The 63,989-nt window shown below is 47.4% G+C and overlaps 1 pseudogene; it reads right to left on the bottom strand.

The window, feature by feature from the left end:
• Positions 1–30,763: 30,763 nt before the first annotated feature.
• On the bottom strand, positions 30,764–62,601 carry LOC149356623 (uncharacterized; annotated as a pseudogene).
• Between the last annotated feature and the right edge of the window lie 1,388 nt (positions 62,602–63,989).

Raw genomic sequence — 63,989 nt, 5'->3', positions numbered from 1 at the left:
GCAAGCACAGTAGCTTTGCATGTAAGGCAAACCTGGTTGTTGGATAAGCTTTATTGATGACACGGCAAACATGAATCATAATGTGGTTTTCTGTTAGTGCAAAGTATCGGCAGAATGTTCAAATTGCTCAACTGAACTGCATGTAGCTTGTTTGGAGTATGCTCCATTGATACGGCAACATGGTGTGTCAGAAGGCACAGCACCTGTGGTGTGCACAACACCACTCATATGTTTTCAACCAGGGGTCATGTGCTAGAGTGGTTGGCTCTCAGGTTCACTGACTAGGAGTGCTACCTTGTAGCGATGTGTGCCAGTGATAGCTGTTTCACCAAGTCAACCACTTGAAAATGTGCCTCCAGATCTGTATAGCAGATTAGTTTTCACATGCTCCCCAGTGGGCACTACAGTGGACTCCCTTTAAACAAAACTCGATGGGGACAAGGAAAACTATTTCATTTATTGGCAGTTTCATTTAAGGGTTGTGACCCCAAAAAAAGCTGTGCAAGGTAGTTTGCTTTAGGTTGGTATGCCACCGCTTCACCAAGTAGTCATTCATCATGGTTAGGCTGCACATGTGCTCTGAGCAACCCTCTTGCTAGAAGTACTGCTGGAGTAGTTCAACTGCCTGGCTTGCCTCATTAGTTGCCACTAGGGAGGTTGATGGTTGGCTGACAGAGGTGCGCAATTAAATTAGCCTGAAAGCATTTCAGGCGTAAATTGTTCTTTCCAAGCATTGAACATGCTTTTAGAGTTGGAGATATTGCCCCCAAACTACTTTTTGTCTCTCCTTTTATTTTATTTTTTTAGGTGCTTTTGAACAACATCTTGGGAATTACCCAAGTGACATCCCTAGCACGAAGAGACGTGCCAGTGTGAACAGGCACCTTGCTGATATGCTGAAGGTACTGAAGCACTGAAAAAGTAAAGCTTTTTTTTCTCATCTTCACTTCATATTGGATCCTGTGTTTCCTGCAAATTCGTTTTCAAAACCAAAAGTGCGAGATTATGGTTTTGAAAATGCAACACATTTAAAAAACAAGCATTTCATAAGCAAATGACAATGCCAAGTGCATGTCTTGTTCATAGTACAAGTCATAATGTGTGCTTATAGCAACAGTGTAATTATGCAATATGTTTTAATAATTGTGCACCAGTTGCTTTTCTTGATTAAATGCATTTCTGTATTATTTTTGCATGGAAAGGACAGAGAAGTGACTCTTGCTATGAGGGATGCCATATAGTGAAGGGCTCCAGAAATTTCGGCCACGTGGGGTTCTGTAACATTTTGATATATTGCATGATGGGTCTCCATAACTTTGCCTTCATCAAAACGCGACCACTGCAGCTGGGATCGAACCCGCATCCTTCAAGTAAGCTGGTGAGTGCCATAACTACTGCGGCACCATGGTGGCTTATTCCGTATCATTTCTGCATCATACGGTTCAGCAGAGAATTCCATACAGTCCGTATAATACGAAGTCGTAAGGATTCCGTATCATATAAGGCTCTCCATATAATGCGGAAGTCCATATTATTTCCGTATGATATGGAATTCCGTATTCCAATAAGTGCGTATATATGGAAATCCGTATTGTATGGAGACCATATATGCGGTTTTTTCCAGTAGGGGACCCACTGCGATTCCAGTCCTCACGAGCGTAGGACGGGCTAGCCGATCGGCAGCTGAGCCTCCGACTGGACGACTGCGCCAAACCCTCGCTTCCACCACTTACGAGCGGCCGAAGGCTCATTTGTGGCTGAGATGCAGGCAAGAGGCTGAGGTCGTTGCAGAAACCCGTCTCCATGGCGGTGAGAGCCAATTTCTTTGTTTTCATCGCGTGGGCTCGCGTGCCATCACAGCGTAAAAAAGCATGACTACTTGCTCGGGCACGACAAACTCAAGTGATCGCAATATTCTCCAATACTCGTGAATCGGAATCAATCAATTAATCAACATATTTTATTTTCACCAAAAAAGGGATACATAGAGAAAAAGGTGGGGGGGAGGGGCAGGAGAAAAAGCTGCACAGCAGCGGCTTCACAATGCTCAGACCGCCCAGGCAACAGTGACACGGTGATCGTTAAGAATTTTTCTTTTGATAATTACACGTAAAATGCATATTACACTTACAGGTACAAAATGCATACAATACATATTGCACATATTGCATAACTGTACGTACAATACATTTATATATCACACAATATGTAAAATAAATATTTCATGGTGGTTCACAATGATAAGAACCGCAACAAAAATAGAATAGATACAAAATGTTGTAAGCTTTTGAGACAAGCTGTTTACAGACATATTCCTCAAAATATCCTTTTTGCTTAATTTCAATACGGTTCTGCGTTCTTTTGTTAAGTCGGATAGTTCGCTTGGGAGTGTGTGAACAATTCATTGGCGGCCATAGTGTGTAAGAAAGAAATTTCCTACAGTGATTGAAGACGATGAGGATAAGCGTAATCGTGTTTTGTGTAGAATAGCGAGAGTGAGAAACATGTAGGAAGAAGAGAATTGGATGGATTGATGGAAAAAACTTGATGGTTGATAAATTTAAAGTGTTCTTGACCCTTACGAATCACTGGTCGCCGTGGTAAATCCTTGGTCCAAGATGCCGCACTTGACTGCTGCCATCATGGCTCGGCATACGAGAAAGAGCGATCGACCATACAGAACAATACGCCAGGGCCACAGGACTATCGTGCTCAGCAGAAAAATGAGAATATGTGATAATAAAAAATAGGTACACCCTGAAACACGGAAACAAGATACTACCTGAGAAAATGGAAGTCAGAGTGCTTGGAATGGGCTGCAACACAGGATTATGTTACAAAACCATCGCCTCTCTTAAGAATACAACGGAGAAAATCACCAGAATCTTGCGAAGGGTCAGCAACAAAAAGAAGGGGATGAGAGAACAGGACACCCTAAGACTTATAGACAGCCTCATCACGAGCAAGGTAGCGTACAGCCTTCCCTACCACGAACTAAACAAGCAAGAGACTCTACAAATCGACACCACACTACGCAAAGCGTACAAAAAGGCGCTGAAACTTCCAATGTCCACGCCAACTTAAAAACTAATGGCCCTGGGAGTATCGAACATCTTCGACGAACTCAGAGAAGCCCAACGTAGTGCGCCACTAGACAGACTGACCAAAATCAGAACGGGAAGACGCCTAATTGAGAAATTAGGGCTACCCCTGGGCACACAGAAAGACAAGGAACAGATTAATATTGAAGACAGAAGCAACATCCGGGTCAGACCCATACCCAGACACATGGGCGACAATATACATATGAAAGACGACAAGCCAGAGTCCGAGCACTCAGCAGGGAATTCAGCGGCAATCCTAGCGTAGTCTACACGGACGCAGCAAAGTACCGATACCAATGCAAAACGATAGCCGTTGTAACAGACGAAGGAGGGAAAGAAATAACCAGCGCAACGATAAACACCCCAAGCACAGAGGCAGCTGAAGAAGCCGCCATTGCTCTGACAATATCGCATGGCAACTCAACAGGACAAAACCTCACAATAGTGACGGTCTCCAAACAAGCATGCAAAAACTGCACAAGAGGCAGGATCGACAGCACCGCCAATCATATTCTACACACGACCAGAAGACACATAAACACTAAACATGGTATAGTGTGGGTTCCGGGACATGAGGGGATGAGGGGCAACGAGGAAGCAGACGAGTTAGCTCGAGGGTACGGCAACCAAGCAGACTCAACACTTCGCACCACGGGCACCTTTGACCCTGTTACCTCAACGTACTCAGACTTACTACATCATTACAGGGGTCAACGGAAACGCTACCCACCCCACACAAAAGGCTAACCAAAGAGGCTGGCGGGTAGACTGGCGCAGACTACAAACCGGTACCTACCCGCACCTGCACAAACTACATAAGATTTTCACTACACAATATATAGACGAATGTCCGTGGTGTCACCCAGTCAAAACGCACTACAGGAATTTACGACAGAAAACTTCTGTAGTCTGTCGTATTTTTGGCATGTAGTATTTCTGTAGTCTGTCGTCTGTAGTCTGTAGTGTCGTACTTCTGTAGTCTGTCTTCTGTAGTGTAGTATTTCTGTAGTCTGTCTTCTGTAGTGTAGTATTTCTGTAGTCTTTCTGTAGTGTAGTATTTCTGTATTCTGTCGTATTTTGGGCATGTAGTATTTCTGTAGTCTGTCCTCTGTAGTCTGTAGTGTCGTACTTCTGTAGTCTGTCTTCTGTAGTGTAGTATTTCTGTAGTCTGTCTTCTGTAGTGTAGTATTTCTGTAGTCTTTCTGTAGTGTAGTATTTCTGTAGTCTGTCTTCTGTAGTGACGTAATTCTGTAGTGTCGTATCTCTGTAGTCTGCCTTCTGTAGTGCATTTGTGTAGTGTGTTGTATTCCTGTAGTCATTACCAAGTACGCTTTATTTGTCAATTAATATGCAGCTACAGAGCAGCAGTCTGACTCTGAACATTCGATGCATTCCTGCAGTACAGCCAGGTATAAAAACACCTCACTTGGAGCAAATCGACTATTTATTTACATATATACAGAATTTTTCTTCAGCAGGTCTCTCTTGTTCAGACTGTCCTAGGTGAAGAAAAAGAACAGTGATATATATAGTATGCATACACAACAAATGCATGCAAATGTTACAAAAGTCATACAGTGGAATCTTGATTATGCATTCCCCTTTCATGCAACGATCCACATTTAACATCAAATTGGCACGGGCCCGACGTAAACCCATAGGAATAATGCATTAAAGCCTCAATTATACAACTGAAGAATATGCACACGCCGCTTCATACGATGGCTGGCGGGAACCGTCCGGAATGGGAGAGACATTGGCATGCAGAGCACTTTACTGACAGAAGTGACGTCAATCAAGCTGTTTCCAGATAGAAATCAAGATGCAGACGTGCATGCAACGTGTGACCAAGTGCATCATGGCCTGTAATGACTGTTCTGCCAACGGCTCAGAATGAGTCCGTTCATGCAACCCGCATCTATCAGTGCGAGGCGGTCCGCCTGGCCCGTTTTTCCGCGCGCTTCACTTACGAAGACGTTGCGGGAATAAAAACTGCACGTTCATACCACCATAAAGTTATTGTAGAGGCGGTAAAAAGAGTAGACATTTCTGTGATCGCTGGTGGCTAGTTCAAAAGCGCTTCTCGCTACACCTTGAGTAAAGCACATGTTAGGCCTACAACACCAAGCAAGCGGTGTACTTTCAGCCGGCAGAACGCACATCACTGCAGAAATCGTGCCAAAGGTGGACATTGCGCTTTCTTTTTTCCTTTAAGATACGAATTCTTAGTACAACATGAACTGGTGGGCGAGTTGGTCTGACATATCTTAGTGAAGCAGCGCAACGGCACAAGGCCAAGGGAAGAAGGGGACAAACAGCGCTGAACTGACAACAAATGTTTATTCCGGATGCTAACAGCATATATATACTCTTTTGCACCTTAGAAAAAACGAAGAAACAGAGAGCAGCAGAAAGTATCAATCCCAGTCATTGTGCGCATGCAGCTGTATCGCGTGTACATCGATCATTTGAAATCAGGAAGTTGTGCTCTTTCACCGAGATGGCAACGGAAGGAGTGCTGATACAATTCACACCCAGCTTCATGATCTCAGATGCCTCAATAATCTCTCGTGTAAGCTTATCCTTGTGTTTGGTAACAACTTGGCTGTTTTTGAATTCTGGGTAACATGAACAGTCACGACAGTGAGTACCTATGTGGCGGGCCGCGTTCTTGACATTGTTTGCGTGCTCTTTAAGTCTTTCATTAAGACACCGGCCAGTTTGGCCGATGTATGACCCACCACACTTCAACGGGACTGAGTACACCACGTTGTCTTGACATGGCACATACTTGTTGAAGAACTGCCCAGCGGTCCGTGCTGCGTGTGTTGTACACATTGGTTCACAATGCTAATGAAGCAAGATCTTTGAGGTATGTGTCATTTTTGGATATGCCGCGGCGGTAGCGTGAACTAAGCACTGAATTTTGCAATGCGGTGACGGGTAGAATCTGCAATTAATCAAATATTGATTTTGACTAGGTGCTAAAGTTGTCATTTTTAATGATACGTATTGCTTTTTTCTGTAACCTAAAAAGAATGTTAAAATTAGTGTCTGTGGTAGTGCCGCTGATAGGAAAACAGTAGCTCAGCGTGGGAAAAAAGCAATGAAGTATAGAGTAGCAATTTAATGTTTTGTGTGAAAAGAAACTGTAGTCGCGACAGCAAGCCGACTGTGCGAGCGAGTATAGAACGAACGTGGGTAACCTGCGAGTTCCAACACATATTCTCGTGGAAAATGACGCCCAGGCTCTTTACTTGTGACGTTATCTCTTTGTTATGAGAGCCAATATACAGGTTGATATCAGTATCTATTTTCTTGTTGCGAGGACGTAAAAATTTGGCTTTTGTCTTGGAAGTGTTTAGAATCAGTGAACTTGAAATGCTGCAGTTGTTTATCAAATCGAGTACCTTATTAGCTTTGACTTCCAGTTCGGGTAAAGGCGGGCCGTAAAAAAGTAAGGTAGTGTCATCAGCTTAAATTATGAAGCGGCTATTTGCCCAGTCAAAAAAAAACCATTTGAACCAATAGGATTTCCAATGCGTTCCAATTGATTCCAATTGGACGAGTTCAGTTTCCTATTGGTTCCAATTGGAATGGTGTTCCAAATGGATGGTCGAAATGGACTATCCAATTGGACCGTGTGGGTTTCCAATTGGTTCCAATTGAAATGGTGTTCCAATTCGATGGTCCAAATGGACTATCCAATTGGACCATTTGGGTTTCCAATTGGTGAGCCCAATTGATCTTACCCATTGCATCCAATTGCTCCGCCGAACTACACCCAATTTATCCAATGAATGTTTCCATGTTTGACGAAAAAGGTAGTAGTAATATGGTACTTACAATAAGAGCTATCAGCAGCTTAGCCTAATAAATTGTACTCATCACGTGCACCACCACTGGAGCTGAAATTAAATTAAATAACTGCGCTCAGTGGGCAAGCACCACCGGCCCCAGCATGAGAGCCTAATAAATTGGGTATATAAGTTGGAGCAGAAGTGTGTTCTCTGGATGTACATATTGAGCTAATGTATGCTACTAGTGCCTGAATGTGCAGTGTTGCTTGTGTGTGTTGAATGTGTGTCTGTTGGCTTTGATTTCCATAAAAGCATGTTAATTTCAATTCCGTAGAAAAATGTTGATTGACACTACCCAGTCAAAAAAAAAACCATTGATTCCAATTGGTTTTCAGACACCATTGGAACCAATTGGCTCAAAAGCCAACTGGAACCAATTGGTCTTTCCAATTGGTTTCTAGCCAATTGGTTCCAATGGTGCCCAAAAATCAACTGGTTCCAATTGGAAATCTCAATGGTTTTTTTTTTTACTGGGTGTGTCGATGTTATCTATGTCATTAATGTAGGTGTTCAAAAATAGTGGACATGGAATACTGCCCTGCGGGACACCGCAGCGGACCGTTCTCAGCTCAGATTGAAAATCATAAATTTGGACCTGTTGCTGGCGATTCCGCAAGTGGCTCTTCGGAAGGTCTAAAGACATACCGCGAAATCCGCAATATTCTAGTTTTTCAGTAAGAGTTCTGTGGTTAATGCGGTCGAATGCCTTCGAAAAGTCAATAAATTACGCAAGCATGTACTCTTTACGCTCAAAGGCTTTCAGAATAATTCTTTCTGGAGGAGCAGTGCACTTTTTGTAGAGCGTTTTTTTTGTGAATCCGAACTGATAGGGTTATTGACGTTGTGTTTGTTTAGAAAGCTGCTCATTCTCGCATGAATGATTTTTCTATTCCCTTAGAAAAAACTTGGTGAATTCATATTGGCCTGTAGTTAGACATGCAGCATTGATCGCCCCCATTGAAAAAGTTACGGAAACTTTAGCAACGTTTATTTTTTCCCTGAAAACGCCTGTTACGAATATTAATTATTTAATTGTGTTTTAATAGGGCTTATTATGTGAAGCACATGCTTTATCGGAGCCATCTGCAATCCGTCAACATCGCAGCTTCTGCTGTTCCCAAGGGACAAACATGTACAAATGTAGTTTGAACTTCCGCCGTGGTTTCTGGTGACAAGGAAGCACTATCACGTATGCTGCATTTCATTAAGTCCATTGAATGGCATGTGTAGTGCTTGAGACGGAGGCAGAATACTCGTTAAAGTCGGCGGCTAACTCATCACCCGTGAACGATGGTTTATCGATTGTCATTGTGGACAGAAGAGTATCTTTGGTTCGGCTAGGATTTATCAAAGAATTTATTCGCATTCAGAGCACATCCATCTGTTCTACAGCGTCGGCGTTAAATAGATTTTCAAAATAAGACGCCTTGCTTTTGCGGAGCAGTCGATTTGTTCTATTTCTGTGCCGCTTAAAAGCTTTGATGTCATCAGAGCTTTTAGTATTTGTAGCGTTCATACAGGCGATTTTTGTCGCTGATGGCTTTTATAGACTCTGCATTGACCCATGGCTGCAGGCCTTTCGCGGCAGGAGTTTTTCTACGTAGGGAAAGCAGCGGGAATTAATACTTTTAACTTCTCTTTGAATATATTGGCAATGCCGCTGAGCAATACATTTTCCCACTGTTTTTTAGATATTTCAGTGCTAAACTGCTGCAGAGTACGATCATTTATGTTTCGACACCTAATGGAAACCTAATGGGCACGCAGGGTGCCCAGCGCCACGGCTGCTCATTCTTGCTCACCACGCAGAAATACGCGAGGAGGTTTCATTTCATTTCATTTTATTACCTTAAAGGCCCCTTAAAAAGGGGTGTTACATAAGGGGTGGCAAGAGTAAAAACACAAATTCACAATGACAGGAAAGTTTCTACGTTATCGGTGAAAAGACTTGGGCAAATGATGATGGCAACGTTGTTCGGAAGGCCGTTCCAGTCTGCGGCTGCACGAGGAAAGAAGGAATTAGAAAAGGTGACGGTGCGTGATCGTGGACGGGCAACTTGTAGGCGATGGCTGGTGCGGTGAGATATGTGTGCGGGTGGAAGAATATAAGGTGCGATGTGCATAGGGCTGTGGAAGAATTTGTGAAATAAAGACATGCTAGCAATGCGACGGCGGAGCGATAAGGGTGATAATCCGGATGCTGTTTTTAAGGACGAAACACTGATGTCATAAGAGTAGGATGAGTGAATGAAACGAGCAGCGCGATTTTGAACAGATTCGAGGGCATTGATGAGATATGCTGGATGAGGATTCCAGATGAGGTTTCCTGGAAAACCACATTCAGTCTTGTATATTTCACGAAAAGATAAAACGTAAACCATATTCAAACATATCGCTCCGAGGCTGCACATTTCAAGAGGTGATCGTAAATACGGCCCTTACTGCTCCTGATAAACACAACTATCAAAGGTGAACGCTGCTCTTGCATAAACTGATACACACTTTATTCTTGTCCGATACCAAATGTGCAGCGAATCCTTTCGCCTTAAACCATCTGTGAGAAGGCCCTTTTGGCAAAAAAATTCCTTCGATGTGTTTAGGAATGCAAAGCGGATGCCGTAGAAACAATGAAAGCTGCAGTTCTCGTCGAACCTTTTAAGCGCCACTCATCCCGCCTGGACGCCGCTGAACATCTCCTGGAGCAGCAACGGGAGCCAGAAGCGGGGACCTCGTGCTCTGCTCCGGAGCGGTCCCGCATCGCTGCAGTTAACACAAGACAGCAAAAAAAGGAGCATCGAGTCACTTTGCAGAATGACGTCAAGCCTACAGGCGTCGTGCACAGAGCCGTTGTCGGTAGGGGCTTGAAAAATCATATGAGCTATTTGAGATCTCTTGCTTCCATGTGCATTTGTGCTGCGTGTTCAGTAATGAGATGCGCAGCACATGCTGCTCTGGAATAATTGCTGCTCTTAACGCGACACGATATATCAACAGCTAGATTTTTTAGGCTGCCGCAAGACAGAAATGTTATGTTGCTGGAATGCTCCTCAGTGAAAAGCAACACGTCAGAAGGTATGACTGTTTTCATTGCGATATTTTACAGCCTGATTCGTGCGTTGAGAAAGATATGTTCGATTAGTAAATACGTCCGTCTGCATGGAATTTGAACACACACATTTTTGAGATATCTACACGAAGCCCGTGTACTTTGCGATGTCAGTGCACGTTAAAGAACCCCAGGTGGTCGAAATTTCCGGAGCCGTCCTCGGCGTCTCTCGTAGCCTGAGTCGCTTTGGGACGTTAAACCTCATAAACCAACCAAACCAACACGAAGCCATTGCGATAAGCTTGGACGGTCCTCTTCAGACTTCGCAGGCGCAAGTGCTCGTTTTCCTTGAGGGTGTATGCATTTTTCATTTCACTGCTGCTGGGATATTTTGGTCCCTCTCTCCCCAGCAAAGCCGTCGGGAGCGAGACAGTCCACAGGTTCTTTTTTGAGACATGAGCGCGCCTGCTCAGCCGATTGAGTAGATCAGTTTCACACGTCATTTCTTTCTTCCTCTAGTATGTTCAACAAAATTATCCTTCTTACTGGTTCATATGTTGCTTAATCGTAGAGAAAGGATGATGAGCGGCAGGTTGTGGGGTTCTACAGCCCATTTTTATCCATTTAAACTGCGCGCTGTCTCCCAGCCATCCAGGTGGGTACGGGCGCGTCGCCACTGCGCATGAGTGACATGCTGCTTGCCGGATGGATGTGTCACGTGATCGCCTCGCGACGAGGGCAGCGAAAGCAGCGAGCGGGGAAGGCCGGCGGGAGCGCTGCTGGGGCGTGGTCACTCACCGTCAAAAGTGATTGGAAGGCGACTTTGTCAAAAAAAATTTATGCCACAAGAAATCTTATGTCACAAGAAAAAGATTATGAACTCTACAATTTTCATGCGCGGATTGTTTGATAATGTCAAATATTAAAAAGCTGATTTCGTTTACTTTTGCGATTGGCCACCGGAGTAATACAGAACGCCGCGGACCGAAGTCGAGTGTGAGCAACTGCTTTTTTTTAAGTTATATCCTACTGCAGTAATAATCATAAATTGTAGTAAGCATAACATCGGCCACATGTAATGCATCACTGGAAATGGGAAGCTTTGGCTAATTATGTAAAACCAATTAGCCATATAAATAACAGTAATTATTAAAGGTGCACTGAAGAGGAATCTTAACTCGTCTTTTTGCCGCGCGAACTCGATCTACACGTTCTGAGCATTCTTAGAAACTTCGATTTATGACCCTGTGTGGCCGATTTCCCTAATTAAATTGAATTAACGTCCGGCTCTCGCCTTTTTTTTTCGAATTCTCCCCCGTACGGTGGGCGGAGTCGACCAACGCGTGGAGTTGCTTTCAGCCAGCTTCGTAGGGGCTTTGCTTTCGCTTTATTTTGTTTTTTAGGTTTCCGTGAATAAATGGTTTTATTCGCAGATAATATAGCCGCAAAACAAGCCCGCAGAAATAAAAAAACGCGCGGACTATTTACTTCTACGGACTACTACGTATTACTCCGCCGATGGCAGCTCGGCAAGCCCCCACGGGACTGGGTGAAAGGCACTCCACGCGTTGGTCGACTCTGGCCACCGTACGGGTTGAGAATTTAAAAAAAAAAAAGGCGGGAGCCGGACGTTAATTCGATTTAATTAGGGAAATCGGCCACACAGGGCAATAAATCGAAGTTTCTAAGAATGCTCGGAACGTGCAGATTGAGTTCCCGCGGCAAAAAGACGAGTTGAGATTCCTCTTCACTGCACCTTTAAGCCTTGAAGAGACGAAAAGCGAATTTCCACCGCCAATGTCACTACCAACGACCTGGTACAAGAAGTTCCAAAGAATAGAGGAAAAAAACGAAGCCTCTGTAGTACGAGACTTTTGGAGTCTTCTCTATCTGCACAGATCTGGTTTGGCGTTATCTCCCCTCTGTGCATTTTGCCGTAAGCCTGAATCTATCGATCATTTTTGGCTCCATTGTCGTCGTTTCACCTCTTTGAGAAGAAGACTGCTGGAGTTGCCCTTACAACAACTTGGCCTTAGTTTGAGCAGCCCACACTTGCTATCATTTGGTGCCACCACGCTTGGGTTCAGCCACAGGTCTGTTTGTGACGCTGTTCAAAATTTCTTGCTGGAATCTCATCGACTGCCTTGCTAAAGCTTTCAGTATTTTCTTTTTATGCTTCATTATTTTTCGAACCATTCTCTCTTTTCTCTCTTTCGCTCTCTCTGCAATCCAAACTCCTTTATATATATATATACATATAAGGTTATAATTATTATTATTATTTTTTAGTTTTTATTTTTTCATCCTCTCCGTGCCCTTCTTGTGGGAGACTCCCCCGGTGTTCTTCTCCCGTGTGCTTTCCTTTTGCCTTAATTACTACATACAGTGGTGAGCAGCCTTGTCTAGAGTGCTCGGGCGGTGCACTTCCTTGCAAACAAATCCAGATTTTGTGGCAGCCTCTAGGGTCCAACTGCAACGCTTGCACGGAAGTAGCGCCAGATAGCCTCGTAAACAAAGCAGGCACGAAAACTTTGCCCTGTAATGAGGGGCTGCTCTCTAATTTCGGTTTTTGTTACCAAGTGCGCACTGCTCAAGCGCTCTAGACAAGGCTGCTCACCACTGTACAGGAGAATACCAACCTTTACCTCCTGATTCTTGGCCGATCCCCCAGAGTGGGTATGTGCCATTCTGTCAAAGGCTACAACAACAACAACTCTCTTGGCTCCGAGGCCTAAGGATTTCTGCCAGGGAGCACGCAGGTGGCGGCGTGGTTCCGGCGCCTTTTGCTGCTGCCAAGCGAACAATAGGCCGAGGGCATGGCTGGATCTCAAGCACAACAGCGCCCGTCTTCGGTGTCGATCGAATCCCGGCAGCCGCTCGCCCAGAAACTGGGGCCGCTGTCAGCGCAAGATTCTGCGGCTGCGTCAGCACACCAGGTACCCCAATCATCAGTCGAAACACTAAGCAAAGAAGGTTGCCGAGCTTATTGAAGCTGTTATTAGATGGACAGAAGTTTACAGTCCCTTTCTGTACTGCAGTTGCATATAACGCTGCTGAATTGTACAGTTTGTAAAGCAGCGAAAGGACCAATGCATTCTTTTACTTTGTCAGCAAATGCGGCGATGAGGCGGTACCAGCGGATGTTGGAAGTTAGGCTCTACTTTGCGTTACCCATAGGTATCGGACCTCAGCCAGCACCTAGCAAATAGAACGTCCCCACTTCAGCTTATTCACAAACAGCTCTTTTAAAGCTTTGGAGTGTGAAGAGCTAGGTTATCCACACAGGTGTGAGGGCGAGATAAGGAAATTTGAGCGGATAAAAGGACCGCAACTGGCGCAGGGTACGGTTGATAGGAGATCAGCGCTCGTATTGTCTCATTGGTTCGGTTTTCTTCTTATTCAAGCTTTTTTCCGATAGATAGCATAAAAAATCTCTCAGATTTCCCTCCCCCTCAGTATCAGGTCAGTGGTAGCGGTCTTTTTGTAGCTTCCGGATGTATTTGGGCATCTTACGATGATGGCGTTATATACGCTTCACAAGCCCGGTGCAAGACCGCAAAGTTGCGGTAGTTCCTACGATGTCTTCTTTGCCTTTTTACAGTCACAGAATGAGTAGCCACGACTTCTGATAGAAGCGTCTTGTCGCAAGAGTTGTTTTTTTTGTTAAGTGGTCCAAGACTGCTTATAAGAACTCAAGAAGAGCATCGCCTTCGCCTCTAGCGTCAGTGGGCCGGCATGGTCCCTCTTATGCGTAATCCACGTAGGCGACTCACAGGCTGTGTCGCACAGCAGGACTAACCTAGCATTCTTGAAGGCACAACGCGCTGGTAGTGACCGTGCCTCTGCCTCGGAGTTGTGCACCAAGCAAGGGTAGGTGCAGAGTGAAGTCGTTGCCCTGCACACCATGGTCGGACCCGTACAATAGCCCCTTGATTATGCCCACCCTCTAATTAGCGTGCTATCTGCATAGGATCGAAAAAAAAATAAATCAAGAATGAGCCGCAGCGTGATAACTAATGAGACAGTGTCCTATATTATGAAGGGAGATGAGGGCGACGGAGAGCCTGAAGCTATGTGAACAAAAATGCGGGGGATGATTATGCTCGACGAACGCGAGGAAAATCTTGGCTCGGCAAGGACATTTGTGGACGATTCCGAAGCAGCAGCGGAAATGTGCGAAAATTCTTTTGGTCCCGTTTCTCAAAAATGTCATGGCTTCGTTCTCCTGAGTTTCTTGCTGTCTTAATGTCACCTGCCATGTGCATACTGTTGTGCCCGGTGACGAACAGTACCCGCCGTCGCAACCTTTTATGGTAGTTCTCCCGGCTGTCTAGGCAATTCATACGCAACAGATTGCACAGCTTTCCTAATTGGGCCACTGAACTAACCGCGTTGACAGACAGCACAGTGATTCTTCCGCTGGCTTGTTCGCTTTTGAAATCAAATCAAATCAAATTGATTTCAACATTACAACATACATTGCGACGCTGCTGGTGCAGGCAAAATGCGCTCAGGAGGCTTGACGAGACCTACACCCTACTAACAAACGCTTGGCAGAAACAGCTGTGATGATCACTATATTAGTATTGAGCACAAAACAATAATAAAAGTTGGGAAGAACACAAAAGAAACAAAAGAGAAAACGAATGACGTGCAATCTTCTTTCAGAGTGAGGAGATACATTCCGAATTAACAGTAGTTGGCAAACAGTATTTTAACATTTGACACCCGTATTTTGTTCGGGTGCGAAGAACTTCCCAGCGGTCCGTGCTGCGTGTGTTGTACACATTGGTTCACAATGCTAATGAAGCAAGATCTTTGAGGTATGTGTCATTTTTGGATATGCCGCGGCGGTAGCGTGAACTAAGCACTGAATTTTGCAATGCGGTGACGGGTAGAATCTGCAATTAATCAAATATTGATTTTGACTAGGTGCTAAAGTTGTCATTTTTAATGATACGTATTGCTTTTTTCTGTAACCTAAAAAGAATGTTAAAATTAGTGTCTGTGGTAGTGCCGCTGATCGGAAAACAGTAGCTCAGCGTGGGAAAAAAGCAATGAAGTATAGAGTAGCAATTTAATGTTTTGTGTGAAAAGAAACTGTAGTCGCGACAGCAAGCCGACTGTGCGAGCGAGTATAGAACGAACGTGGGTAACCTGCGAGTTCCAACACATATTCTCGTGGAAAATGACGCCCAGGCTCTTTACTTGTGACGTTATCTCTTTGTTATGAGAGCCAATATACAGGTTGATATCAGTATCTATTTTCTTGTTGCGAGGACGTAAAAATTTGGCTTTTGTCTTGGAGGTGTTTAGGATCAGTGAACTTGAAATGCTGCAGTTGTTTATCAAATCGAGTACCTTATTAGCTTTGACTTCCAGTTCGGATAAAGGCGGGCCGTAAAAAAGTAAGGTAGTGTCATCAGCTTAAATTATGAAGCGGCTATTTGCCCAGTCAAAAAAAAACCATTTGAACCAATTGGATTTCCAATGCGTTCCAATTGATTCCAATTGGACGAGTTCAGTTTCCTATTGGTTCCAATTAGAATGGTGTTCCAAATGGATGGTCGAAATGGACTATCCAATTAGACCGTTTGGGTTTCCAATTGGTTCCAATTGAAATGGTGTTCCAATTCGATGGTCCAAATGGACTATCCAATTGGACCATTTGGGTTTCCAATTGGTGAGCCCAATTGATCTTACCCATTGCATCCAATTGCTCCGCCGAACTACACCCAATTTATCCAATGAATGTTTCCATGTTTGACGAAAAAGGTAGTAGTAATATGGTACTTACAATAAGAGCTATCAGCAGCTTAGCCTAATAAATTGTACTCATCACGTGCACCACCACTGGAGCTGAAATTAAATTAAATAACTGCGCTCAGTGGGCAAGCACCACCGGCCCCAGCATGAGAGCCTAATAAATTGGGTATATAAGTTGGAGCAGAAGTGTGTTCTCTGGATGTACATATTGAGCTAATGTATGCTACTAGTGCCTGAATGTGCAGTGTTGCTTGTGTGTGTTGTATGTGTGTCTGTTGGCTTTGATTTCCATAAAAGCATGTTAATTTCAATTCCGTAGAAAAATGTTGATTGACACTACCCAGTCAAAAAAAACCATTGAGACCAATTGGTTTTCAGACACCATTGGAACCAATTGGCTCAAAAGCCAACTGGAACCAATTGGTCTTTCCAATTGGTTTCTAGCCAATTGGTTCCAATGGTGCCCAAAAATCAACTGGTTCCAATTGGAAATCTCAATGGTTTTTTTTTACTGGGTGTGTCGATGTTATCTATGTCATTAATGTAGGTGTTCAAAAATAGTGGACATGGAATACTGCCCTGCGGGACACCGCAACGGACCGTTCTCAGTTCAGATTGAAAATCATAAATTTGGACCTGTTGCTGGCGATTCCGCAAGTGGCTCTTCGGATGGTCTAAAGACATACCGCGAAATCCGCAATATTCTAGTTTTTCAGTAAGAGTTCTGTGGTTAATGCGGTCGAATGCCTTCGAAAAGTCAATAAATTACGCAAGCATGTACTCTTTACGCTCAAAGGCTTTCAGAATAATTCTTTCTGGAGGAGCAGTGCACTTTTTGTAGAGCGTTTTTATTGTGAATCCGAACTGATAGGGTGTATTGACGTTGTGTTTGTTTAGAAAGCTGCTCATTCTCGCATGAATGATTTTTCTATTCCCTTAGAAAAAACTTGGTGAATTCATATTGGCCTGTAGTTAGACATGCAGCATTGATCGCCCCCATTGAAAAAGTTACGGAAACTTTAGCAACGTTTATTTTTTCCCTGAAAACGCCTGTTACGAATATTAATTATTTAATCGTGTTTTAATAGGGCTTATTATGTGAAGCACATGCTTTATCGGAGCCATCTGCAATCCGTCAACATCGCAGCTTCTGCTGTTCCCAAGGGACAAACATGTACAAATGTAGTTTGAACTTCCGCCGTGGTTTCTGGTGACAAGGAAGCACTATCACGTATGCTGCATTTCATTAAGTCCATTGAATGGCATGTGTAGTGCTTGAGACGGAGGCAGAATACTCGTTAAAGTCGGCGGCTAACTCATCACCCGTGAAAGATGGTTTATCGATTGTCATTGTGGACAGAAGGGTATCTTTGGTTCGGCTAGGATTTATCAAAGAATTTATTCGCATTCAGAGCACATCCATCTGTTCTACAGCGTCGGCGTTAAATAGATTTTCAAAATAAGACGCCTTGCTTTTGCGGAGCAGTCGATTTGTTCTATTTCTGTGCCGCTTAAAAGCTTTGATGTCATCAGAGCTTTTAGTATTTGTAGCGTTCATACAGGCGATTTTTGTCGCTGATGGCTTTTATAGACTCTGCATTGACCCATGGCTGCAGGCCTTTCGCGGCAGGAGTTTTTCTACGTAGGGAAAGCAGCGGAAATTAATACTTTTAACTTCTCTTTGAATATATTGGCAATGCCGCTGAGCAATACATTTTCCCACTGTGTTTTAGATATTTCAGTGCTAAACTGCTGCAGAGTACGATCATTTATGTTTCGACACCTAATGGAAACCTAATGGGCACGCAGGGTGCCCAGCCCCACGGCTGCTCATTCTTGCTCACCACGCAGAAATACGCGAGGAGGTTTCATTTCATTTCATTTTATTACCTTAAAGGCCCCTTAAAAAGGGGTGTTACATAAGGGGTGGCAAGAGTAAAAACACAAATTCACAATGACAGGAAAGTTTCTACGTTATCGGTGAAAAGACTTGGGCAAATGATGATGGCAACGTTGTTCGGAAGGCCGTTCCAGTCTGCGGCTGCACGAGGAAAGAAGGAATTAGAAAAGGTGACGGTGCGTGATCGTGGACGGGCAACTTGTAGGCGATGGCTGGTGCGGTGAGATATGCGTGCGGGTGGAAGAATATAAGGTGCGATGTGCATAGGGCTGTGGAAGAATTTGTGAAATAAAGACATGCTAGCAATGCGACGGCGGAGCGATAAGGGTGATAATCCGGATGCTGTTTTTAAGGACGAAACACTGATGTCATAAGAGTAGGATGAGTGAATGAAACGAGCAGCGCGATTCTGAACAGATTCGAGGGCATTGATGAGATATGCTGGATGAGGATTCCAGATGAGGTTTCCTGGAAAACCACATTCAGTCTTGTATATTTCACGAAAAGATAAAACGTAAACCATATTCAAACATATCGCTCCGAGGCTGCACATTTCAAGAGGTGATCGTAAATACGGCCCTTACTGCTCCTGATAAACACAACTATCAAAGGTGAACGCTGCTCTTGCATAAACTGATACACACTTTATTCTTGTCCGATACCAAATGTGCAGCGAATCCTTTCGCCTTAAACCATCTGTGAGAAGGCCCTTTTGGCAAAAAAATTCCTTCGATGTGTTTAGGAATGCAAAGCGGATGCCGTAGAAACAATGAAAGCTGCAGTTCTCGTCGAACCTTTTAAGCGCCACTCATCCCGCCTGGACGCCGCTGAACATCTCCTGGAGCAGCAACGGGAGCCAGAAGCGGGGACCTCGTGCTCTGCTCCGGAGCGGTCCCGCATCGCTGCAGTTAACACAAGACAGCAAAAAAAGGAGCATCGAGTCACTTTGCAGAATGACGTCAAGCCTACAGGCGTCGTGCACAGAGCCGTTGTCGGTAGGGGCTTGAAAAATCATATGAGCTATTTGAGATCTCTTGCTTCCATGTGCATTTGTGCTGCGTGTTCTGTAATGAGATGCGCAGCACATGCTGCTCTGGAATAATTGCTGCTCTTAACGCGACACGATATATCAACAGCTAGATTTTTTAGGCTGCCGCAAGACAGAAATGTTATGTTGCTGGAATGCTCCTCAGTGAAAAGCAACACGTCAGAAGGTATGACTGTTTTCATTGCGATATTTTACAGCCTGATTCGTGCCGTACGAGTACTTCAGCCCAGTACCTACATGCCACCAGAAGATGCGGTTGCGAGAAGAGTTAGCAAGCTCATAGTATAAATGGACATTGCTCTCCAAGCTGGCATTATTGGTCTCCATCTTTATTGCATGGTGGAGTAGTAGGCATGGTGAATCCGTGCATGACTTTGCAACTGTGTAGCCCTGCTGACAAAAAGTTGAACATTTAACACGACGGAAACTATTCCATTTTAGCGCAGTGCGGAGTCAGCTTGCTTATTTAGAACTATACTGATGTGCGCTGGTTGACACGTAGTCCTGTACGTAGTACGAAGTTGGCTCAGCTATTCCTGAGTGTCTTCTGGCCAATTCGCACAATTTATGTCTAAAGAAGAGCCACAGCATCAAAAATGTAATCTTTAGTTATTGATTTAATATGCTTAGAATTATTATATAAGTCATCTATAAGTATAACTTATGGGCACGCTTATTCGAAATTCTAAAATTAAGATAACCGTGTACACCATCGATCCATGGAAGCTTGCTGGTGTATTCAGGCCAGCGAGCGCTAATTTAGGATACACTGCGGCATTGCGTCGGTTGCCCTTTTTGGTCTTGGGGTGTTTTAATCTCACACAAAACAAACATCAACATTCGACATTGCTTCTTGTACCCTAAAAGGGGCCGATGAAGGCACAATGCGGGCACTACCGCTTTGTTACTCTGTTACAGTCCATACAGCAGCGTTCTTCCGGCAGCCCGATGAGGACTAGCAGAGGCTTTTTTTCCTTAAATCCCGCAGTTTTGTTCTATCTTACCGCGAACACCCCAGAAAAAACTGATGTCGGTTGCGTACTGTCGCTCCCGCTTTCCATTCCTGCCGCGGTCAAGTGGGACATACAGCGGTAGTCTGCGGGCAGGTATTGCCCAGCGTATAGCTGCATAAAGCTCACATATCACTGAATCAGCACTGGGGTACCCGAAGGGGCACCCATGTGAGCTGCAGCAGGCATGCGGGCTTTTCAGCCCCGCGTCGGCCCACGTGGTACCTTCAATGACTTTATGTGGAGAGCCCCATTCGGGATAGCCCAGATTTTCTTCCATTAGGCCACAATTGTGTTACATCCACCTTCAAGTAGCCGACAACGGTTGTTCTTTTACGCGCAAGCGAAACAGGTATTTTGTATTGGGGACAAGCGTACTGGTGCCCCCAGAAAAAGCAGCAAAAAAATTCAGTCACACATGTGTGTTGATGATTTGGAGCAGATGTATTCGGGCGATATTTTAAAATGCTTTACTGCACGCCGGACGTCGTCATGCGACCGCACTGCACCATTCCCCTCTCTTTGATACCCAGGCTGTAGCTTACACGGATGCCTCCTTCGTGGCTCCTCGAGGTTCCTGCGGCTACGCCCTGTACCATCCACACCTCCCTGCTCCTGAAACCCACACCAGCGGGCCGTATCTACACCCTCCAGACGCATTGTCCCTCGAGGTCCTCGCCATTGCGCATGCCCTCCAGTCATTTGCCCTCCTTCCCTCTCTCAAAGAGTACACTGTCTATTCAGACTCACAAGCCGCTATACACCACATACAGAAACGCACCCTGACCCTCTCTCCAACAGGAGGTCGAACGAGCGGTCTCCGCACTGCAGCCTTCCATCGTTTTCATCCGCTGGGTCCCTGGGCATTCAGGGATTGACGGCAATGAGCTGGCCCATCAGCTCGCCCGCGACACACTTTTCCGGCATCGTTGATCCCCTGGCCCAAGACCTCGGAGGACGGTGGGAGACTCACCCTTCGCCGCACCATAAAAGAGGTCTACCTTGAGCTCCGCCTCGACAAACGCCTTTACCCTCCCCCTCACATCACTCACGGTGCCGGAGTCATAGAGTAATACAGAAGTAAAGAGCGGACACTCCCGTAGGTCCCAGCAGCCGACTTTTGTGCACAGCGCACCTAGTGGACCCGGGGAAACGCACTGGCCTCAGAGATGATAGGTCGGAACAGGAATCTTGGAGACTGTACTTTCATTTTCGGTTTCGTTCTCGCATGCATAGCGTTGGTTCGTGCAGGTTTGCCCAGGTGTCAAGTGCACGGAACTTTGCATTGCTATTACATGCTATTACCCTACCGCTTGGAGTCACACAAAAGAACGTAAATGCAACGACACAATCACACAAGATGATCTTGACTGAGGTGTGTTTTTATTATGCAAAACATGCTTGAAAAACATACTTGAGAAATCTTATTGGCATGAAGCTTTTGCTCACGCAGGATGGCATAACCAAGCTATATTTTACAGTTCATGAAAAGAGGCGAGCGCACGCACGCACACACACACACACACACGCACGCACACACACACACACACACACACACACACACATATATATATATATACATATATATCTGCCAAAAATGTTCAGTTATGACCATTACGAAAAGTGAGAAACATCACCTTGATAAATTAATGTACAAGTTTTCACGTGCTTAAAGGAACAGACACACCGTTCTTTGATCTGTTATTTATAGCTTGTAATGATGCTTATCAGAATGTTACACATGGATGAGCAGGAGACATTTTTTTTCATTTAATTACCTTCAAGGCCAGCGAGCATAGCAGAAAAGAGTGCGGGTGCATTAGAAAAAGTTGGGACAAAAAAGACAGTGTAGTGAATACATGTACATAAACAAATGAAATTGTTGATGTCTGGGAAACAGGTTGCATAAATCCACTAAGGATAGGTAACAAAAAAAGTCTCACAGAAAAAGCAAGCAAAAAAGCAAGTAGGCATAAGTAACTATTCCAAACAAATGCAGAAGAAAACCGACAGTCGAGGCAAAGATATAATACAAAGAGCACGCATCACAAAATGTTCCTGCAGTAAAAAATGAAACGAAGCCATGGCAGGCAACACCCTCATGAGGTTATGTCATGTAATTAGCAGGTTATTTAAAGGAACTGCTTTGAATTCAGCCTTGTCAGCTTTACCATCGACAGTGGGGAAGAAGATTTACATAAGACAGCTAAATAATTCAATACCGATTATATTCTCTCCCCTGTTTTGTATTGAACAGCCGAGCGAGGACTACAACATCAAAGTTCAGCGCAGGTCACGTGAAGAATGCAAAACACAGGAAGAGAATCGCTACTGAGTCGTTAATTACTGCAACGCTAAGTGAGCATTCCTTGGCAGAAATCATAGGAAGGGAAAAAGCACCAGTTATATCCCAGTTTTTTCAATCGACTACATAACCCTAAACTGAGTTTTGACATTAGTCACTGGTGAACTGTGAAACGAGGTCAAGTGAGGAAAAATATGCTATTCTAAATTACTTTGTGGGTGTGGTTAAAATAGCATGAAAAACCATGCATAGTAACAATTTATGTATTATTTTACTAGAAGGAACTTCAAAGGAAATGTAGTGTCTGCACTTTCATTTCAGGAAGAAATGGTGCCCGGAAATGATGCACAGTAGACATTATGGATAGCGAACGAAAGAATTCTGTACTGTACCTGGCAAATATAACTGGTCCTCAGATAGAAAAATAACCTACTTGAGCCTCGTACCGCATCTGAATTAAAAAATAAGATGGACTATCTGCTGGAGCATTTCAATCCTGTCAGATAGGACAGACAAGGTGGCAAACAATTAACTAGGATTGAAATAAGCTTTCACTAATGTAAAAAAACCTCTGTAACTGTGCTCTTTCAAAAGATTTTCCTATTTGAACAGTTATGCCTTAAACCTCTCAGGCTGCAAAGCAGAAACCAAGGACAGAAATCGAACTTGGTTCAAGCTGCAATCAACAAAACGGGAGTAAAGTTTCGCCTTCTTCTTCTACCAAAAGCGAATAGGTTCTTTTTCTCTTCTTTCTTCTGCACCAGGGGTGCCCCGTCGGAGACGGCTTGTTATTACTTGAAGGCTGAAGGTCTATAGGAGATGATACTTGCAAACAACAGAGAACTTGCAGGGGATATAAATTGAAGCTTTATATACAATAGATTACATATATATACAAGTTGAGCAGTGAGCACAACAACAACATGGAACTGGCTAACATTTAGGGGAGGCCCCTACTCGGCATAGCCGAAGATGCGTTACATCTATCTCCGTAGCCCAGAACCTCTTTTCCGGACTCCGGGACCCAGTTTTAAAGACACATGGGCCCGACCCACATTCATCAGCATCCAATCGTGTCAAACCCTTAACACGATTGGTTATTAGGCGTGTGGCCCGCCCTCCAACTTCCGTAGTGCACATAGCTCTCTCCCAAATGTGCATATTGTAAAAAGGGCATCATTTTCACTTAAAACATAGTACATTCTGAGAATTCACACACATATGGATTGGCCCCATGGGTTACGCGCCCCGCCCCACACTTCCACCGTACTAAACAAACTCTCCCCTATGGAAAGAAAAGCAAAATACTTACAAACAACATAGCAAAACACTTCCACTATATCAGACCAACTCTCTCCTCTAAGGAAGAAAAAGCAAAACGCATAAGAACAACATGTCAAAACACTTCCACGGGTGCGTCTGTCTCCCCAGTACCCGTGACCTTGACGCTTCCCGGCACTAGGGCAATTCTCGGCCCCAACCCAGCTGCGACTGTCGCAAACAACACCCGGGAGCGCAGATCCACTTTCCGATAAGAGTCGGATCACAATGGAGTGCCGACCCCCCCCCCCCAGCCGTCCTCCGGGGTCCGGGCGGCGACATAAGTCAAGTGGCCGCCACGGTCCCCAATTAAGCAGGTTGTTGTGCTCGTTCTGTCCGGCGGTGTCTTCTGCGCGCTCCCGTTTCTTCAGACCGAGTCGTCGAGCCTCGGGGCTATACCGGACGCCAGCCAGCTGCACCGCCGCCCACAGCTCCCATTCATCCGGACGCACCGGACCCCGCTTCGTTCGAAGCTTAATTGGGCCGCAAGTGGTGTTTGTCAAGCCGCGGTGAGCTGTCGGCGTAAGATGAGACGGCGGCGTTGACCTTTTTATGCTCTTGGTTCTTTGTGCACTGGCACAAAGCGGCCCCGGCGAGAAACACGCGTCCTTCCCCGAAAGGGGACAATGGGAGGCTTGGGTGAGCCGGCCGCTCCCTCTCTGGCTGCTGCCCGCTTTGCGCTCTCCTCGCAGCCCCCCCGCCGGGGGCTCTCCGGGTTCTGCAGCGGCGACACCAAAGGCGACAGAAAGATGGGCGCTCCTAATGAGACCGCGCGCATCCACGGACCTCCTTGGGGCCCGCTCAACGGCGAAGCTCCCCTTCCTTAGCCGCGAAGAAAGGAGGGGGAGAACAAACACACATGGCGCATGCTAGCCCTCTACACGCCCCCCTCAAAATTCATCTAAGGGTTGCGGCACGCTTAATGAATAACAACACACAAACAAAAGGGCTAGTGGCTTAACTACAACGCCAGCAGTCCCGCAACTCGGTTACAGCTTCCGCGTTACGCGCTACCCCTGCGGCTGCAGTCGGTCGTTTCACTCCCGCGTGGCCAACAAACGACGTCGCGTACACACATGGCGCGTGATAAATAGAGACGGCACTCTGCACTTGCTGTCCATGCCAGCGAGGAATTGCCGTTCAAGCTGTGCTTACCAACGCGCGTACAAACAATGAAAGCTACGGCTTCACGGACTGCATGCAGTGTCCTTCACAGCCCGCGGCACAGTGTTCTCATGTCTGAACTGTGCCGCTGGCAGAGTTCGCACTTTTCACCACACGTTCACATCACTGCTGCGGATGACACCAGGGGTTCCTCCCGTCCTCTGCCACGGCCCGTACGCCGCCGTCCGAATGCCAGCAACAGTTATGTAGCCGTGATAATGCGTCAGCATTGCTGTGTGAGCTCCCTTTGCGGTGCTGCACCACTACATTGTACCTTTGCAGCGCTAGCGCCCAACGTGTTAGCTTAGCCCCGTGTGGAGTGCTGAGCGTTAGAAATGCAAGGGGGTTGTGATCCGATACGACTGTGACCGGTGCGCCGAAAAGCCAGATGTCGAACTTATTTAGGCCCCAGATTACTGCAAAGGCCTCCCTCTCAAGTGGACCATCGGGTTTGCGTCGGAGAGAACTTGTGGCTCGAGAAGGCGATCGGGACCTCCGCACCGTCCTCATCCCGCTGAGAAAGGCAGACCCCTGCGGCGAACGCGGAGGCGTCTGTGTAAAGCCAAAATGGCTTGTCCGGGTCCAGCGTCCCAAGAGCAGTGGCCTCACAAAGCGCAGCCTTGAGGCGTTGGAACGCGCTGTCGGCCTCGCTAGACCACGGAATTTTGTTCGCGACCCTTTTTCCCGTCAGTTCTCTCAACGGTCTCGCCACCTCAGTGTAGTTGCGCACATACTCTCCCCTACCTACTCTCATCATTAGTTCTCCTGGTGGTTTCATAGGATGGGCGTCTGCGACCATTCCCGCATTCAGCATGCGGAAGTCTACGCATAACCTTATGCTGCCATCCCGTTTTGATACGCAGACGACGGGATGGGCGTGCGGGCTCTCGCAGGGGACAATTAAGCCGAGATTCAGCAGATCATCTACCTGCTTGCTCACGTCCCCTCTCAAGCTGGTTGGCACCCGGTACGCATGCGACGCTCTAGGCGCAAAACCTTCTGCCAGGATTATGTCGTGCTCTTTTACTTTAGCCACCCCGGGTTTCTCGTCGAACAGGTCTCGGTACCTCTTAAATATGTCCCGAGTCGCACTTCGGTTCCTCTCCGGCATGTGTGCGGTCATTTCCACAGAGAGTATCTCTGTTCCTGGCTGGGAACTCTTTGGGCTAGGTGCACATTCAACTTCCCCGGACGTGTCGTCCTCCTCAAACATGACGCTGAGCGCCATTACCCTACTCTGATATGAGTGGAGTTTCCCGGCATTAACGAGCTTTTTACCCCCTTCAGGCACCTGTACAAAGTATGAATGGTCGCGGTACTTGCCGGCGACCGTACCTGGCCCCTTCCATCTTGGAAGCATTTTCCCTCCGCGCTGATCGTCAAACACGAGCACCGCTTCCCCAGCCTCGAAGCTTTTGACGGAAGCACGCTGATTATACTGGCGGGCGTACACGTTGTGCTGCTTTTCCCTGATCAGCTCCGCCGCTTGCCGTAAGTGCGCTTGCAGCTGCATTACCGGCTGCCCCTCTATCCTATCCGTGTGGTAGAGAAGCCCATCGACTACCGACATACCTCCCTTGCCTGCCTGCGCATCTTTCCAGGTCTCCTGTAAAGTCTCATCTTGCCTTTGCTCCTCCCTAAACACCTCCGCCATGCTTTTCGCGTTCCCTGGCGTTACTATGGGTCCGGCAACTTCACTCTCCTCAGAGCCTACTCCTTGGTCGCGTAGAGAAGTCTGGGCGCTTAGCGTACCACCTGTCTCTCCCGCGGCTTGCTCTTTATCACATGACTGTATGAAGTCTGCGGTTCCCCTTTCATCAGAAGCTTTAATCCCTTGGGATTTCCCTTCCACCTCGAGGGACTCCCATGCCTCCTGCGACAGCAGGCAATCGGTTTGCGTAACCAACTTTTCGGTGAGGGCGCAGAGCACAGGTACGGCTTCCATTACGTCAGCGATAACTCCTGTGTCCTTGTGCATAGTCATCGGCAATACCGCCAGCTTCGCTTCCACCTTTTCACCGAATGCGGATATCAAATTTATTTTCCCGTGAGGCTTCGTCAGCCCGGGTGGTACGAGACTTTCCCTCACAACCGTAATTTCCGCGCCTGTGTCAAGAATAGCGTTTATTTCCTTACCCTTGCAACGCAGTGCCACGGCCGTCAGCTCACTACGCCCGCCTCCTATACACCCCATAGCTACCCGAGCGGACAGGCTATTTGCGTTCTCATTGAGTGCCTTCGGGATTGTCTGGCTTGAGCTATGCGGACAGTTCGATTTCAAATGTCCTGTTGAGCCGCACCTGAAGCAGCTGATGGAGCGCGAGTTAGCGTTCGGCACATGAGCCTTTAGCTTCAACGGTTTACCCCTCTCCTTGACTGGCGCGATACCTCTTGCGCTGGGACCCTCGAAATTTTTCTGCTCGGACTTTTTGCCGGCGCTATTCTTACCCTCCGCCTCCTCAAACGTTTGAAGGAGCGCGGCCATCTCGGGCGCCTTCACCCACTCCTTCCCTTCTTGAAGGATAATGAATTTTAGCGCTTCCTCCGACAGGTGGCTCTTTACCTGATCCGCCACCAGTAACGCGGCTAGTCCTCTCTTGTGCGAGCCTCGGAAGCGGCTGAGGTATTCTCCAGCGGAAAGCCCAGCACCGCCCTTTTGAGCGGGTCATAATCTTTATGCTGAGATGGCGTCAGCCTAGTTGAGAGAAACTGCACTTTTTCCGCTATTAGCGGGAAGATGATCCGCCCCCATCGGTCTCTTGGGACGTCGTACGCCTGGAGCGTGTTCTCCGCGGGCTCAAACCACACTGGAACCTCGGCGTCCGCCGGAAATTTTGGGAGGGCTCCCGCGAGTAGCTTCGAGAAGCGCCTCAACTCCCCGTGCGCGTCCCATGCCTCTGGTGAGCCCGAGCCCTCTCCTCCGCCTCTCCGCAGCATAGACTGCAGTTTTGCGAGCTCAATTTGTCGCTCTACGAGCAGTATCTGTTTATCCAACATTTGGTCCCTCGACGCAACCGGATCCACCGGAACATCACTCGTCCCGGCCCCCTCACCGTACTCCTCGTCACTCATTTCCTGGGGTTTTTGCCTGTCGGGGTTTAAGTGACCGAAGCGTGTTTCCATGCACACTGGAAGCCTTATTCGGACAGCGGCGTTCGCACCAATGCGAAGAACGAAGAGGACTCACCCCTTTGAAGCGGCGCACTGCTTGCTGTCCCTCGTAGCTCGTCGCTGTCCCTCCTGAAGTTGGCCGCCTGAGATCAGCTGTCCCTTGCCGCCCGGTGGCCTCGACTGTCGCCGCTTCACTGGTTCCGACGTCAGTTGACTTCCGATGACCAGGCCTGGCTTCCTCGATGGCTGCCGCTTCTCTCCGCCTGCACCTTGTCCTCCCGAACCGCCGATGTTCGACTTGTTGATGCCTGGACGTCTCCCCTTCTTGGCCTTCCCTTTTTCCTGTGCTTCCTTCTGATAGCAACAGGATCCTGTCGACTGCGCCAGTAAAGTTTCGCCTTCTTCTTCTACCAAAAGCGAATAGGTTCTTTTTCTCTTCTTTCTTCTGCACCAGGGGTGCCCCGTCGGAGACTGCTTGTTATTACTTGAACGCTGAAGGTCTATAGGAGATGATACTTGCAAACAACAGAGAACTTGCAGGGGATATAAATTGAAGCTTTATATACAATAGTTTACATATATATACAAGTTGAGCAGTGAGCACAACAACAACATGGCACTGGCTAACATTTAGGGGAGGCCCCTACTCGGCATAGCCGAAGATGCGTTACATCTATCTCCGTAGCCCAGAACCTCTTTTCCGAACTCCGCGACCCAGTTTTAAAGACACATGGGCCCGACCCATATTCATCAGCATCCAATCGTGTCAAACCCTTAACACGATTGGTTATTAGGTGTGTGGCCCGCCCTCCAACTTCCGTAGTGCACATAGCTCTCTCTCAAATGTACATATTGTAAAAAGGGCATCATTTTCACTTAAAACATAGTACATTCCGAGAATTCACACACATATGGATTGGCCCCATAGGTTACGCGCCCCGCCCCACACTTCCACCGTACTAAACAAACTCTCTCCCCTATGGAAAGAAAAGCAAAATACTGACAAACAACATAGCAAAACACTTCCACTATATCAGACCAACTCTCTCCTCTAAGGAAGAAAAAGCAAAACGCATAAGAACAACATGTCAAAACACTTCCACGGGTGCGTCTGTCTCCCCAGTACCCGTGACCTTGACGCTTCCCGGCAGTAGGGCAATTCTCGGCCCCAACCCAGCTGCGACTGTCGCAAACAACACCCGGGAGCGCAGATCCACTTTCCGATAAGAGTCGGATCACAATGGAGTGCCGACCCCCCCCCCCAGCCGTCCTCCGGGGTCCGGACGGCGACATAAGTCAAGTGGCCGCCACGGTCCCCAATTAAGCAGGTTGCTGTGCTCGTTCTGTCCGGCGGTGTCTTCTGCGCGCTCCCGTTTCTTCAGACCGAGTCGTCGAGCCTCGGGGCTATACCGGACGCCAGCCAGCTGCACCGCCGCCCACAGCTCCCATTCATCCGGACGCACCGGACCCCGCTTCGTTCGAAGCTTAATTGGGCCGCAAGTGGTGTTTGTCAAGCCGCGGTGAGCTGTCGGCGTAAGATGAGACGGCGGCGTTGACCTTTTTATGCTCTTGGTTCTTTGTGCACTGGCACAAAGCGGCCCCGGCGAGAAACACGCGTCCTTCCCCGAAAGGGGACAATGGGAGGCTTGGGTGAGCCGGCCGCTCCCTCTCTGGCTGCTGCCCGCTTTGCGCTCTCCTCGCAGCCCCCCCCGCCGGGGGCTCTCCGGGTTCTGCAGCGGCGACACCAAAGGCGACAGAAAGATGGGCGCTCCTAATGAGACCGCACGCATCCACGGACCTCCTTGGGGCCCGCTCAACGGCGAAGCTCCCCTTCCTTAGCCGCGAAGAAAGGAGGGGGAGGGGGGAACAAACACACATGGCGCATGCTAGCCCTCTACAACGGGTATATGCCAGCACAACAGTATGTGACAGTATGTGTTTACATCTTTGAAAAATGTTCCCTGCGAAGTGCCAAACAGAACTGGAAATGTATGCCAGACAGTTTGCCATATCGAACCGAGGAAACATTGCGCTGGTGTGAGACGCTTTAAACACTGGACAGAAAGGAGGACTATCTCCTGGAACGTTTTGAAGACTCTGTCGGGTGGGACAGTCGAATCGCCATACAATTTACCAAGAGCATAAGTGGCTTTCAGTAACACAAAGTGCTTGCGCTTTTTCAAGAGATGCCTCAAATAAAGAATTAGGCCTTAAACTTGTCAAGCTGCAAATCAGAAACAGAGGTCTGAAATCGAACTTTGTCCAGGCTGCGATTAACGAAACGAGTATGCCAGCACAAGCGTATACGACAGTACATCTTTAAAAATTGTTCTCTGCACACCATTGAACAGAATGGAAAAATTATTCCAGACAGTTTGTTATACAGGGCTAAGCAAACATTACGCTTGTGGGAGATGCTTTCAACGATGGAAAGAAAGATGAACTCCATTTCCTGGAACATTTCGAAGGCTTTGTCAGATGGGGGAGTCAAATTGCCGTACAACTTTCCAGGAACATGATAGGCTTTGAGTAGGATAAAATACTTGTGTGCCTGTACCGTGTCATGCTCTTCTCTGAGAGTATCCTAACAGCTACAGCCCTTGGAGTACTTATCGAGAAACATTTTGATGAGGTACCCAGCAACATAATACGATACTGAATCATCAACAATATGAGATTCCTTCAGTGAAGAAAGTGCCTGTATATGCTGAAGTGCTGGAAAGTTATCCGAACAAGACTGCTCAACATGATCACCAAGAGATGGCCTTTGCAATGAAATTGAAGACAGTTCACGAAGAAGCACGGTGTGATCTTCCTCAACATTTCCTTTGTCTGAAAGTTTCATGATCTTGTTAAGCATGATGTATTTTAGGCCACATATGAAATGGGGGACAGTAGGGTTTGAGTTACATCCCTGCCTTTGTCTAATGCAGCCGAACATATATTCCAATGGATCCTGCTGTATGCGCCTTGTAAGGAGGAAGGTAAAGCCATACTTATTTGAAAGCTCATCCCCCACCATAAGAATTGCCCTTATTGTCACTTGCCACCCAGTAACCGTATGTGGCTGGCGCCTGCCTTCAAACCTCCAAGCAGCAACCCAAGGTATGGCAGCCTCGAGGAAGTCTGTCACCTCAGAATGTCCTTCTTGAATTGCATACCGCATTTTTTGAGCATTTCTCCTTCGGCTGCAACTGTTCAGAGCATCGAACAACTTATCCATCCGGTCGCAGAAGTTTGCTGTGCTAAGCAAAGCGTCTGGCAACTCCTTGACATAGACAAGTGCCGTAATAGCAATGGAAACAGATGCGCTAAAGACTTGGGTTGCTCGTTTAACCTTCATATTGCTGAATGGTTTTTGAAAAATATGCCTTTCCGTCAACTTTGGTGCCATTCTAAGCCGGAGCTCGTGTGTTGAATGGTACAATTTAGTGATATGTACCCAGTCGACGACCTCGCTTCCAATATGCAGCTTGTGCATTGGCAGGTTGTTTCGCGTAGTTTTCACAAGGTGCGGAACATCGAAAATGAAGAAGATTCGATTATCATCGACAGTGAAAAAAGGCTGCACAACCGATACACCCAGCTGCCTGGCTAAGCTCACATTGGAGGCTCCCTGGTCACATATAATGCATTTCACAATGATGCCAATCTCAATCAGCTTTTTGATGAGAGACAATAATAGGGAACACAATTCTGATGACGGTGTTGATGCATGGCCAAGTGTATAGGCGATTGGCTGAACCCACCGTTTAGATATGCCAGACAACTGGACTACCAAGGCTCTGTCTGCAATGGTTGATGTTCGTTCAACACCATTGACAGTAAACCCCTGTACAAGGTCTTGGTTTGCTTCATAGGACAGGTTTTTTTAAGCATCATTTCATCGAATATCAGCGAACACACACGATCACGCTCACACCATAATCTAGTTGATGACGAAATAGATGTCAATATGCCTGGAATTATACCAGGTGACATTCTTATGTCAGACAGCCACCTCCTCATGGAACGTTCTATGGGCAAGGTGAGAAAAGAGGACAAATATCGGTATGCTTTTGGGTGACGAAAATGCAAGTGCAATGCAATTTCCTTCAACCGCTGGGTAAAGCTCCTTCCCTTGTCTTTTCCTCTCATACCAACATGGCCTTGCAGGAGCTCAAACACTTCGTCTGACACATGGGGACGAATGGAGGCTAGCAGTTCGGAAATCGTGTGCACGGCTTTAACCTTCTGTTTCCGCAGTCTCGCAATGGTCTTCCTGTATGTTGAGACCTGTCCCTGAAGGCGCCTGATGACGTTTTCCTGCCGAGGCCTGCATTTTGCAGGAAGTGCAGCAGAGATGCTTGCAGAACCTGTAGTCAGAGAAAGAAAATAACGAATAGCTACACAATTCAGTACTGGATGAAAGTTTCTTAAATCCTTACAGCTTTCGTTTCTCTTGTGAAAAAATTACGTACGGTATAACAGGAATGGCTGGGAAACAAAGGTTTGCCTTAAAAGTGCATAGATGTAATCTCAAGAGCAGAAAATACCATTTGTATGAGATACACTATGCAGTTGCATGTACCCTCCACAATCAGTTAATTGGGTTGGTAAGAATCATGTAAATCATTTTGATTGAATAATTTTAATGAAAAAACTACAATGCCATCCTTGACATGCTAAATTACAGCTGCAAATGCAGACCAAACTGGTGCAGTTTCTGCGTTTGTCTGCTATGCAGTCATTTTTTGTGCCTGTGTGTGGGTCTCTGTGTCTGTGTGCGTGTGTGCCTGTGTGTGTGCATGACATAATGATGAAGAGGTCAAGAAGATTTAGTGCCGACTGCATTCAAGAAATTATCAGCGATAGTCAGTGTCCAAGCATATCAATCACTAAACTCTATTTGCACTTTGTGTACCTGCTTTTATACAAGTTATGAAGCACAGCTTTCAAGCACATTTTGCAGACATTACATGGAACACAAATAGTTTATGGATGTTTGCCATGAAATGCAAGGCACACAATGATAGAAATGAACAGAATGATTGTTAGGGGCAGTGATCTCTAAGTGGACACCTGCCCAAAGAGGAATTTCAGAACTTCTACTGACACACACAGGAAAGGGTGCTGTAGAAAAGAGCTTTCTGGTGGGATACCCGGAGAAATTCGTTTATCTTCATAACTGCGCATAAGATACAGGAACAGAACAAAGAACACAAAACGCATACACAGCACAGACTTCTTGTGTTTCGAAAGACTACAGCAGACGATTCATACTATACGAGGGGGTACCCAAAAGAAACCGGACTAATTTTTTTGGTCGGCAAAGCTTCTGTGGTACCGCGTTTTGCCACTAGGAGCGCATAGAACGAACATTCCAGAGTCAGTAAGCCGAGTGCCGTCGTTGAAGGAGGTCAGACTAGTTTAGGCAGAGTTTTAGAGTGACGACTGTTTTGTGTGAATGTCGTTTTTGCAGTGGCTGATTTTCGTGAACAGCGTGCGCCGGTGAAATTCTGATTTTTGCTCGGAAAAAGTTGACTGGAAACTCTTGAAATATTAAGAAAGACGTACAAGGACGATGCTATGGGGACAACGCAAGTGTTCCTGAATCGAATCCTGAATCAAAGCAACAATCATGCCAATGGAAAACTTCAAATTCACCTCGCCTCAAGAAAGCTCGTCAGGTGAAACCAAACCTCAAAACAATGCTGATTTGTTTTTTAGACGTGAGAGGAGTCGTCCATTGAGAATTTGTTCCGCAGGGTCACACAGTTAGCCAGGCTTTCTACTTGGATGGTTTGAAAAGATTGGGCAACAGTGTGCGGTGGAAGCCGCCAGATTTGTGGCGGTCGGGTGACTGGTTTTTCCATCATGGCAATGCCCCTGCTCACACAGCCCTGTCTCCACGACAATTTTGGACCAAAAATGGCATGACCCCTATTCCTCAACCCTCATACTCTACCGACATTGCCCTGTGCTACTTTCTTTGTTTCCTAGAATGAAAAAATAGGTGAATGGAGAGCGTTTCGCTGATGTTGCTGAGGTGAAGAAAAAAAACGACGGAGGCACTGTCAAGCATCACAAAAGATGAATTTAAATAATATTTTGAAAAATGGAATGAAAGATTCGACAAGCGCATCATTGCAAGTGGGGAATACTTTGAAGGAGATTGAAGGTCTGTGCTTAAAATGTGAAGAAATAAGTTCAAACAAAAATAAGTCCGGTTTCTTTTGGGTACCCCCTCGTACACCCACTAGGTAATAGGAAGAAACATAATAATGGGTGCGTTTATCTGCTTATCCGTAGGCCATCTACTCCAGCCAGAGAAATAAATTTAATATCTAGGAGGTCGAAATGCATACTAACGAGTTTAGCACTTTTCCTTTTTTTCATTTGGGTTTTATTTCTTTCAATCCCCCAGCTCTTGCTTCTTGTTGATGCCACATGTCTTTATTTAGGTTATAGTTCCGTCGATATGGTTTGCACCTTTTATGACTGTTTTCACATAGCGTCTATCTTGGGCTCACATTAAGCATTCTTCCTTGTTGATTCCATCTTTCACGCCTAGATTAATCTCCGCTGTTCCGGTTTTCACCTTTTAGACATGGCTTTTGCAGGTGCGCTTTTCAGGTTCTTTTGGCGCAGGTTGGTTCCATCTAGATTTAGAAGTAGTCACCTTCATTACCATAATAATCAGTGTTTATGAGCGTATGCGCATTTTACTTTTTGCCCCATTTGCCCCATTTCTGACGCCTGCCTTTCTGTAGTGGTCACAATGAACAATGTTGCTTTGCACTTTCGCTCTCTTCCTAGGCTTCTCGATGTGATATGTTCTAGTATTCAGTGCCGCGTGGGCTCGTAAACTTCGAGCACTTTGACTGATGACATCATATGTTCGCAAGATGTTTACTGTACCAGTTCCTTCCTGATATGGTGTAGTCAAAGCGACCATACTAATAAGATAAAGGCATTGGGATTTTATTTTTGTTTCGCTGTTGAAAGTTGAAAGTTTAATGAGTAATACAATAAAAGTTACAATTTTATAGAGCGAGAGGTCCCATGGTACAAGACCGCGGGCGGGACCTCCCATGAAAATAAATTTCAATATGCAACATAATAGAAAATACACAACACATTAATTAGCGACGAAACAGAATAAATATAGGCACATAGTGTAATATTAGTTACTGAAATATTTAAATACAAACAATGTAATGCACGATAATGTAAAATAAAACACTCACAGATGCCGCGATACATAGAATCAATAACATAACAGAAAAAAATCACAAATTCAGAAGGAAAAGCTTTAGTTTGACCTTGAATAAAGAAAGCGTATTAGTTTGTTTGATGTCTATGTTCAAAGAATTCCAAAATGATACGGATGAAAAATGAAGGCATTGTTTCCTGTAGTTAGTTCTGACCTTAGGTAGTAAAAAGTTATTACGCAGCGCAAAACGTGTGACGATCTTGCTCATGATCGTGCCGGGAGAAAATATGCTTAGCGGGAGATAATGATGAAGAATCTTAAAGAATAGGATACCAAGGTTGTAAAAATAAAGGGTCGAGATAGGTAGAACGTTTACATCTGTGAACAAAATGCGGGAGGGTGACATTCGAGGGGTATTGGTTATGATGCGCATGGCTTGCTTTTGCAGTTTTATTAAAGGCCAGAGATGAATATGATAGGCGTTACCCCAAGATGAGATACCGTAGTTAAAGTGGCTGTGGATGAATGCGTAGTAAAGAGATAATAAAGTTTGGACTGGAAAATAGCTTCGGGCTTTAATTAGTGCGCGTAACCCATAAGAAATTTTCTTGCACGTTTCAGCTACATGATGATGGAATTTTAAGTGAGGGTCAATGATAACACCAAGAAAAGAAACTCGATCTTGCGGTGAAATAGCAGCAGTATTGAGGTATAGAAGTGGTGTGATGGGCAATGACTTCTGAGGGGGATGGAAAATCTGAAAACAAGTTTTAGTGACGTTCACGGACAGGCGGTTAATGTGGCACCAACGCTCAAGAGAATTAAGATCATTCTGTAGGTTAAGAATCAGCTGATTAATGTCCTGGTGCGATGATAGCATGGTAGAGTCATCTGCGTATAGTATACTATTGCAATTCTTTAAACAGGATGGTAAATCATTAATGTAGAGTAAAAACAATACAGGGCCAAGAATTGAGCCCTGTGGAACACCCTTGTTAATTAAAGCTATGTTAGATGTATGGTCATTAATAGAGACTATGTGTTCTCGGTCACAGAGAAAGCTCTTCAAGAGCATTAGGGGAGGTCCAGTGATACCATAAGATTCCAATTTGTGAAACAAGATGGAGTGATCAATGGAATCAAATGCTTTGCTAAAATCTATGTAAACTGCTCCTGAGAACATTCCTTTATCAGTTGTTAGCCTAACGTAATCTATGAGAGACCGTATTGCAGTATCTGTAGATAGTCCGCGCCGAAAGCCGTGTTAACTATCTGTCAATATGTTAAATTTTTCAATATAACTAGACAACCTTACTTCAATTAGTTTTTCTAAAATTTTCTCAAAAAAAGGAAGAATTGCAATCGGACGATAATTATTTGGCAAAGCTGGATCGCCTTTTTTGAAGACCGGTATTATTTTCGCTATCTTGAGCTGCTTGGGATAACTGCCAGATTTAAAAACGAGATTGCAGATGTGGCTAAGGACTGGAGCAAGCAATGACCGGATACTTTTCACATGCTTTCCATGGATATTGTCAACGCCGGGGCCGGTCGTCTTTAAATTAGCAATTACAGATAGAACTTCGTCTGGACACGTGGGGGTAAGAAAAAAGGAGTGAGGGCAGCGCTCAAGAGAAGGTGTGCATAATGAAGAGAAAGGATAATTAGGTGAATTGAAAAAATAATTGCTAAATGTATTCGCCATTTCCTCGGGATCAGATAAAGTAACACCACCGTGTAAAATAGATTTAACAACACTAGGTTACTTACGAATATTCAGAAATTCGTCAAGCAGCTGCCATTTTCCTTTAGAATTGTTAGTATGTGTGGATAACTGGTTTTCATAATAACATCGTTTAGCTTTCTTTAGAAGCGACGTTAGTACACTGGAATACCTTTTATATCTCAATTTAAGATGCAGATTGAACGGCTGGTATTTAGTTTTCTTATACATGTTTTCTTTTTTCTTCAGAGAGTTTAACAGAGCATTAGTTATCCATGGGGAAATGGGGGTAACATATTTTCTCGTGGACAATTGGAGCGATGTGCATTTATTGATTGCTGATGAAATTATTTTCGACAGCTCAAGTACAGCCACTTCTGGGTTCGAGAGACCCAAAATGTATGAAAGATCAGTATTAGATATGGCTTCAAAATATTTTCCGCTATCAAAAACTGACTTCCTCGTGGACATGTTGTTACTACAGCGAGATGATAGTGTGCAAAGAAATACCGGAAAATGATCAGTGACATCACATTCTATTACGCCAACCGGAGGAGCAGTGGGAAAATTCGAAAGAATATGATCAAGTAATGAATGCGAGCCATGGTCAGTACAACGCGTAGACATGCTAATTAAATTTGCATAACCATAGCTGTAGAAACAGGTCGTGTAGTCGACACAGATGGGATTAGTCAGGTCTAGCATATTGATATTAAAATCTCCCATAATGAAGACGTTTTTATTTTCGAGTGATAGTTTATGGAGTGCTAGTTCAAAAGCCCGGCAAAATTCAGACGCATCATTTGAAGGAGACCTATAAATAGCGCCGCATATAACCTTCTCTGTGCCACCAGTAGATCGGCAATCAATTTCTATCCAAACCGATTCGCATTTACTCACATTCAAACACAAATCAAGACGTCTTTTGTAAGCAATGTGCTTTGAAATGTAGATAGCCGAACCACCATAGGGGTTATCAACACGGTGTGCGTATTCGCATGAATAGCCAGGAAAAGCATACAAATCTTTATCAAGGGATGATAGCCAAGTTTCAGAAAATGAGATGATTGAAAATTGATGCTGAAGGGAAGTAAACAAAGCGGTTATGTTATCGTAATTCTTCTGTAGGCTACGAGCATTGAAGTGGATGGCAGACAGACCTTTAGCTTCGGATAAGATCGAACGAGCATATTCCGGGGAATATGATGCCATGATGGCGGTTAGAAAGATGTAGAACGTCAGCACCCGTATGACTATTCACGGAAAATTTCAAGGTCGTCTACATTATTTATCCGAAAGACTGTGCTGTTCTGCTCCTTCCTAGCTGACTGCAGAATACGAAAAGTCTGCTGCAATCTTTCGAAACAACACCTGGAAGTCTCCGCTGTTTGTGTATTCTGTAATCTGTCCCTGTCTCTTTCGTGCAGTTTTGAAGGTGCTGTACGAGACCACCCTTTTAATGATCACAATAAGAACATTTCACCTGCTGGATAGCTCACAGGGAACAGGACTTTCATGGTGGTAACTTAAAGCTGGCTCTCCAATACCACCACAACAGGAAAAAGCATTACACAAGTAGCATGAGGTGGTAAACAAATGCCTCTTACCTTCAAGTGGCATGCGTCTGTCCTCCAGTGGTTCACTACTGCTTTGAAATGCCGTGCAGCTGCCACTTGCCACGGGTTCTGCATGCAGGGAAGAAATTAAGACAGGAAACTTAAAAAGCTGATTCTCCCCAAGTACCACCGCAAAAAAAAACATTACACAAGAAGCATGAGGTGGAAAACAAATGCCTCTCACCTTCAAGTGGCATGCTTGTGCCCTCCAGTTGCTCACTTGTGCCCTGAGGTGCCGTGCAGTTGCCACTTGCAATGGGGTGCTGCATGCAGGAAAGACATTCAGACCGGCAACAGCAACAGTGGGCACCACCACAAAACAGTGTGAACTACTCCATACCAAAGTAATTATGCAATAAGCAAGTGGTGCAAAATAAAAAATTACCGACGATTACGTTACTTCCTAATGCGAAATTTGAGCGCAGCAAATAAGCTGTTTCACCTTTTCGATAGTGAGTCAACCCCAGCTGCGGAGTTGGTTTCAGGGACAACGCCGCCGATGCCGACACAAACAATATGATACCCTCGCTTCCGCAGCGCTAAGAACCAGGTCTAGCCGTGGGAAGGTGGTCACGTATTCGTCGACGTGCCGGGGCCTACGTGAAATAACCGGCGCGTCGGCAACTGAAGAGCACCCTATCCGCCACACAAGAACAGGGGGGGGGACCCTTTCCTCCTCTTTCTGCATGGCGGCGACGGTGTTCTATGCAGTCACGTTATCTTGACTCTCTAGCGGCGTCAGCGGCATCCAGCGGTATCAGTCGGTCGCTGCTAGCGCTGGGGGGATGAAAGGGGGGCGGAGCTGGTTACGAGGCCGACGACAACGCCGACGACGACGCGAAACCCAGGAACGGACGCCAAAGAGCTGCGCTCTAAAACCCCTCACATTCAAGCACAGTGCTTCTGTTCCCTGCACTTTCCAAAATAGGCTGCCTCTCATAGCTGGTACTTGTGGGCTCTGCTATCGAAGGAAAGGAAACACACCGTGTACTTCGGTCAGTTTTTCCTGCAAAAACGTCTATGCGCTTGTAGGGTTAGGTATGCCAAAGCTACCGAGATCAACACGCAAAAACACTAAGGATGCCAGTGCATAGCAGACATCATGAAGATAACAAAAATTCAGAGTGGGAGGAAAACAAGGCCCCATGAGCTTTCACACAGAAAGGAAAGTTTCCTTGAATGAACAGAAATAATGATGGATCCTCCAGGCACAGAATAAACTAGATTGAATGGGTGCCGGAACTTAAAGGCACACACAAACATGCTTCTGCAGCAATGACCAAATGTCATACCCACAATAAATACACAGGCAGTATTTTTCAACAAGCATGCAACAGTTAATACAATGATCTAACTCAGTGAGTCTACTCACGCGTTTTCAATTAGCACAAGGAAAGAATGTTTATTACGAACAAAAGTGTTTGGTGCTTGAACAGACAGGAACAATGCGGTGCACTTAACAAGGGCAAAAAGGAACTTTGGTTTGGTTTGGTTTATGGGGTTTAACGTCCCAAAGCGACTGAGGCTATGAGAGACGCCGTAGTGAAGGGCTCCGGAAATTTCGACCACCTGGGGTTCTTTAACGTGCACTGACATCGCACAGTACACAGGCCTCTAGAATTTCTCCTCCAAAGAAATTCCAGCCGCCGCGGCCGGGATCGAACCCGCGTCTTTCGGGTCAGCAGCCGAGCACCATAACCGCTGAGCCACCGCGGCGGCAAAAAGGAACTTTGAAACAGGACGTACGAAGAGCCCACCCCTTAACACAAATACACACATCTGGATCCTAACAGCTAGACAGGACTATCAAGCTACGTCTTTTGAAAGTGAAACGCGAGAGAGTTTTTTTATCCATTTCATTCCCTTCTAACGGCCCTGCTCGAGTGCCTTCCTAAAGAGAATAGTCTTTTTCTGCCCCTAAAAAGGGGAGGATCAAAAAGCGTGTTCATGGCTCGGCTGCCCTCCTGAGAGAGCGACAGTGGTTGCGTCCTTCCATTTTATATGTAGTATTATGCACAAGAAACGTATTCGTTGCCATGGCCTACTAGGTGCTTTGTCACTTTACACACATCACATCAGCAACTCATGGCATCTCATTATAGGAGTCAGGTTCTACTGCGGCATCACGGAACCAGGTTGTAGCTTGAGTGTTTGTTTTGATTTCATGACAAGATTATGTCAGGTAACTCCTGCAAAGATGTTTAGACTTGACATGCGACGTCATGACAGGGTCACGTGGTTCGTGTAAGACGTTAGCACTAGAAAATGTAAGAGGCGCATGCGTTGGAAACTCCATCACATCTAGGGATGTCTGAATTGCCTGCAGACAAAAATGTTATTGTGACGTCGCAAACTGGCGACCAATCTGGATTTCGCATCGCAATACTGGAAAACAGCACCGACCCCGGCTTTTCTGCGACACGGGTTCCTTATGTTGTCGCGCAAGAATCGGTGCGTAATACTCTAAACACAACAAATATTTTACCTGCAGTTGTCACGATCCACCATTGTATCGATGAGTGGGAGCAGCATACTGCAGTCAGCAACTCCGGATGTTGAGAACCTTACTTTTGTCATGCTCTTATACGTTACACTGGAGACACATCCCACATGAGTCTGAAGATGGGACTGGACAAGACAAAAGACATTTTCAGTGTAGAAGGAAGCACACAACATTCAATGAGAAGAATAAAAACACTGGTCATGGTAAGGCACCATATGGACAAAGAGATGGATTGCTCAGTAAAGAGTGGAAGCCACTGGGACAGTACGATGACCTTGTGCCCCAAAACAGGAATGTTCCAAACACAACAGCCACAACAGGGGCAAAAAGTAGATGTTACGTGGCGGTGGTCGATTGTGGGGCTTAACGTCCCAAAGAGACTCAGGCTATGAGAGACGCCATAGTAGAGGGCTCCTGATAATTTCGACCACCTGGAGTTCTTTAACGTGCACTGACATCACACAGTACTCGGGTCTCAACATTTCACCTCCATCGAAATGAAGCCACCGCGGCCGGTTTCGAACCCGCGTCTTTTGGGTCTGCAGCCGAGTACCATAACCACTGAGCCACCACGGAGAGACACATGCTGTTAGGTTGTAATTAGTCGACTTGCTTATTGTCATTAATGTTTGAAAGAAATAGTGATCATGCATTTTTACGGCGCAAGGACATCTGAGGCTGAAGGGAGCCACGGCACAAAGTACTTTCAGTCTACTCAAGGTGGGGTCAAAGACCCATTTCTCAAGCGTATCACCCCAAAGAAGCCGAGCACCAGGCCAGGGGACAGCTTGTACCCACTGTATCACCGGTGGGCACCAGGCGGCACTGGGGTTCGAACCCCGTATTTCCCGCATGCGAGGCGGATGCTCAACCACTGGGTCGCCGCTGCGGTTGTTAATGTTTAAAAGTAGTACAAACAGCACTTTTTCCTATGGAAACAAATGCACATATATGTCACATTCTAAAAAATGAAAGTTACCCCGAGCTAGCATAACTTGAGAGGACGTCAGTGGAGGCGCAGTGGGAACTGCACTTTTTGTGAGCTTTTTTCGAGCAGGGTCCATAAAGCAGTGAGCAGAAAAATGCTCGCTGCACATGTAATAGCACCTGCTCAGTGCGGAAGCTGGCCTCGAAAGAAGCTCGTCACGCCCGGCGTACTGCACTCATGCTTTTGCCCTGGGGAGAGAGATTATTCTTTAGCAATGGTATCGGGCTTGATGCTTGTTGAACATATCTCCGCAAATTTGGCGTAAGTAGTGCTGAAGTGCAAGTAGTACAGATCAGAATGTCTAGATTTACGCACAACACATGGCAGAAGGTGACACCATGGGTGATTTTAACCAAAACAGCACTGGATCGGTAGAAAATATTAGCAGGCAGTAGTTGTTCCAAGACGATGTTTCAGCTATCAGACTTGATGGGTGCACTTGCAAGATGTGCAGCGTCAAAAATACATACGGCTACGCTGGAATTTTACAACGGTATTTTAAACTGAATGTGGATGCTTTCGACGAGTAGAACTGAAAGTAAATGAAAAGAAATATAACACATGTGTGCACAGACTGACGTCTCCACTGAAATTCAGCTTACGTTGAAAACAAGTGGCAACATTAAGCAATTAAAATGTATACCTGCTGTCTCGTGGCAAACAGAAGAATTTTGTGCCTGGCTTCCTTCGAGTTTTATCATTGTTGCCGCATCACGTGACACAGCAGTACCTGGCGTAGCCCCCACTTCCAAGTGGCATGGCCTGAGAACATAGAAAAGCCACAATTTTACGTATCGGCAAATTCCTGCGTTGAGATAAACCTAATGAACACTAACAAAAATACAAAATACACAATTTCTCACAACGCATGCTACGCGTAGCTAACCAAATTCACACAAAGGCGATATCATAGTTGAATTCACATGTCCTGAAGCCGCCGTGTGCAGCTTTAGTAAATAAAACAAACGGCCCTCGCGCCGAATGCTACAGTTATGTGCTATTTCTTGTTCGAAATATGCGTATTTAGGGCTATGCCCCCCAGCGAGAGACATAGAGGAATATTTACGTACAGACAGTACAGCAAGAATAGCGAACTGCGGTCTTACCAAGAAACAACCGTCGCAGTACCACATCAGTACACAAAACGGACGTGCCCACGAAGCTTGCAGACGCCGCAAAAAAATACAGCCGCTCACACCGTCGGTCCGTCGCTCACTGCCGCCTGGACGTGCTTGCCCGTTGGCTTGACGCACTTAAAAAACGCCGCTGTTGCTGACGTAACTGCGGCCGTAGGCGCGCAGCGCACGTCACTGCAAGCCAAGACATGCCAAGACCATACTCTTTTTCTTTTTTTTTTATTTGCACGTTCAGTGCCATCTGGCGGAAACGGGGAAGCGCCGAACTCGGCCGCGAAAGGGCCCGAGTGTCCGCTCTTTACTTTTATGTTACTCTATGCCGGAGTCTCGCCTTCTTCGGCACATTCAGATGAATGCAGTTATCAACTCGTCCCGCCTCTTCCTCTATCGCTATCAATCGGACCCTTCCTGTCCCAACTGCCCCTGTATCTATGCGGACCTGGCCCATTGCCTCTTCTATTGCCCGGCTGCTCAGCAGTCGGGTTCCTTCCCCTCACCCTCTCTATCCATCACCACCTGGCTCGACTGGCTTGGCGCTGAAGGGGAAGAAGAACTGCGGCTTCTGGTCGCCCAGGTGGTCGACATGCTCGGCCTATAAATTATGGTCGATTAAAAGTCTTGTACTACTACTACTACTAATTTAAAAAAATTCTTTTCCCAATACTGAGTCAAGCAGGTACTAAAGAAGTGCATGGAAAGTAAAAATGTGGCATGCAACGGAAGCCCGTTCATGGGAGTGGCTGGAACACACGGCCCCGGTCTTTCTGCCAAATGACGCGCTGAGAGTTAACCAGTTATACCAGGTAAAAATTGCCACATGTATTAGAACTGAAATTAAGTGATTTATCTAGGCTTTCCGAGTGCCGCTTGCCCAGTATTACATGGCATAACATGAGACAAGTTTCTTAAAACTTTCCGCGAAAGAACGAGTTATGATACGCTCACATTGATTGGTTTCTTCGCTGGCTTTTTAAAGACCCGTCCCATCTTTCCTTGATATCTTGCAGCAGTGTAGATCTCTTGGCAGCTTTAAATAGGGCCTTCAAAACTTACATGCTATTTTAATCACTGTCATGAGTATTAAGCATGAAATGCTTTTAGCTCCCGTTGTCGGCAGTGTGGTGACGTCGCGCCGAGACCGAGAGCCAACATCCGGGCACTAAATTCCTCTCATCCGGGCACTGAAACGAGAACATCCGGGCACCGTACGAGATTTAACGAGATTCAACGAGACTCTCTAAGCCCTCCTACGGGACCGGCATACAAGCGCCGGTTGCTCTCCAAACGAGTCACAAAAAATAACTGCTGCCAGTGTCATCTCTATGTTCATCAAGATATCACTCGAGCTGTGCATTTGATAATGCACGGAATTATAATTTCAGATTTCTAATAACGCGTGCAAAACGCACATACATGCCACAATACACTTCGTTGTCATACGTGATCTGTTAGGGGCTTTGAGAGAAGGCCGCTTAGAGAAAGAGGGGAGCTCCAGGGCGAGAAGGGCTTTCGGCTGAAAAACTTTCGCGCCCTCCCCAAGGATGGCGCTGCGGTCCTACACTCACGCATGTAAAAGACCGGCCGGAAACCGGATACAGCTGACGAGCCAGGACGGAAGGGATTCCCCAGACACTCACAGGACACGATTGCGTCCACACGGACCAGTGCACAGTATGTTTTGTGTGGTGTGCTGTGTTGAACACTAGACCCCTTTCAAGATTTTCAATAGTACCATCTACAACCAATGTGTTAGGCCCGTAAACATTTCATGCTTACACTACTGTCGGTTACGGGAGAGGCAGAGTTTTTTTTCTATGCCTTTCTCCATGCCAAAAAATATACATGTTCGAAAACTTGAAAAATATTTTGTTGACGTTTTTATTAACGTCTATGCTTGTTACCACTTATAATGTTCTCATCACATGTACTATCGGACAGAAAATAAAATGGACCACCGCTCAGGGTAGCGGAGCGGCTGCGCGCCGCACAGGGGCGCTGTTATCTCGCACCGCTCGCTGGCAGCCAGGGTGCCCCGAGTGACGACAAACTTCGCCCTTGCCCTCGCGCGGGGGCTTGTCGCGTTTGATAAATATCTAGTGTTGCGTTCAGCTGCTCTGCTGTTGACGGTCCCGACGAAGGGGAGCGCGTGTCGCCTATTCATCGAGCGCATCGTGCTGTGGCAGATCAGTTGGACAGCCGCAGTCCGTCAAACCGCGGCTGCGCGAAGAAACGAGTCGGAGTTTTGTTTTTGGTTGTCCTATTATATTGCCCTCATGTTACATGTTACTGGTAATTCCGTGCATCCACCATAGCCGGATTTTAGGCAACGCGGTCCAAGACGCCGCATCAGCAGCCACCGTGACGGGCGCTTTTTCACGCCAGTGAGGTAACAGAGACGGCGAACTTCTCTGCGGGCGCTGCTTCTCTTTCGAAGCTGTCGTATTGGCACTGTCTTCGCAATAAGCTTGATATTCTGTTCAGCAAAACATCTGCAATTTTTTTTTTATTGGGGTCTGCGATACGTACTCTTTGACGATAATTTCTTTACAATAGTTCAGCCCCGAAGAGATTCTTAGGAAGACAAATCACAAAAATTGTTGTCAGTGATGAAATTTATTTGCGAAAGCAGATTAAATATCTCATTGGCATTCTTCAGAGGGACCTTAGTGAGAAGAAAAGTTGCCGTCTGCCGCGATGACTTGACTTAGTCGTCTTGGCATAGAGTCATATAGTGCCGCCACTAGGTCTGGACGTCGGCGCAGGCCTTCCCATTATTCTTTGACGGCATGCCAGAGCTGGCCAGCTGTGCCACCACAAAGGCGCCGTGAGGAAAGTTCCTTCTTCATGACTCCCCAGATGTTTTAGATGGGGTTGAGGTCAGCCCCGGCAGGCGGCCACGGGAGCTGACGCATGGCGCAGCGCTCAAGAAGGTCGCTTACAGCACGCGCCTTGTGCACGGGGCTGCGGTCGTGCTGGAACACGTAGCAGCCATCCGGGAACGGTCCGTCCAGGACGAAGGGAATCATGTGACCGGTAAGGATCTCGCCCTTACCGATGCAACCGAGAACGGTTGAATCGGCTTCGGTACTTCGCAAGAATGCCACCAAGGATTCCAATCGAGGAAAGAAGGCGGATCGTGCGACTAGGCATAGAAGGCGTCCCTCAGCGTGAAATCTGTCGCCGTACCGGAAGGACAAGAACAGCGGTGAGCCGTATTCTCAGAGCATACAGAGACGAACACGGCAGAATTTCCGATGCTGAGCGCAGTAGACGGCCAAGGAGTACTACGCTTTAAAAAGACGAGTTAATCGTTGATGCAGTAGTTGTAGACCCTTCTTGAACGCCAGGGAGGTTCGTGACGAACTTGGGTTGAGCTGCTCCGGAGACAACATTAGATCCAGGTGGCGAGAAGCAGGTCTAATGAACTGCTTTGCAGCTCAAAAGCCGGACCTCACAAGAAACTAGAGAGAAGAGAGACTCAGCTTCGCCAGAGCCTTCCAGCAGTGGTCTCCAGAGGAGTGGCGGGAAGTGATTTTCTCGGATGAGTCCACATTCTGCACGCGCTGGGACCAGCAGCAACGTGTGTGGCGCCAGCTCGACAGCAGGTATGACCTGTCATTCTCACAGCTAAAGAAGTATGCTTTGCAACACATCGTAGTGTTCAGAATATAGCGCAGCCTCGTTTTTCCCTTTTGTTTGATTTGACGTAGATGCTGTCGTTAATACGTTGACGTTCGGCGAAGAATAAGCAATCCGGTGAACAAAGAACAACTGAATTTAATACTGGCTAAAAGAGAGCTTACAAAAAAGGTTCGATGAGTACAAGGTTCTTTTTGCGACTGACGCTTTCGCCGTTGTCTCGTCGCTCCCCCGGTCTCAGCCGCCAGACACCTTCCCTCTCGCCACTCGAGGGCTCCGGTGTTGAGCGACGCTCTCCAGGGAGAGGCGGCTGGCGGGGCGCAGGGGGACGGGGGGTCCCGTCCTCGAAGGGCGCAGACGGTCGTAAATTAGTCCAAATGTTTCCGCAAAAGCGGGGAATCGGTCCTCGAGGTCGACGCACGGAAAACTGTGTTCTACGAAACATAACGTTCACAACACATTCCCGCCCGAAATGGCACTGACATTTCACAGACACACTCACTTCACAAGCTCTATCGGATAGAGCAGTTGAACCGGACGACGCAGGGTTGCTCCCTCGGGTAGTCGCACGGTGCACGACCTAACTCGGCCGTCACGCCCGGGAAAGGTCGCGTCGGCGATTGCCATCTTCCAGAGCTGTCTTGGCTGAAGAGATTCTTTAAGCAGCACAAGATCGCCTGCCTGTAGACTCCGAGTGGGGTTCTTTTGGTGAAGCTGTGATGTTTGCAATTCCTTCAAATACTCGTTCATCCACTGCCGCCAGAATCCGCGAAGGAGTCGAGCTCTGTTCGTGAATATTTGTCGTAGGGTCGCACCACTAATGGCATTTAGGTCGACATTCGGAACATCTGGCAGTGAGGTGAGCCTCCAGCCTGTGAGAAACGAGGCTGGGCACAGTGGCTGAGGTTCGTTCGCTTCGGTGTGGACGTGCGTGAGTGGACGAGAGTTGAGGATGGCTTCCACCTCTGTGAGCGTTCTGGTGAGCTGTTCAAAACTGATACAGCTCGTTCCCAGCGTTTTCTTTAAGGTTTTCTTGGTCAGGCCGACAAGTCCTTCGTAGAAGCCGCCTCACCATGGCGCGCGTTCCACTATAAACTTCCACTCAACTCGTGTGTTCGCGAAGGAGTTTTTGACTTCGTCACTTGTGATAATGCTCCAAAGAGTAACCAGGTCCTTGCTTGCCTTCTTAAAGGCAAGTGCATTACACTGTAGTCAGTATGCGGTATACCTCGTCGGGCGATAAATCGGCGAAAAGCCAAAAGAAAGGAGAGTGTAGACATGTCACTCACCAATTCAAGGTGGAGCGCTCGGGTGACGCCACAAGTGAACAAGGCGATGTAACACTTTGACGCACCGTTCCCCTTGATAAGTAAAGGACCGGCGAAGTCAACTCCAGTCACTTGAAACGGATGAGCCTCTGTTATTCTGTCCCTTGGAAGTGGCGCGCAGACCTCGTTGGCTGGTTGTGCGTGGTAGCGCTGACAGATAACGCACTCTGACTATTTTCTTTACCAGCTGTCTTGCACCGATCACCCAGAATTTTTCTCTGAGTTGAGTCAGAGTATCGCGGATACCCCCATGCAGTACTTGTTGGTGGCATTCCTTAGCAATAAGCCTAGACAGGTCACTGTGTTTAGGCAGAACGATAGGGTGCTTGCTGGCATGAAGCAGTTGGCTCTGCTGAAGCCTTCCGTGCACTCTAAGAACACCGTGACTGTCGAGCTGCAAGGACACATTCTTTAGCGGTGACTCTGTTGGGATTCTCCGGCTCTTTCGTACGCACTCCACTTCGTTGGCAAATCTAGTGCCCTGCTCATGAAGTATCAAGTATTTCTCTGCCCTATTCAGCTCCTCCGATGTCAGTGGTCCGGATTCACTTTTCTGGCGTCTTGCTTTCGCGACAAATCGCAGCACCCAGGCGGTCACTCTAGTCAAGCGTGAGAAAGAACTGAAACGTTGTATTTCCGTCAAGGCATCCTCAACGGGTGTAGCTGCAGCAGCGGGTAGTGCCTTCGTTTCCCTTCTTCGCTCCAGCTCCGCCTCAGTGAATGTAGGCGCGATTCCGCCCTGAGGCCAGTGGCATTCCTCCATGCAGATCCATCGCGGACCCGTCCACCAAAGCTCGTTCCTTGACAGCTTCTGTGCGGGTAGACCGCGGGTAAGGAGATCTGCAGAATTCTCCCTTCCTGGGCAATGCCTCCAAGTAAATTCTCCAGTCATTCTCTGAATATCGACCACGAGGTTGCGTACAAACTGCTGCCAGCGATCGGCGTTCCCGTGAATCTAATGTAATGCGATGGTTGAGTCTGTCCACAAATAGACATTTTGGGGAGGTTCCTCTAGCTGGTCGAGAATGTAGCGGCCCAATCGCGCAGCCAGCAGGCATGCCATTAGCTCCAGTCTGGCCAGGGTAAGCTTCTTAATTGGAGCGACCTTAGATTTGCTTATTAGTATTGTCGCACTACCATCCTCGCCATCTGTCGTCAGGTAGGCGACCGCTCCATAGGCGACTGGGCTCGCATCCTCAAAAATGTGCAGACTGGTCGTTCCTTCTCTGCCTGCCTTTGCCTTGTAATATCGCGGCACTTTGATCTCCGGGAGATAAGACAGTTCGTCAACCCAATTTGACCACTCTGCTGCCATTCCTTCGGGCAAGGCATCATCCCATTCGATATTCAGGCGCCAAAGCTGTTGAAATAGTACCTTCGCTCGTACGATGAAAGGGGATAGCCACCCTAGGGGATCGTAAATCCGTGCTGTGGTTTGTAGGACGGATCGTTTGGTGGGTGGTTGTGTCGTGGATATTCTATCGGTGCAGGGGCAGAATGTTAATATGTCGGTACTTGGTTCCCACGTGAGTCCTAACACCTTCAATACTCCTGATAGGTAACCCAGCGGCTTGGCTTTCTTCGAGTCTATCTCTGACACAGCTGTTCACTATTCGATGCCCATTTGTGCAGCTGCATCGAGGCCGCCCCGAAAATTGCCTTTGACTCATTGTAGAGATTCAATGCGGCCTGTTTGTTTTGAGCTCCCATCAGTATGTCGTCGACATAAAGGCTACGTTGCAGCCGCTTTGCAGTGATCGGGTACTGTGGCTTTATGTTCTTTAAGTGATGTCGGAGAGTGGCAGAGAGCAAGAACGGACTGGCAGTCGTCCCGAATGGAACTCATTTCATGCGCCACGTCAGGATTGGCGGAAGTGGGCCACCTAGTTCAGGCATCGTCTCATACCACAAGAAACGCAGGGCGTCTGTATCCTCAGGTCTCACTGAGATCTGCAAGAACGCCTGCTCGATATCCGCTACGAGAGCTATTTTATGTCTGCGGAAGTTAAGCAACATGCCCACAAGATCAGCCGTTAAATTTGGACCACTTTCCAGGCTGTCATTCAGAGATTTTGCTGACCTGTTATGAGACGAGGCGTCAAAAACAACACGCAGCTTGTGAACGTCGCGGATAGCCGCCTGATGTGGCATGTGATATACAGTGTTTGCGCCACTGTCGTTCGTTTCGATGGGTTCCGCCATATACAGTACGCTGTACTGTCTTATAGCCGCATCATAATCACTCAGTAGATCTGGAGATTTCTGTAGGCGTCTTGTCAGCTGGTGTAGGCGTCTAAGAGTAACCTCTTTCTTCTCCTCCAAAGCCGTAACAGGCTTCCATGGAAGTTTAACAGAGTACACTGTGGGGCCAGTTGGTCATACATACAGGACGGGGCTACATGTAGCCCCGTCCTGTCCTCATCTTTCTGTGTCCTGTTTAAACGCTACGTTTGTTCGTTCAGATTCCATGGAAGGGCACCTCATAACGACCTTCCTTCAGCTGTACCGTGTCGTCACAAAACTCCACAACCACATTTGTTCCGTTCTTTTGCTCAGTGTCATTTATCCCAATAGATTCAAATGTCCAGAATTTTGTCAATATGTCAGTTGCGCTTCTTTCTGTGACCGATGTTCTCAGGGCAACCGTTTGCGTGCAGTGGGAACCTTCGTCTATGCCTTGAACTGGTCCTTGAATGGTCCAACCAACAGCGGTTTCAATTGCTCTCAGTTTTTCCGTCGATCTTTGTGTATCGGCCGGTCGCTAGCTCCCAAATGTGATCGGACCCTATGAGAAGCCCAATATCCCTAGGCCCTCCGTCGTGGCTAAAATCGGCGGGTTCATAGCCGAGCGTTCTTAGCCTGTCAGTCACTGTCACGGGTGGTGTTGGGATATGCTGATCGCAAATGATGTCTGTTTCCAGAACCTCCAGTTCGCAAGTTTTCCCCTTTTTAGTTTTTACCTTCACCATTACTCGCTTAAACAGTTTTTCTTCTTGGTGACCACCAAAGACACCGACGGTTAGCATTTCTTCTCCGAGAAATCTGCATCCTAGTCTTTTCGACGCTTCCGATGTTATGTACGAGCGTTGGCTTCCGCCATCGAAAAGAACTCGCAGGTGCGTCCAGGTGTTTTGGCCACCGCAGTTCACTGTCGCTGTTTGAAGTAAGATGGTTCTCATGGGAGCGGATTCGGATCCTGTCGCCGACGTTTCGAGGCTAACCTGTGCATTTGTGACTCTATTAGCTGCTTCCTTTTTGCGAGCTACCGAGTACGATGGGTCACATGTTGCAGTAGCGTGTCTCTTCCCGCACTTCATGCATTTTATGTAGACATTACAATGTCTTGTACGATGCCCTTTTCGTGTACATTTAAAGCATCTTCCTGCCGCTTGTAGAAGCTGCTTCTTTTCCTCTATGCTTTTTTGTGCATCGCATTCATGCGTCTGATGCCCGTCAGCTTTACAAAAGAAGCAAGTTTCCTTTGTTACATTTTGGTGCAGGGTTGCAGCGGTTGAAAAGGGCTTATTCGATTTTTTGGACGACGGCTTCGTTTGATCCTTTCGGCTGTCTTTACAGCTTTTCGTTATGTCCATGCTCCTTAATGCAGCCAGATTTTCTCGACTTTCCACTTCGATTTTCAGAAAGGAAAGAAGGCGTGAAAAGGACGTCACAGTACCTTTTTCAGTTTCGTTCGATCTTTCCGAAGCGTCGTCGGTCGTTGAATCCTCGCTTTCGTCCAAGGAGGTAGTTTCGATGACGCATTGACGGCTGTAGTCGAGAAGGATGTCCGTTGGCAATGCTCGTTGCACGATTGGCATCAGAAGTGAGCTGTATGAATCCTGCTTTCGGCCTAGTGTCTCCAAGCCCTTGATGTGTGCAGCCAGCGTATCGTACAGGCGGCGAAGCCCGCGTACGTCGTCCGAAGAGCGAACTGGTTGTAAATCAATTAGCTTCTTCATGTGCTCTTGGATCAGGAGCTCTTCGTTGCCAAAGCGCTTCTTGAGGAGCTCTACAGCGTCGCTGTAGCATCGTGCGGTGGGTGGAAGTCCGGCGAGTGCAGCGGCGGCGTCGCCTGCGACCGAAGCCCTCAGGTAGTGGAACTTGTCGACAGATGACAGCTCTTCGTTCTTGTCGACGACTTGTTCGAATACTTCCCAGAAGGGCTGCCAGTCGTGTCGCCGTCCGCTGAATCTTGCGAGCTCCAGCTTTGGTAGTTTGACCCTGATCTTCGAGATCGTCGTTGTCTGGCCGCCGTTATTCTCGCGCTGAGTCGTTGGAGGATTTCCAGTCGGTGGATTTCCAGTGGAGACACACTGTTGCAGCTTTGCCAAGACGGTTACGATGCGATCGTTGTATTCGCAAATCTCTTCGTATTCCGTCTCGGCCTGCTCATCAGCCAGTGACTCTTCGAATTGACTGTTTGCAGCGTTGCGCTCAGCCTGGAGAGACGTTAGTCGAGCGTGCAAGATACTAGCATCGCTCTGCGTTAGCTGTTCTAGCCGCTTGAGGCATTCGTTGGTAAGTTTCGTTACTTGAGTGCGCAATACCTTTCGTTTTTTGCAGAGGCGCTCCATCGTTGAACCAGTATCGATGTGGATCACCGGAATGTCTTCAGATAACCAGAGGATGAGACGACTTCATGTAGCAGCGTTGGGTAGACCACTTGTGCGTTGCGATGAAAGGCCACAATAAGACGAATATCCACGGTTCGTTGTTCAGAATTTCTTCTCTTCACTTCCCGTCCCGGGTTTCGGCACCAAATGTATGATTTTTGTCGTTAATACGTTGACGTTCGGCGAAGAATAAGCAATCCGGTGAACAAAGAACAACTGAATTTAATACTGGCAAAAAGAGAGCTTACAAAAAAGGTTCGATGAGTACAAGGTTCTTTTTGCGACTGACGCTTTCGCCGTTGTCTCGTCGCTCCCCCGGTCTCAGCCACCAGACACCTTCCCTCTCGCCACTCGAGGGCTCCGGTGTTGAGCGACGCTCTCCAGGGAGAGGCGGCTGGCGGGGCGCAGGGGGACGGGGGGTCCCGTCCTCGAAGGGGCTCAGACGGTCGTAAATTAGTCCAAATGTTTCCGCAAAAGCGGGGAATCGGTCCTCGAGGTCGACGCACGGAAAACTGTTCTACGAAACATAACGTCCACAATAGATGCAGTATCGAATACGAAGTAGGTTATTCTCTCCTGCCGAACAGAAGCTTCAGCAGACAGTTGGATTTGTTATGTTAGCGCTACTTGATTTAAGTTTGGGAGCCGACATATGCTAATGTTTGTTGGAACATCTTTGCTGTCCTATGCACAGGTATCTCCCTGACTGCACCCACAAAGTGCTCAGCACTGGCCGGTGTTCAGTCAGCGTCTAGGGCGCCATAAGTAGGGACGGCCTCGGCCCACTCGTGCGGATCGAGGTCTCTTTCACCGGGCCGAAGTATTACGGGATCCTTACCGGTCACATGATTCCCTACGTCCTGGATAGATCGTTCCCGGATGGCTGCTACGTGTTCCAGCACGACCGCAGCCCTGCGCACAAGGCGCGTGCTGTAAGCGACCTCCTTGAGAGCTGCGCCGTGCGTCAGCTCCCGTGGCCGCCTAACGGGGCTGACCTCAACCCCATCTAAAACATCTGGGGAGTCATGAAGAAGGAACTTTCCTCACGGCGCCTTTGTGGTGACACAGCTAACCAGGTCTGCCATGCCGTCAAAGAGGAATGGGAAGCCGTGCGCCGATGTCCAGACCTAGATGCGGCACTATATGACTCTATGCCAAGACGACTAAGTCAAGTCATCGCGGCAGACGGCCACTTTTCGTCTCACTATGGTCACTCTGAAGGATGCCAATGAGATATTATGCGAAGCATATTGCTAGAGCTACCACTCACGCCGTCGGCGTGGGACCCCTAAACGTCACACCACGTGACACCGTGACGTCACACCACGTGACATCGGATGAGGGAGGCGGCCTCCACCTCGCGCCGTCGCCGTGGGACCCCTAGCCGTCACGCCAAGTGACACCGTGACGTCGTCGTGACGATGCCATCGCACAGACGCCGGAATGTCCTCCAGCGGCATTCCCGCGCATTTCGAACGCGCGTTCACACTCGGTGTAGGTGAAACGCTCGCTCCACCGGGCAGGCAGACGCGGCTTCCGTGGCAATCCAGGCGCTCACCCAACGCGCGTCTCGGGGTTAGTCGGCGTTCCGCTGTAGCCATGCCGTTGTCTTCCCCCACGACGAAGGCTTCTAGTGGTTGTATTAAAATGACCAAGTATGCAACCAAGGAAAGCGATGTATTACCAAGCCTAGCCACCAATATGCTTCGCATCTGACTAGGCTTAACCTTAGCTAAGCCTCAGCCATAATTTTTAATCTGCTTTCCCCAAAAAATTGCATCATTGACAATAATTTGTGATTCGTCTTCCTAATAATCTCTTCGGGACTGAACTATTGCAAAGAAGTTATCTTGAAAGACTACGTGTCGTAGACCCCAATAAAAAAAAATTGCAAATGTTTTTCTGAACAGAATATCAAGCTTATTGCGAAGACAGTGCCAATACGACAACTTCGAAAGAGAAGCAGCGCCCGCACAGAAGTTCGCCGTCTCTGCTACCTCACTTGCGTGAAAAAGCGCCCGTCACGGTGGCTGCTGATGCGGCGTCTTGAACCGCGTTGCCTAAAATCCGGCTATGGTGGATGCAGGGAATTAGCAGTAACATCTAACATGAGGGCAATATATAAAAGGACAACCAAAAACAAAATTCCGACTCGCTTCTTCGCACAGCCGCGGTTTCACGGACTGCGGCTGTCCACAGCCCGATGCGCTCGATGAATAGGCGATACGCGCTCCCCTTCGTCGGGACCGTCAACAGCAGAGCAGCTGAACGCAACACTAGATATTTATCAAGCGCGACAAGCCCCTGCGCGAGGGCGAAGTTTGTCGTCACACGGGGCTCTCTGGCTGCCAGCGAGCGGCGCGAGATAACAGCGCCCCTGTGCGGCCGCGCAGCCGCTCCAAGGTAGATGTACTATGGTAGCGTAGGCTGCATAGAAGCCCATACGTTCAAAACATGGCGGCTCATGGTGCGCAGCCAGCGCCGTCTTCGAAATGCGTGGACAACTAAAAAGTGACGTCATAATTAAAACAAAAACGCGACGTTGAAGTCACGTGTTTTAGTGACGTCATATTCGTGACGTCAGCGTCACGTGCTGCTTGGCGGGAAAAATAAACTGCTGAACGCCGCGACGCTTCAGCGCGACACCCGACACGAGAACGAAGAAAGAAGACACGACGAGTGCCAACCACCAACGCTATTTTTAGGTAGTCAGTTCTCGTTGTGCCTTTTTCCTTCGTCCTCGCCTCAGGTGTCGCGCTCAATGTCGCAGGTGTAGCGCTGAAGCGATGAAATGTGACGCCGCCAGACAGGTTATCGCTCGCACATCGTGCAACCGCACACCTCTTGTTTACGTACGGGGGCCCCATGGCCACAGACGATGCCCTTTTGGGGCAAAAGCGACAGAACCGCACCCAACCGAACGAAACTACACAGAAGAGATGGCAAAAGGGAAAAGCGGAAACTGTACACGAACGATGCACACCAAGAACTCGAGCAACAAGCAACGAGGAAAAAGTAGGGCTAGCAGAATCGAGTTTCAAACAAAAGCAAGCAGAATGGTCAAAAGATATGACAAGGGTATGACATCAAAGCACCGTCAACCTTGGTATCGTCCCGCTGCCATTGCCGCTGCTCTGAGCGAACGCTGTCATAAAAATTTTTACAAAACAAGCGCTATACTTTCTAACGAAATGCACACAACTAAAACATTTTAAAAAGGAATCACTGCAATTGTTTTCGAATGCTTTTGAAACACAAAATATGTCCTAATTATTTTCCTCTTCTAGTCGTGTTTGTCCACTCATTTCATTTTGGCGCTTTAGTTCCACCACTAATTTGATGTCGCTAGCACTTGGTTCTGGACCGCATTCAGGCTCCGGCTTCGCGACCTATTTCAATTGACCTTGGCCGCTCCGCTACCCTGAGCGGTGGTCCATTTTATTTTCCGACCGATAGTACATCGAAGAACTTCCGTTAACTCGGGAATCTGTCACTGAAACCATGTCTGAATTGATTTTTGTTACATCCTTTATTGATGGTGGCAGGGTACAGACTGGCGGAAAAGCCGCCAACACGTGACACATGGTAACTCAGGGTTGCTTGGCCCTAAAGATTGTCCCGCTATAACACTCCTCCCCCCTACGTCACGAAGTCCTTCAGATACGCAGGGCGGCTGCGTTGGCGCTGTGGTCGCTGGACTTGAAGGGAAGCACTCGCTTCACGGTCCTCACCACAGGAAGAAGATTCGGTACTGGGTTCTGCAGCCTCCTCCAGTCTTTCTCCTTGGTCCCGTCTTCCAGGGTCCTCTGGGCTTGAAGGAATGCCAAGCCCGGAACACCCTGCCGGGGAAGCAACCAGCGGTTCCTCCTCTTCACACATCCCAGAAGCGGAACTGTCCAATGCGTAGCTGGCAGAACGACTTCTGAGTTGGTCAACATGACGTCTCCATCGACGACCGTCCTTGGTGACGACCAAGTACGACACTGGTCCTGTGACACAATTCACAATGCCCGGCAACCACTTGGGCCCATAGAGATAGTTGCGCACAAACACTCGATCCCCCACATCAAACAGTCGCACTGCCTGGCTACGGCGCTGCATCACCTGCTCTTGTTTCTGCTGCACACCGGACTGCAGGTCAGGATGCAGGCGCTCTAACACAGTTGAAAGTTTCCTGCCCATTAGCAATTCGGCCGGGCTCTTGCCTGTTGTAGCATGAGGCAGGATATGCTGGGTCATTAAAAACCTAGCCAGACGTGTGTCGATATCGCCTCCAACCATTCGCTTGAGTACTTCCTTGGTTTCGCGCACCATGCGTTCTGCTTGACCATTCGAAGAAGGGTGATATGGGGCAACAGTTACATGTCGGATTTGATTTCGGCACATGAAGTCTCTGAACTCCTCCGAACAAAAGGCAGTTCCATTATCAGAAACAGCAGTTTCTGGAATGCCATGGGTAGCAAAAAGGAAACGAAGCTTCGCACAAACTGCAGCTGCCGACATGGAATTCATCCGGCACACTTCCAACCACTTTGAGTGAGAGTCCACCACAATGAGGAAGACTTTGCCTTGGAAGGGCCCAGCAAAATCGATTTGTAGTCTTGTCCAAGGACGCTTGGTGAATTCCCAAGGGTGAATCTTTGCAGCTGCTGGCGCCGACCTGGATTCCTGACAACGTGCACAGTCTCTCACCTTCTGCTCAACATCTCTGTCGATTCCTGGCCACCACACGGCTCCTCTGGCAAGCCCCTTCATCTTGACATTTCCTGGATGAGCTGTGTAAAGAATGGCCATGACATACGGTCGAGCTGGCTCTGGAATGACCACACGACTGCCCCACAGCAAACAACCTTGGTACACCGACAGTTCATGCTTGCGGCTCACAAACGCTGCAAACTCTTCTGGCAGCTTGCTCTCTGGCCACCCATGCTGCACCCAATTGCAGACTCTAGCCAACAGCTTATCCCTTGACGTGAATCTTGCCACCTTCCTAGAGTTCCATGCTACTTCCGGCGCCATTTCCAGCATTCCTACTTCCCAAAGACGCTGCTCCTCTTCCTCTGCCCTACTGGCTCTCAGTGGTAAACGACTGAATGCATCAGCATTCGAAAGCTTCTCCGCTGGTCGATACTCAATTTCATAGTCATTGCCGATAACATGTGAGTCCAACGCAGCATCCGTGGTGATAGCACCTGGGGAATGGGCTTGGCATGGTGCAACAGTCCTAAGAGAGGTTTGTGGTCTGTCACAATTTTGAAATGTCTCCCATATAGAAACTGATGATACTTCTTTATGCCAAAGCCGATGGCGAGCGCTTCTCGGTCTGTCTGGGCATAATAGACCCTTTACAAAAGTTAGCGCCATCTAGTGAGAAAAACATGAACAGCGCACGGCGGCCATGTTTGGTTCAGTCCGTCCGCGCCGCCCGGAGTACTCGGAGGACAGTTCACTGTACCCGGAGAGTACGCGCCAACGTGAGCCCTCGTGGAACTCGTGCACGCACAGCGAGCTTCATTGGAATTCCCGCAAGTTATTGCGTCATTTGTTGGCATCACAACAGTCGGTGCTAGCACCAAGCTCCATTCGGAATGCCAGCATGTTGCTGCGTGCCTTTCTGCAGCCAGCGCAGCGTCGTAGACGCGCACGGAAACAAGGTGTGTATACGACCGTTCGTTTGCATTCTTGATCGGCTTTACAAGTGTCACTTGCAGCATGTCAGGCATTACGGCATGTACCTCTGACTGGGGGATAGCTCATAGAACGCGATCGCGATCACCTGAAACAGCGAGGTTGTTTTGCGTGCAATGAAGCCTTGTGAACTTCACGAAAGCTTGTGCTGAGATGGAAAATGACACTGGAGAAGGAGCAATACATGTGTAACGAACGCTAAAGCTCGAATAGATCCGTTGGAGCCTTTTGTACGTGGATTGCATTCGCCATTCTCTATTTGACTTATTACAAGGGCATGATTACCGAAGCTAGTTTTCAAACCATTGTGTGAAATGGCCGTGCATTGTGCAGATGGCAAAATGGTTGCCTAGGGCGCCCAAGCTGCCTGTTTCACGCTACAAAAGCGCCTGCCAAAGCCGCGGCGTCCTGTAAAGCAGGAAAAGATGAGGCATCACACGTGTAGCGTCATGCTCACATCCAGCCCGTTTCAAAAGATGTTATCGCCTGATGACGCGTGCGAAGTCCGGTACGCGTCCAGAGCGCGCAGCTCAGGTTTGTAGTCAGTGCCATAGCCTCCTTTAGGCTATGGTCTGTGCCTATGAATACTTGCCAGCGCGATCCACAAAATAACGAAGCTTGCGTTTCACTCTAGTGGGTTTTCTCGAATCCCATGATGGTTTCTTAGTTGACAGCCACCCGAAAGGTCAGTTGGTTTTGTAAAGATGACGATTCCTTGTTTATTTCCTCTATTAGTAGACATTTCAAGCTTTAACCTCATATGCAAGAGCTGAAATGGGCGGCCTCTGGAAAAGGGAACTGTGCTGAAATGATAAGGAATTTTAAAAATCAGCTATCACCGCGCCATGCCTGCTTCGCACAAGAGTTCGTGTGATCAGATTTTCCAGTATTGCTATAAAGTATAGCATCCACAGCATGGTGCTTGTTGACAAAACCTGTTTATTATTTGTGCAGGTCTCCTTCCATGGTTTCCCAAGCAACCCGGCTTTGAGAAAGAAGTGGATTATTGCAATACGCAGAGATGTGGGGAAAGACTTCACTATAACGCATCACACCACGCCTCGGCTCTCAAAATATGCCTCTAGCCGTCGCTGGCAGAAACCGTCAGGGACAAAAGAGAGGTCCCTAGACCAGGAAAGGACTTCGCTTGACATTGAAAATCCGTTCCACGCACAGTACACTTGGCGACAACGTTACAAGCACGGACACAACGGCAGGCACTGACGGACGGACTCGGAGCGGACGGACGAAGCGATCCAAAGATGGCCGCCACCGCGGGGTCAGGCGAGGTCAGCGTGCCTGTCACTGTTGCCAGACCTACTTTTGTAAACCCTCTATTCCGTTCAGTCGCACTCATAGTTCTCGACGCATATGTAACCGGTCTCTCGCTGCCATCATCGCACACATGGCTCAACACAGCACCCAGTCCGTACGGGGATGCGTCACAGGCCAGCACTAGGGGCTTGTTGACATCATAGTGCACCAGAACATGTGATGACTGCAGCAGATCTTTCGCCTGGCGAAATGCTTCTGCCTCAGCTTCCATCCAACGCCACTCGCGACCCTTGTCCGACAGCCGGTACAGTGGCTCTAAGGCATGAGCTGCTCCTTTAAGAAACTTGTTGTAAAAGTTCAGAGCTCCTAAAAAGGCTTGAAGTTCCTTTTTGCATGTCGGCTCTGGGGCCTTGTGAATAGCACGCACCTTGTCTTCTGTCGGCTGCACACCTGCAGAGTTCACACGGAATCCCAAGTAACACACTTCCTCAACACAAAATTGACATTTGTCAAACTTTAGTCGCAGACAGTCTTCATGAATTCTTTTGAGCACTTCTTGTAAACGAGCATTGTGCTGCGCCTCATCCTTTCCACCGATCAAGATGTCATCCAAGAACACAAGAACACCATCAATTCCATGCAACAGTTCTTCCATGTACCTCTGAAAAATAGCCACTGCCACGCCAAATTGAAGACGGGTTACGCGGAACAGTCCCCGATGTGTTGTAACCGTCAACAAGTCAGCTGTTTCTTCATCAACAGTCTTCTGTTGATACGCCTGTCCGAGGTCTAGCCTTGAAAACTTCGAGCAACCTGTCAGCCTGGCAAACAGCTGTTCTGGTGTCGGCAGGAGATACGTTTCCCACTGCACTACACGATTGACTGTGCTCTTGTAGTCCCCGCAGATCCTTATCGATCCATCTTTTTTGACAACTGGAACGACAGGTGTTGCCCACTTCGAGTGCCGCACAGGCTGGAAAATGCCTTGGCTCACCAACTTGTCCAGTGCTTCGTCGACCTTCGGCCTCAATGCAAACGGTACTTGTCGTGGCTTCAGAAATCGCGGCGGAGCTGCCGGGTTCACCTCTATGTGTACAGGAGGCCCTTTACTTGTCCCAAGTCCAGGCTCAAAGACTGAAGAATACTTCTTGAGCAAGGCTGTTGTTCCCTTACTGCCAGTTCGACTCGGCTCGTACACACTGTGAACACCACTTAGACTTATTCCCAAGGACTTGAACCAGTCCCGACCGAGAAGTCCGATACTAGAACCCTTAACCACCACCAATCGCAGGCGATGTTCCTGCCCCTTGAATTCCACCTTCACGGTCAGTTCACCCAACACTCGTAGTTCCTTGTTATTGTAAGCTCGGAGATGAAGATTACTTGGGCGCAACGCCCTTTTGGATATTCGCAGCTTCTGCATAGTCCGGTCGTTGATGACTGAACACACTGCACCAGAGTCCACCTCCATCTCTAGGGGTCTTCCGTTGACACGCACTTCCACTCTCACGGCTGGCTCTTCACCAGACAGCACGAACACGTCGTAAACGTCCGACGCAGCATTCTTGCGACGGCCTCCACTGGCCTGTTGTTTGTTCTGAGAGTTGGGTTCAGCCGAAGCGCGAGCTGCAGCCTTCCTCCTGCATGCTCTCACTATGTGCCCTCGTTGCTTGCAGAAGAGGCACTGCATATTAATGAATGGGCAACTGCTTGGCGAATGCGCACCCTTGCAGCGGAAACAGCCGCTTGTGCTCCCAGGCGAACCAGCCTGCTTCTGGGTACCCTCCTTGGCTGTCACTGGCGCAGAGACCTTCGCAACACACGGGTCGAAACGCTTCCCGCTCACGCTGCCAACTTCACACGATGCGGCACTGCCGCGAATTTGCTCGGTCTGTCGCTGCGCAGATTCCATTGCAATGGCTTGCTCCCGAGCTGTCGCAAACGTAAGCTACGGCTCCGCCAGCAACCGACGCTGAAGGGTCTCGCTTCGCACCCCGCACACTAGCCGGTCGCGCAACATGTCATCGAGCGACGCACCGAAATCGCAATGTTCCGAGAGACGTCGCAATTCTGCGATGTAGTCGGCAATTGACTCACCAGGCTGCTGTTGACGTGTGCCAAACTTGAAACGCTGTACTGTCACCAACGGTCGCGGCGAGAAGTGGTTTGAGAGACGCCTGACGATCTCATCGTAGGCCACGGCCGACGGCGCATCCGGAGAACAAAGGGAGCGAACGATGGCATACGTTGCTGGGCCGCAAACGCTGCAGAGCGTTGCTCGCTTCTTCTCGTTACCGTCGATGTCGTTTGCTTGAAAGAACAATTCGAGGCGCTCCAAATACAAGGGTCAAGACGTCGCCTCCGTCGGAACGAATTTCCCAATCGTGCCCAGCGCAGTTGCCATTTCTACCTCGTCGCCAATTATGTTACATCCTTTATTGCTGGTGGCAGGGTACAGACTGGCGGGAAAGCCGCCAACACGTGACACATGGTAACTCAGGGTTACTTGGCCCTAAAGATTGTCCCGCTATAACAGTTTTTACTCACCAAAGTGTGTTAAAATTGCTTAGTAATATCAATTCATCTTCTGCCGGTGGTCCTGACGGTGTTCCTAACTTTGTTTTAAAGTCAAGCGCGAATGAAATCTCTCATTACTTAGTCATTTTGTTCCGAGCGTCTCTTAACTCGGCGTCTCTGCCAAATGACTGGAAAAATGCTAATGTGAGCCAGTGCATAAAAGTGCTTCAAAAAGCTCTGTTATTAATTAACGACCGATTTCTTTAACCAGTGTGTGCTGTAAAACGTTGGAGCACCTAATATATAGCGCAGCCAAAAAACACCTAGACTCTCATGAGTATTTTACAGACGTTCAGCATGGCTTTAGGTCAGGTTTTTCCTGTACTACTCAGTTGCCTGAGTTTAGTAAAGATTTGTTTTCTTCCTTTGGCCGTGGCTCTCAAAAAGATTGCGTATTTCTAGATTTTGAGAAAGCCTTTGACTCTGTACCTCATTTACTATTGTTACATAAGTTAAATTGTCTTGGTCTGCACCCCACTGTCATCTATTGGCTTCATTCGTATGTTCAGGGCGGCATGCAGCGTCTTTTGATTAATGGTTTGGTCTCAGATTATGTAAAAGTTTCCTCAGGTGTACCGCATGGGTCTGTTCTTGGACCCCTTCTTTTTCTGATTTATATCAATGATAATGTTTTGGATCTTACCTGCAATGTTCGTCCACATGCTGACGAATGTGTCGTTTACCATGTTGTGGAAAGTTCCTCTGATGCGATAAAATCTCAGCGAAACTTGGATTCCATCCAGTGCTGGTGCTCAAAATGACAAAATGTCTTTGAACGCTACAAAATACAAATTTATGTCTTTCTCTCGGAAGCGTTCTCTATTAGAAACAGGTTACTCATTACATAATGCTCCCCTGCAAAAAGTACTTGAATATAAGTGTCTCGGCGCTTATTTTACGTCTAACCTAACATGGACAGGGCAAATTGAGTATATTACATCCCCATTAAAGCAACACTGTTGCGAGAGAGACTGACAGGGAGGCTATCGAGAGGCGGCACATCAGACGGAACTTTGCGTGATGACGTGCCAATGAAACTTGCAGCACAGGCTTGAAGTGAAGCTGATTCTTCTGGCACCACAGGCTGAGATGGACAAACTGACTGGCTTGCCTGACGCTCGACCACAACTGTAAGAGGAGCGGAGGAACGCACCAGGCTGGCCTAAGTATGTTTTCTCCGGTTAAGGAGTGCGTGAGCGTCTGCGCGAAGGCTGCGATTTGGCTGAATTAATTCCAATAAACTTTCTCAAAATCAGGGCTGAATTGCTGCTTAAACTTTGTCGTCGAAGCAAGGTAAGTCATAGCCAAAAGCAAGAACACCAGTGGTTGCCGGTAAACCTACCGACCGGAATCGCAAGGACTGCTGAATCGGCTGAAGCGGGCGGCTGTGGCTTGGATGGACGCCGCCATGTTTCTGGGCTAAAGGCGCAAAAGTCGCAACGCTAAATTCTGAAAATTGCGTGCGTACGCTAACGCTATTCCCCGTTAGCGTTCTGTGCGTGCGCACTCTGGACCCGCTATTCCGCTATGCACGCAATTACGCAAAGCCCGCAATACTAAAACTCTCTATTAAATAACGAGCTGTAGCTAAAATCTACGAAAGTAGTTTTAAGAAGACTCAAGTCACGCCGAAACGTTACAGCAATGTTGCTTCGTTTTATTTTATCGTTGTTAACATCATTGTTAATGTTATTTTAACACCATCCATGGAATGCCACAAAAATATTTTGAATAATGTTCTTGTTATTTTATTTAAACATGTAAACAATACAAATACAACTTTTTTCTCGAATGGTAAAGTTACCTAGCAACACGATGCACGCCGGCCAATTGTGAACGTACACAGCACTTGTCAAGGATGAACAATGAGGGCGAAACTTCAGTTTTTGAAAATACCGCAACTACCATTTTGAATTCACTCACCTGGCAACGGATACCACAGAAACAAGCTAGAGTATTTTATAAGTGATAGGGGTGAATACGAAATAAACTTTTCTAACAAAATAATGGGACTGTGTGCAAAATGTACGGCAGCACAGTCAAAATAGACTTATTGCAAAGTACTGCTAGTTGA

This window comes from Amblyomma mixtum, chromosome 3 (genome assembly GCF_055824585.1).
Source record: "Amblyomma mixtum isolate Tamu chromosome 3, ASM5582458v1, whole genome shotgun sequence".
Lineage (NCBI taxonomy): Eukaryota > Metazoa > Arthropoda > Arachnida > Ixodida > Ixodidae > Amblyomma > Amblyomma mixtum.
This window is presented reverse-complemented; position numbering and strand designations above follow the sequence as displayed.